At 38.3% G+C, this 72,089-nt stretch overlaps 1 protein-coding gene, 1 non-coding gene and 1 pseudogene across 6 annotated transcripts; all 3 read left to right on the top strand.

The window, feature by feature from the left end:
- The first annotated feature begins 8,966 nt into the window (after positions 1–8,966).
- On the top strand, positions 8,967–18,134 carry LOC110752318 (bZIP transcription factor 16). Of its 4 annotated transcripts, none has more exons than XM_021953121.2 (14): positions 8,967–9,185; positions 9,790–9,902; positions 10,321–10,492; positions 10,599–10,655; positions 10,744–10,818; positions 11,909–11,998; positions 12,102–12,161; positions 12,252–12,421; positions 12,925–12,979; positions 15,375–15,417; positions 15,495–15,781; positions 16,602–16,679; positions 16,772–16,897; positions 17,650–18,134. In XM_021953121.2, the coding sequence occupies exons 3-14, from the start codon at positions 10,418–10,420 to the stop codon at positions 17,761–17,763; spliced, it is 1,230 nt and encodes a 409-aa protein (XP_021808813.1). In that variant the 5' UTR covers positions 8,967–9,185; positions 9,790–9,902; positions 10,321–10,417; the 3' UTR covers positions 17,764–18,134. The 4 variants fall into 4 exon arrangements, with proteins under 4 accessions (XP_021808813.1, XP_021808666.1, XP_088109412.1 ...); XM_021952974.2 differs by having other exon boundaries at positions 9,809–9,902; XM_088253286.1 differs by lacking the exon at positions 10,321–10,492 and having other exon boundaries at positions 8,968–9,185.
- A 13,924-nt stretch (positions 18,135–32,058) lies between these two features.
- Positions 32,059–41,895, top strand: LOC148294251 (uncharacterized; annotated as a pseudogene). Its single transcript, XR_015835863.1, has 6 exons — positions 32,059–32,597; positions 34,608–34,673; positions 35,092–36,429; positions 39,208–39,422; positions 40,318–40,381; positions 41,431–41,895. The product of XR_015835863.1 is annotated as an uncharacterized LOC148294251 (transcript).
- A 537-nt stretch (positions 41,896–42,432) lies between these two features.
- On the top strand, positions 42,433–42,537 carry LOC148294252 (small nucleolar RNA R71). Its single transcript, XR_015836141.1, has one exon. It is a non-coding gene; the product is annotated as a small nucleolar RNA R71 (small nucleolar RNA).
- Positions 42,538–72,089: the final 29,552 nt, after the last annotated feature.

Below are 72,089 nucleotides of genomic sequence, written 5' to 3' on the forward strand. Positions count from 1 at the left end.
GCTTGAATTGCATGAATTATGCTCTCTAAAGCCATCATTATTACCTAAAGCTTAATGAACTGAAAGATAAACACAAAAAGGATTAAAAGCACAAGTTTAACTCAAAAACATAACCAAATCATAAGTTAAAAGGGTACAAAATGATATGTAATTTATGCACCGATCAGCTAGGTGTGGATGATCAGGGAGCACTGTTAGCTACTCTCCATGTGAGACCAGTGCTAGTTGAGTGAATAATTGAAGCCTAGTCTCAAGATCCATTAGTTTGTACATTGAGATTCGAGGTTGAGAATGGCAACATAACAGATTATACAATGAGGAATGATGGAGCCTTGATGGTAGGTACAAGGTTGTATGTCCCCAATGATGTGGCACTAGAAAGGGAAATTCTTGAAGAGGCTCACTGTTCAGCTTTTGCTATGCACCCTGGCAGCACTAAGATGTATCGTACTCTGAGGGAACATTATGGGTGGCCTTTCATGAAGAAAGAGATAGCGGAGTACGTCAGTAAATGTCTGGTTGTCAGCAAGTTAAGGCAGAGCGATAGAAACCATCGGGATTGCTGCAACCACTTCCGATTCCTAAGTGGAAGTGGGAGCATATTACTATGGATTTCGTGTTTAAACTTCCTCGAACAAAGGATAAGCATGATGGAGTATGGGTAGTTGTGGATTGACTCACTAAGTCAGCTCACTTTTTGCCGGTGAGAGCGAACTATACTCTGAATAAACTGGCTAAGATCTTAATAGATGAGATAGTCAGACTCCATGGGGTGCCAGTGTCCATTGTTTCAGATAGAGATCCTTAGTTTACATCCCGTTTTTGGACGAAGTTGCATGAGGCATTTGGGACCCAACTGCGATTCAGTACTGCATTTCACCCCCAGATAGATGGTCAGTCTGAGAGGATGATTCAGACTTTGGAAGATATGTTGAGAGCATGTGCATTGCAGTTTTGGGGCGACTGGAATGAGAAATTGCCACTCATGGAGTTTTCTTATAATAACAGCTTTCAAGCGAGAATAGGGATGCCACCATTTGATGCCTTGTATGGGAAACAATGTAAAATGCCCTTGTATTGGGATGAGGTAGGAGAGCATAGGTTAGAGGTATCTGAAGATGTGGAAAGAACAAAGAAACATGTGGAATTAATCAGAGAAAGGCTCAAGGCGGCCCAGGATCAACAAAAGAGTTATGCAGATAACAGCAGAAAAGATATTTAGTTTGAGGTTGGTGACTGGGTATTTCTGAAGTATGACTTAAGTTATGTGGAGCAACCTGTGCAGATTCTGGATTGGAAGATGCAAGTGCTTCGATCTAGAGAGATTCCATTAGTAAAGGTGTTGTGGAGGAGTCACAACGTGGAGGAGGTCACTTGGGAACTCAAAGAGCATATGCGGGCCCAGTATCCTCACCTCTTTAAGTGAAAGGTATGTAAATTTCGAGGATGAAATTTTTATAAGGGGGTAGATTGTAATAACCCAAACCTTAATTAATATTTAATTAATAATTTAATAGAGGAAAAGACAATTATACCCTTAGAATATTTTATTAGGTTTAAAGTTGACTTTTTTGGCCGGGAAGGAATTTTGGAAATCCACTTGCACTGTTCGTAGAGCGTGACGAAACGAGTCCGTAGACACATAGTGGACTCGAATTGGACTTGTAACGAAGGAATTACGAGCTAAATAAGTTGAGGGGCAGTTTTGTAATTTTGCAAGATCAGATTTTTAAAAATCTGATTCTTCTTCTCCCATTCTTCTCCATGCGACCAAACCCCCACCCCCCCCCCCCCCCCCCCCCTCCCCCAACCCCTTTTATTCTTTTCTCTTCTAGCCACCTCCAAACCACCATAACCACCACCACATCCCACCCCAACCCACCAAACCGACCAAGGAAGTAGCGCCACCGCCGCAGCAACTCTGCCCAGCCAACCCCCGCCACTAACCGTCGTGATAGCCACCGGAATCTGCCGCGAAACCGTCAGATTTTTTTTACAAATTTTCCATCGTTGGTTTCTCTCTCCTCCGGCCACCAAATTAGTCGAGTAAGGTATGGATTTTCGACTATTTTTCACGATCTAGCTATTGGATGGGTAGGTTTTGAGAGATTTCGAGGTTTGAAGGGTTAAATTTCAAATTGAAATTCTGCCGGTTTTGAGAGCTCGATTTCAGCCACTTCCAGCCACTTTTTTGCGGTAGTCCAAGAACAAAAGTGGTTCCAAATTAGGTGTTTTACCTAGGCTAAGAGTTTGGGCCAGTGATTTGGAGATTTCCAGCCGCCGTAGGAATGTATGGATCTCAATTTGTGGGCGGCGCGTGAGCCAGGTGTCAGGGACCACTCTTGGTCCTAGAATGATCCTCGTGTCCTCACGAGCGCGTAGGAATGTATGGATCTCAATTTGGATAACATTTGAATCCCGTACGGATCTCGCATATTGTGCAATTTAGGTAATTTCAGGATCGTATAAGATTCGATGGATCGTGAATTGGAGTCCCGGATACTCCGAAAATGCCAATCCTAGGGCTAGGGTTACGGTAATCATTCGTCCGTCCGATCGTGCGATCGTGAGCAATCCGACCATCCGATCGAGATCAAACTCTCGGGACATGTGTCCTAGACATATTGGAACGTCTAGGAACTGTCGGATCGGAATTTAGAGGTCGTGGACCCCACGGGGTCCCGGGTTATCTTTTTGGGACTTTATCACTTTTGAGTCCCGAGTTACTTTTAAGTCATGCCCATTGAGAGAAAAGCTAATGTGGACATAGGAATGATCTTTAAAGTGACGTGCGCACTTTTAAGAGCCAGGGGTCAGGGTTTTTAATTTAATATTATATTATTGAACAGAGTTATTAATAAAATATTGTGATGGTTATTTAGGCACCCGGGCACCAAGTGACCCACAGGAGGGACCTTCAAAAGGTCCAGCTAGCTTAGAGCATTTGTGAGTGGACTGTTTGTTTTATAAATGATTTTATGTAATTAAATTCCATTATTTGATCTTGAATAAGTATTTAATAATTGATATTTTCCTAACATGACTTTGCTGGTTTTAAGTATATTTATTAATTTGCTACCGAGTTGAGAATCCTAGGTGGTAGATTAAAGTGGGTACACCTAGGGGGTAGATTAAAGTGGTTTTAATGCTTTCAAGGAATTAATGTTTGATAAAGTGTATGATTGAATCTATAAATATAAATATGTATGCATTGATTTCAGTACGAGTATAAATAAGAAAATGATTTAGTCTTATAACTGTTTTTACAGAGGGGTTAGTATGTTCATATGCTATTTTCTAAAGCTTTGTTTTTGGTCCACTCACCCTTTTTAATGTTTTGCGCCCCCAGGCAGTAGTCGTGCGTTAGTGCGCCACCACCGGGCCGAGTTCACCTTCCGCCACGTCTTTTTCCATCGTAGGGATTTGTATAATTAAATTATACTTATAATCTATTCTATATAGATGATCTGATATTGCCCTAGAACGCATGTCTAACTGTTGGAATGTAATTATTTGCATGCTGGCAGTTGGTGTATATTTGTATGCTTATTGACAGGTGAAATTTTGGGATTGGTCAAATTATAGGAGAGACTCTGCCAAATTTTTGGCAGAAGTCAAACCATAGTATAATTAGAAATTTGACTAGAAGGGCAATTAGGTCTTTTGTGCTCGGCACCTACCAGGTGTCGGACACGTGCAGGGTCTGGCTCGGATTCCAAAGTGGAATTTGGGTCGGGTCTTGTCAATTTACCCAAAGAATGGATGACCAAAATGAGTTGGTGAGACGGTTCCTCAACCAAATAGACTTGGTCCGAAATCTTGACCTTGGACAATAGGGCAAAGAGATAAGGATAGACGAAAGCGCCGACAGGCAGTTCGAGAGGTCTCAAGCAGGTCGAGTAGAAGCGCACAGACAAGGAGAAGGACAAGAATGTGATCAGCATGATGGCATGTCACAAGGGTCCGCAAGCCACTCTCCCAGCAGATGAAGTATCGAATCTAGATTGAGTTCAAGGACCAACGCATGCGAGAGGCTGGGCCCGCGACTTGACATTCGCACCCACCCGGGCCCACAAGGAAATGTTCACGAGAGGCTGGGCCATCAAGAAGGTCAACCTGATGACTCTCAACTAACCAAGTTAGCAGTAGAAGAGCTAAGTTCATAATGCTTCTCAGCAAGGGAACTCTTCAGCTCAAATGTCATCGACCTCAATTCAGATGTCTTCTTTCCAACTCGCTGAGTTGAGCAAAAGAGGAGGCAATAACAGATGAGTTCTGAATGGCCTGAATAGCAAAAACTACTTCTTTTTTAAGCAAATGAACAGTCGCTTTCCTTTGTTTCTACAAGGAAAAGGTATCAAGATTGCCAACCTGATGGATATGATCAACTAGCTTGACACAAGCGGACCGGCTTGATAGGAAGTTCGTCTTCAGTAGATCAGACATGCCTTCATCCCCTGCATGACTGGACTTGTCCACCTTCAGATCAGTTGCTGGCGTTGCAAAGGAACCCTTCACCAGGGCAGATGACTCTCTTGCCTTCTTAGCCGTTGTCATCCTAACCTCCAAAGGAGTCAACAACACTGAATAAACTCCTCACTTGACTGCTCGTGACTCAATAGTTGGATGAGCAAACCTCGTAGTTCGAACTGCATCCCTTGATTGATGTAGATGACTCGAACCTCAGAGAGGAATATCAACATCTCTTTGCCTCTTAGCAGGTGAACTAGTTCTCTAGCGGATCACTTCACAGAGCAGATCACGATTTCCAAACTCATCAACTGGAGGCTTGAGTGGAACGTCTCGAATGTTTCCAATACTGCCAACCTTCTTGCTGTCTATGCCAATGAGGTGTTTAACCCTAACAGATGAAGGGGGAGCAACTCTTACTTGTGTCTTCTCAGTAGAAGGGAGCTTTGGCTTCTTCCTCAACGGAGACACATCCTTTGCCAGCGAAGAAGCAGCTTTATTTCTTGAAGAGTTCACGTTAGCCTTCCTTTTTTAAGGGGGTTCGGCAGAACACTCCTCCTGCCTAGCCGGCAGATCATCAGAGTCTGGACCATTATGCTTCCATCTCTCAACATCTTGGGCATGGGGTAGACCACCAACTTCCTCCCGATACTCACTCAAGAGCCAGCGCTACTCGTGAAATCTCGGAGGGATGTTTAGAGCTCGGCTGACCTTAGCCATGTCTAGCCCAAGTTCGTTCCAACCTCTTGCAGATGTCATTCAATGCAAGCAAAAGGTAGAATTTAGTCAGTCACAATTCAATAAATTCAAATAAAAAGGAAGCAGATCAAAACAATAATATGACATACCGTTGCAGTAGGTAATGGGAATAAGTAGACCATTGCCAACATCGCTTTCCCATCATTCGCTGACTTCTAGCACATTGTCATGCCACACGTGATCTCCTTGGCTGAAGTTGTCAAACAACTTGGCATGGCAAATACGAACTTGAGCATACTTCTCGTAGCGCCTCACTTCGAAGAAGTAGAAGAACTCTCACACCGTCTACTCTAGCGTGAAGAAACGGCTCAAATTCTCAAAGCACATGATCGCCTAATAAACGTTCAGATTACACAAACTCAGAGCACACTCCATGGCGTAGAACACCTCCTTAAAAAGCTTTGACAGCCGGAATGTGAAGCTCAAGGAAAAATAGAAGGGACAGAAGGTGATGATCCTAGCATTTGGATCATTCGCATCCACACAAGGCACATCGTCAGTCAAAGGCTTCATCAGCTTAACATCCACGTCATTGGGAATGGTAGAGGCATAAGTGGCCTGCCACTTCTGAAACTGAGCTTCAGACGTCACACGGTGCAGATTAGCCAGAAACTTCCTCTTGTGCACTTTGGAACCTCCCCACAGATACAAAGGCACTTGAGAGCTTGGTGATTTGCTACAATTTTCAGACGACATGATGACTAGACAACTACAAGATGAAAAGAAAATTCTGCAAGTTAGAATACAAAAAAAAAAAAAAAAAAAAAAAAAAAGAAAAAAAAAGGGAAAGCTGGCAGCAAAAAAAAAAAAAAAAGGCCCAAGCCACAGGCCAAGTCACATGAACTAGCCCAGGTAGCCAGCTCGCTAGACTCATGCAGCGCGCCAAGCCTAGCTCCATTCTAGCGCACCTTCGGCTCATGCAGTGCACAAGGCCCACCTTGCTAGCCTGGCTCGCTTGCTCCAGCTCCAATGTGCGGCCCATGTTGCACCACTCCAGCACGCAGCTCCAGCGACACGCAGGCCCTCCAAGATGCGGCCTTGGTCCCCATCATAGTAGCCAGCAAGGTTGCGACACAACCAGCTGGTCCTTCCGGCAACCACCAGCGGCCATTACCGCTCCCGCCATCTCCGGCTACCAGTCATGACAACAATTAGCTGGGTCCCACCCAACTGGTACTCGCCGCGAAAAAGAAAAGATGAAGAATAAAAAAAATATACGCGCTCGACTTTCCTTGAGATGCACAACAACTCCTTTCTTTGACAAGCAGTACAAATTTTCCAAGATCTCTCTCAAGCTAAGAAAGTAGATGTCTGCCGTGCAAATCTCACGCCCTGGAGTTCCGGGCCGAGGGGATGTGCGTTGACACACGGTTTCCTGCTTTTGGGTGCGGTGCGGTTGTGCGCGGGCGTGCCAGCACGGTTTACCGTGCGTCGAGATGTTTGATGAGTGTTGGATGGATAAATAGTGCGCCTGTTTGAACTCGTCTTCTTAATCAAACGATTGTAGCCGAGAGAGGAAATGGTCTCGGCTGCAAGGTTCACGGCCTAAACTACAAGGCCGTTGAGTGATGGTGTTGGTGGTGGGTTTTGGGCAGTGCTCCGGCGCGCTGCTCAGGGAGCGGCGGTCGTGTGATATATGGGGTGAGTGAACGAACAACAAGGATGGTGCTCCGGCACCTTGAAAATCAAGGGTCGTATGATATATTGATGAATGGATTTTCCTTACAACCTAACATTACTCCTAGGAAAGCAAGTAAAGATATTGAAAGTGTATTACAGGAAAAAATAAGTTGCTCCGTGGGAGGCTTTGTTTTGGTGTTGAACCCTTTGAATGTAGCTCGAGCCTTGTATTTATAGGGAGAGTCCCTGGAGGGGTAATCGAGGCTGAAAAACTGCGTGGTGGAGCTTGATTAGAGCAAGTGGGTAGTCCAATCGACATTTGGGATCGTGAAGTATGGTGGTGTGACCCCCGAAATCCTGGTGAATCTCGGCCGCCGCTCTCGATCGTGGGTTCTGAACTTCTGGCCGTGGAGACGCATTTATGGCCTGGATAGCTGGTGAACCAATATCTCAAGCTGTCAGAATTCTTTGTGAGAATGTCCACGTCTAATCACTCTGATCCTCATCACCAAATCCTGACTTCAGTCACTTCCCACCTTCCCTCGTGCATTAAATGCTTCTTTGTGGCCAGTGGGTTTGCTGCATTTAAGCAGGCACTACTTCATTAAATGAAGCCTGGGACCCCGTTGTCACGTGATGATTTGCTTTTAATGCCTCTGGCCGTGAAATTGCCCAGCCTCGGCCTCGGCCTACACTTAAGGCCGAGATGATCATGCCTTAGCATTTCTTCTTTTGTCTTTAAAAAGGCGAAGTACCCTGGCGAAACGCCGCGTTTTAGTTTTACAAACAAATGCCAGGGCCGAGAGAAGGGGTTCCTTCGGCCAGCTTATGGCCGTGATTTATCAAGCACGAACAGTAGAGAAGTTAAGTTTGCGATGTAAAGAAGATTGAAGAGAAGCTCTGTATTTATACAAGTTGGGCATCCTAGGTCAAGAAGGAATCGCTAGCCCATTCCTACTAGGAACCCAACTCCAAGAAAAGTCAAAAACCCATTCCAATTGGGAACCTAATATGCAAAAGAAGTCCAACTCACTGAAGAAAGCCCAGACACAATTGGAGAGCCTGAAAAATAATTTCATCTCTTACATGCCACACAAGTGCCATGCTGGGCATTTGTGGGAGCAAATATTTTCGTCTCCAATTACAGGATGCCACATGGAAAAGAAGAATATCCCTTAGATTAATTAATTGAGCCCATTTATTTGGTCAATTAATTAATACTAAAAATTGAGATAATATCTTAATTATGTGATATTAGCTTTATTTAATAAGATAATACCGCTAATTTAGATATTATCATAATAAGGAGATATTATCATCATCAAATTAGGAGATTTGATCCCAATCAAATCCCTAATGGACTCAATCTCTACAATTTGGGGAAAGAATAAACTTCTTCCTAATAAGAGTTTTATTCTCTATGAAACCTTAGCCTTCAAGGCTCCTCTAAATAGATGACTTCATTCAACACTCAATGTAACTCTAAACCTAGCTTTGAAACCCTGTAAAAATACCCAAGATCTCTCTCCCCTCTCTCTCATAGCCCACAGCAACTCAATTGTCGCTGGCCATATTGCTCTACTCACTCCATATTTTCTCCACATGGCTCCAGCCACCCAGTTTTCACCTTAGAGAAATCTCCGTACTTTTTTTAACTATTGTTTCACATAGATTCAATCGAACTAATTTAGGCATCGGAGGGCCTTTGGCCAACACCCATTGAGTGTGATCTATTTACTCCAGTCTTTTTTTATAGGAATTGAGGAAGAGAGATAAGGAAGTTCAAAGGGTGAAGGATCTATAAGCGAATAATCTCCCGATAGATTATTTGCACAAATAAATGGCAAGGATTAAATTGGCAATTTTAATTAGTGCGAGACTAAATTCGCTAAGTTTTTAATTCAGGGGTTTAATTTCTACAAAGTTATCATTTAGAGAGTAAAACAGATGAAAATCCAAAAAACTATGAAGTGTGTTTTCGCACAGAGTGTCAAATTACCATGATGATTCGAATGTGAGACCAATGGTGGGCTCAAGGCCCTTTTTTGACACGAGACGAAAGTGTAACTTAAGCGGTTGAGGAATTGTCACAGCAGGTGGGTAAGGAGTATAGTTTGGGAATTTTCCCCCAACTAAAAAACCGAAAAGAAAAACCCGAAAAAAACTATTTCACTATCTAATCGCAGAAGACGCCCAAGAAGTAATAACACAGGACACAAAGAAGCTCCATCATCGCCCATCCACTCTTCTTCTTTTTCTCTTTCTACGTTTAATTCTTCAGCTCCTCCATTGGCACCCGTTGAAGCACCTATCGTCACCTCTGGTCACGCTGATGAGTAAGTATGGAGCTGATTTGCTCTCTCGCGTTTTCCATTTTTGTATAGTTCCTCAATTTGCTCGAGCACAGGCTTAACCTCGTTATGGTATTTCTGTTTTAGGGTTAAGATTAATGGGTTATTTACCGATCAATTTCACTGGCTCCTAAATTCACGTTAGGGTTTTTCTTGTGTATTTCTTCCTTACAATTTTCGGATTCAGGGTTTCCGTAAATTAATGTTAGAATTTGCTTGACAATTTTTTTTCTTCATTTCATGTTTATGTTTTATGTTTTATGTTTTGTTATTTGTTTTTGCCCCGAACGTAAGCCATCAATGGTGAAGATTCAACCGAATTTTTTTTTTTTGACAATAAAAGAGTTTAAGAGCTATGTCAGTGATATGAAAGTAGATAGGGTCTTCTTACTAAGTGTATAATACATCTATAATCTTGTTACACAGCACACATTTGTGGGTTCTTAAAACATGTAAGTTCTTATTTATGTAATTTTTGTATAATGCTCATGTTTTGGTTTCATGCTTGGATTTAAAACTGCCTGAATACGAAAAAATTGGTAGTAGATCTACCTGCTATATGCATTTGACTTTGGTATGCCCACTATAGATATTTGGTTTCTCTGCAGTACGAGCCCACGCCCCTTTAATATGGTGACGAGAAGTGCAGCCGCCCTAAGCTTGTAATTTCTGTAGCTCCCAAAAAGCTCATCTGGCCCCAAGGTAGTACCTCTCCTGTAAAAGTTGTCAGAATCATTAATGGGAAGACTACAACTATGAGACACCAAACACACTTTTAGACACTCACGCTTGATGCTAGAAATTGACTTAGTAAATAAAGATTGATAACTTAACTACAGAGTTATATCTATCAAAATTGTCTGGATGAATACGGTGGTGTACGGTAATACAATTTTGTGCTAGTTATTGGAGAAAAAGACAGTGTTTATACTTTTAGGTTTTCACTTTTTCTGTTTCAATGATAAGTGAACATATTTTGGGATTTTTTGACGTAATGTAACAAAAACTATTTAAGTTTAGTGTTCAGCATGAGATTGATAAATAAATTTAGCATCTGTTGTTTTATTCCATGATGATGTACTTCATCTCACATTTGGGCATTGAACATTTGTGGCCTCAGACATTATAGGCCACTGTTGCGAACAGGGTCCACTCGATGATTTTCTTGTAGTGATTGTGGGATGGTTCGATGAAATTAACATTGTTGATATAGAGTAATGGGTAGCAGCGAGATGGATAAACCTGCTAAAGAGAAAGAGAAGGAGTTGAAGACAACACCTGCTAGTACGCAGGTCCATTTGTGTGTCTTTTCGTAGTATCTGTTATGATAAAATTGAGGTCCTCCCATACTGGAAGTTAGTAATGAGCTTTAATCTTACTTTTTTGGGGAATTTTCAGGAGCAGTCTGCGACTACTAGTGCTGGCACTGTTAATCCTGACTGGTCGGGATTTCAGGTTTTATATTGAAAATCATCAATTTTTAGAATTTTTGTTGTTTTAGATATGTTTGAAATTTATTGTGGGGTAATTATTTTCTTAACAGGCATATTCTCCTATACCTCCACATGGTTTTTTGGCATCAAGTCCTCAAGCTCACCCATATATGTGGGGTGTTCAGGTATATGCGTGTGCATTAGAATTATTTGTTTAATCTTAATAAATCATCGAAAGAAAATAAAAATTCTTGATTATTCAATTTTTTGATTGTATTTTGTGAAACTTTGACTTTAATGCTATTTTTGACATGGTGGCTTTTGGCCATCTAAGAGTTGGGAGTTGATGTAGGATATGGGTGAATTAAGTATTTAGGTAGTTTAGCGGAAGCGAAAACAATGGAAAACAGAAAATAGAATGAACAAGGTTAGGTCTGGAATCACTCCAGGGGTTTGGCTTCACACCATGGAGTCTCCAATGTTTGGAGAATAAACTTTTCTTAATATCTCAACAACTCAACTCCCTAATGAATTACATGAGAGGGGTATTTATAGAAAACTAAAACCTAGAGACAATAGGATAAAAGATCCCTTGCTAAAACATAAATTCTAACCTAAATAGGAAACTTAGAAATTCAACGGAAATCTGGAAAACTTAAAAATCTTACTAAAATCTGGAAAACTTAGAGAACAAGTTAGAAACTAATCGCGGGAATACAAAATTACCAGATTTAAAGACCAAATTAAATGACTTCCTCTTCCATCTCTTTCATTTGTAAGCCCTAATGGGTTTGACAAAGATGTCCTCATCAGGAGTGGTAAGCAGTACAATGGGAACTTAAAGATATATGTTTGTACTCTTACAAATCATTTGAAATGTGTTAACAAACTGAGAAAAAGTGTTCGTTCATGAGAAAGATCTTGGCTTTAAGCTCCTGTGTAAGTTTCTGAGGCGCTGAGCATGTTCACAAGAAAGAGATCTAGACGTAGTACCATTTTGACTTTGTAACAGTTTGGCTTTTTAACTGTGGACTCTTGTACAATTGGACTTAAATCGAGTATTCTTTTTCTGGTTGATGGAGACTGATACACTTGTCTTTTTGTCTCCTGTTTCCTGTCAGCCTATATTTTGATTTTGTCTCCGAGGTTACCTAAGGAAGTGGGTATTTTTTCAAAAATATTATACTGTTGATATGTACCATAATTTTCTTGAAATCCACAAATCCACAAACTGGTTAATAACTGGTTCATTTCTAATAAGCTTTTAAATTTCAGCATATTATGCCTCCATATGGTACCCCTCCACATCCGTATGTTGCCATGTATCCCCATAGTGGCTTATATGCTCATCCATCCATGCCTCCGGTAATTTCTTGTCTATCTTGCTTCAGCTGAATTACCAAGCTGCTTTCTAGCTTCATTCTCTGGATGGCACTAATAATTTATGCCATGCACTATATTTAAACAGGGATCTTATCCTTTTAGCCCTTTTGCTATGCCTTCTCCAAATGGTATTGTAGAAGCTTCTGTAAGTGTCTATAATCAAATTCTTTGTTGCTTGAAATAATTTCTTTATTCATTTGAGTACATGAGACATAATTTGTAAAATTGCACTTAGGGTAACACACCTGGAAGCATGGAAGCAGATGGTAAGCCCTCTGAGGTGAAGGAAAAATTACCCATAAAAAGATCAAAAGGAAGCTTGGGCAGTTTAAATATGATTACAGGGAAGAATAATGAGCCTGGGAAGACATCAGGAGCCTCTGCTAATGGAGTTCACTCTAAAAGGTATACTGATCATGTTTAATACCTATTGGCCTTTGCATCACGGATTCCAGTATCCTCTTGCTGAAATCTTTGGATTTAAAGACACTCCAGATTGGAAGAAAAGAAAAACGGGGGGAGGGGTCAGGTAGGATGTGGGATAGTGTAGGTAGAGCTTTGTCGCAGAAATACAGCAAGCCATTTATTTGAGAAGCTGCGTGTGTAATTTTGTCTGTCCCGATTTAACTGTTTGTTGATCTCTTAGCTAATTAAAACATCTATGAAAGTGATCGCGAAGCTCAGCAACTTGGTAATCATGAATTGTGGGATAGATAATTTCTTGTTGCATAGATGTTTATGTAGCTAGCTCACAATTCTAATTCTGATTGGATCCTTATTATTAACTCATATATAGGCCCAACAGTTTCGGATCCTTATGGAGTCTTTTCTTACATGGACCTCTCATTATTAAATCATGTTGTTACATATTAATTTTGGTAATGGTTGAAATGTATTTTGATATGCAGTGCTGAGAGTGCCAGTGAAGGTACAAGTGAAGGAAGTGATGCAAATTCTCAGAGTGTAAGTTCCATACTATTGAAGTTTCTTATTTGTAGATCCGTTTGTATTACTTTGGTTTCTTTGATTCGGGGCAGATAAAGTGGCCCCTAGGCTGTTATATCAAGCCTACTGTAGGAAGCAAGTTACTTGTTGATGTTGCGTTGACTGTAATAGAAGTTTGGTGTAATAGAGAAACTCTCCATAATTCTTAATATCAAAGAAAAAACTAAATGAAAAGGAAAAGGAAGAGTGAACTTATTTAAATAAATTTGTCATAATGAACTTAGATCTTTGTTCCCTGAGTGCTTGTGGTGCATTCACACTGTTACAAATATGATAATTCTTCTGGGTCGTTAAGTTTGATAAAAAACTAGTAAAAGTGCAGAATTCCTTTTTCTGAGTGAAATTTCCTCTTAGCATTAGACATCTTTTCTTCATTGGGTGCAATTAGGACGTGGGTTGCTTGACAGCAAGGCAAGATTGCTAATTTTAGATTTTGTTTGGTGTCCTGAGGCTTATAGGAATAGTAACTTATATATGTAAACTTATTAAGAGGGATCCCTTTTGGTAAAAATTGAAAGGGATCGCATGTGGGCCCAACCCTCATTGGGATATGAAGATCACAACCGTCCATTTATTATGCCTCCATGCAAGCATTATCCTTACAAAAAATCAACCAAATCAGAAATGATTTAGCCATCTTTTGCTGACCAAATAAATAAACACACACAATGGTCCATATAAAATTGAAATGTTCATAATGGCAATCAAATTATCAAACGATTTCAGATTTTGCTGACCTTTTGCATTGTTCAATAAGTATCTAATACTTTTAGATAGTTCAGATCATTGAACATATTGCGACATGGCTTGACACAGTGATCCCTTTGGCATATCCCCAAAAGGGATCCCTCTTATAAAGGGAAACCGTGTGTGTGTGTATACACAAATATATTTTTATTTCTCTCTCTTGGCCTCTTTATGTTTACCAAGATGCGGATCATACTTGCACAAGTAAAAGAGTGGTGCTTAAAGCTATGAAAGTTTTCTAGGTCATCTAATGGTTGATTGTAAGAATGCATAGTGGGTTGCTAGATGCATGTGGTAATCACTTTTCAACAATAAGAAGCAACAAATTGAAGAATTTCTTTTTAAGTTGAAGCATCAGTTGATCTAGAGTTTTAGAGAGTACCTCAAGGCCTGATAAAAACCTTGTGAATGGAAGTCCATTTCATGTTTCACTATCCAACGTAAGAAATAAATCTCGCGAATATTTCCACCTGACAAATGGTTATGTCCATACCTCCAGAGCTAGTTGACTATTGACTGCTCTGAGGGTCTCACATAGCGGTTTGGGACTTGACACTTGTGGTTCAATGGCTCAGAGCTGTAGGAGGAGAATCTTGTGGTTTGTAAATAAGTTAGTGATGTAGGATATGGGTGAATTGAGTGTTTAGGTAATTTAGCGGAAGCGAAAACAATGAAAAAAACAGAAAATAGATGATAAGGATATAAGGATGTCTTGGCTCTGCACCAAGGGGTTTGGCTTCACACCAAGATTTGTCCAATCTCTGGAAAGTAAATTTTTCTCAATATCTCAACAACTCAACTCCGTAATGAATTACATAGAAGGGGTATTTATAGCAAACTAAAACCTAGAGACGATAGGATAAAAATACCTTGCTAAAACAGAAATCCTAACCTAAATAAAATAGGAAACTTAGAAATCTGGAAAACTTAAAAATCTTACTGAAGTCTGGAGAACTTAGAGAACAAGTTAGAAACTAATTGCAGGGATAAAAAATTTCCAGATTTAAAGACCAAATTAAATGACTTCCTCTTCCATCCCTTTCTCTTGTAAACCCTAATGGGTTTGACAAAGATGTCCTCATCAGTTAGTGCCCGGAAACGATAAGTGGCAAATGGTGGCCAGTTTTCATGAGGGCAGGTTTTGGAGGGATAACTGTGGGGATCAAGGATGTGAAACATTTAAGTATGGTTCAAGTTAAAGAAGAAATGGATGAAGGATTTAATGGTGCAAAGAAGCTAGAAGAGTTTATAGGGACTGTTTAGTGGGTGTGAAAAGTACCTGCGTGAACAGTGCATAGTTGCACAGCACGCACACAAACAGGTTTTAAATCTGTATGGCATACTGCAGGTTTTAAAAAGTTGTAAGAGACTTGAAGTTGCGTTTATTTTTTTTTAATTTTTTAATTTTTTGGTTACATTGGGAGGAAAGAAACCCCTTGGGTTTCGAACCTGGGTGTCAGCCTTTGATTTGCACTAGATTAATGCACATCTTCTGTTACCTATGGGAAATATCTTTTTCGAATGGCTCTTGATTTTCTTTTCCTTTTAATTATATTCCTTTTTTATGTGTTTTGCTTCAACATTCTCATTTCCATTACTTTTGTAGGACTCACAACTCAAGTCAGGGGGCAGGCAAGATTCTTTGGAAGGTTTGATTATATTATTTTTTGTGGCTGTCAATCTGTGTTAAGAGATTTTTACTAAGGATTTTTATGTCTTATTGCAGGTGATGCATCTCAGAATGGCAGCTCCGCACATGGTTCTCAGAATGGAGCGCCAAATACTCATACTATGTTGAATCAAACAATGGCCATCATGCCAATAACGGCTGCTGGTGCTTCTAGTGCTGTTCCTGGTCCTGCAACCAACTTAAATATTGGGATGGACTATTGGGGTGCTCCACCTTCTTCTGGTGTGCCTGCAATGCGTGGGAAGGTTCCCACTACTCCAGTAACAGGAGGATTAGTTACTGCTGGGTCTCGGGATAGTGTTCAGTCACAGCTTTGGTTACAAGTTAATCTCTGTCCCTGTATTTCAAGTGCATTTTTTTTTTCTTCTTATCATGGTTTTTTCAGGCTCTGAGTTGAGACTATTTTAATTTAGGTTACTTTATAGATCTGATTAAAAAGGGGGAGAAGAATCTTCACTTTGAGTATCTTGTTGGAGTTGTGAGGGTACAGTTATGTTAATTGGTTTTAAAATTGGTTTAGAGCACCAAGTGTAGGTTACATTTTAAGTTGCATTCCTTGTGAAAATTGATATTTGCACATGGATTCTTATGGGTTTAGGCTATGAATAGGATTTTGGACACGTTATACCCTGTGTTTGGAGTATAGTGTGACTTGTGTAGATGGAGGTTGTTATGTGCAAATATGGTCTAGTTGAGTCAATGGAGCTCATGATTTGTGGGTTTTAACAATTATTTTGTTGCATATGAAGAAAGCAGTAACTGCCCGGGTATCCACTTGAATAATTTTTCCTCAGTTATTCTGATTTTCATGCATGTTTGGAATCACATTCTAGCTTTTTTTCTGAGCTTTTAGCCTTGTACTGCTTTTAACATGAAACATATTAAGATTGGCAGTCAACTAGTTCTGATTGCCAGTCCCCATGGTAACTTGGCAAGTACCTGCTTTATGATTGCTATTACCTCTAATTTATTTTAATTATGCCTTTTTATTTACTTTTCTTGCTTTGTGGCTATAGAATACAGATAAACAGGAGTTTTTTGCTTCTCAATGCACAGAGATGTGCTCTATCACCTTTTTAAGCACCTCTTTGTTTGTCTTTATCAGATTTTTAAGCACCCTCACCTCTTCTTCTTCTGACTCAGGATGAGAGAGAGCTTAAAAGACAGCGAAGAAAGCAGTCAAATAGGGAATCGGCTCGTCGATCTAGGTTGCGCAAGCAGGTAATGATGTAACTTTTTGCATCTGTTAATTATTTCAGGCTACTTGGCAATGTATGTGCAATATGGCCTCAACGGATGTACTTTTGAGTTAGGCGGAATGTGATGAGCTGGCCCAGCGTGCTGAAGCATTGAAAGAAGAGAATGCCACTCTTAGATCAGAAGTTAGCCGGATCAGGAGCGAGTATGAGCAGCTGCTCTCCGAGAATGCATCTCTGAAGGTAACATCCACTCTTGGTTTGTTTTCGAACTTGTTTAGAGGATGTTGGTCGACTTTTCAGTCACTTAGTACCACATTTTTTGTTTTTGTTTTTGTTCTTTTAAGGGAGTTAATTATGCTGATCCAACTCTATCCTGCTTTAAGCACAAAGGATTTGTTGAATCGTCACTATAATTTTTTGTTAATTCACTCTGTAAACAGAACTGATCTGAATCGGTCTACATCTCTGTTCCAAACCGTGATTTGGCAAACTCCAAAAGTTCTTCAGACATTACTAGAAATTGTTCTAGCAAACCTTGATTTAGGATTGTTTTGATCCAAAACATAATGCACTTACGTTGGTGTTCTTTAGATTTCCTTTTTTGTTCCTTTTTACATTTATTTCAAAGGAGGGGGCGTGCATCAAGTGACAATTCAATTCTACACAAATTTTACAAATGTGAAGATAGAACACTTTGATAATGAAAGAGTTTTGCTAAAATGCAACATTCTAACTCCTTATAGTGTAATCTGCATAATCTATTGCATAAGCCTAACTGCACAGTTCCTTGGTTTGGGGTAAGTGATGTACTATCAGTCCGATCCAGATCCCATGCTTTTATTTCCCATAAAAATTTTGTGCATCCAGAGTCCAGATAAATTAGTTTAGCTAATAATCAAACAGAAGGTATACCACAGGGCTTAATTAAGGGAAATGCAATTTTAATTTGCAATGTCCGAAGTTAAACTGGAGATGCTATTTTGTTTCTACAGGAGAAGCTTGGAGAAATTCCTGGGCACGAAGATCCAAGGTCTGCCAGAAGCGACCAAAAATTGAGCAATGACACTAAACAGATTGCACAAACAGAAGTGCATGGGGGCCAGTAGGATGAGTAACCCAGCTTTATGGTGCTTTCCAGGGGCACCATCTAACCAATTAGCAGCAACAGGGAGTTTCTTTTGCATAGCAGCATGTAGTTTGGCTTTTGTCCAACTTTTAACTTTTTATATTTTAGGTTATGTTTATTTGCATATCATCCTTTATTTCTCACTGGGCCTACCTTTAAGAGTGGAAGCCCTAAGATATGTGGTGTGAAAGTCATGTCCTACCCTTGTCTGTTTCATAAGGGTGGTAGTATTCACACTAAAATTCATATGTATTAAATATGGTTGGTGAATGTGTAGCTTGGGAGATTGATTAACTAAAGTATGCTACTCTAACAGAAATCTTGATTTATAAACTCGTTCTATGTTGGTTAGCATTACAGGCGTGTCAAAGCCATTTGGGAGGGAGCCGAGAACAAATGTTCTTAGGTATTTCACCAATTGTGTTTTGTCATCCCTGGCTGCGTTTTGTGCTTTTTGGTGTTTTGTTTTAATTGTTTATGTATTTTCTAGTTTGGTCACTTTTATACATATGGTTTCAATTTAAAGCAATTCAATGACAATTCTCAATTTAGACACAATTCTCAAAATTTCAGAAAAAAATGACAATTCTCAATTTCTATCAAATATTTTAAGCTTCCTTTACGTGAGAATAGGCAATTTGGTCCGTAAATTATAAAAAAGTCATTCCTTTTAAAAATAAACAATACAAATATAATTTTTTTAAAATTTAATTTGAAATAAAAATAAACCTCTGTCCCTTTCTCCTTCCTTTTTCTCTAGTAAGATTGTGCATTAAAAATTCCTTTTTACTTCTTATTATGGGGATTTAGTTATGGAATATTCTCAGGGCTTCTACAAATGGTGAGTGTTGTTTAGCAACATGTTATGGGTACCTACACAAATGTAAATTAAGGTGGAAAACTCAATGGTATTGGTCATATCTCTTCAGCCTTCTTCGGCACGAAGATATCAGGTTTGCAAGAAGTGAGCAAAAATTGAGCAATGACACCAAATAGATTGCAGAGACAGAAGTGCATGGGGTCTAGCAGAATGTGTAACCCAACTTTATGGTGCTTTCCAGGGGCACAATCTAACTAATTAGCAGCAACAAGGAGTTTCTTTTGCATAGTAGCATGTAGTTTGACTTTTGTCCAACTTTAACTTTTTATATCTTAGGATGTTTATTTGCATATCATCTTTTATTTCTCACTGGGCCTACTTTTAAGAGTGAAAACCCTGAGATATTTGGAGTGTGAAACTCATGTCCTACCCTTGTCTGTTTCCTAAGGGTAGTAGTATTCACACTTAAATTCCTATGTATTATATGGTTGGTGAATCTGCAGCTTGGAAGATTGACTGACTAAAGTATGCTACTCTAACAAAAATCTTGATTTATGACGTCTTTCTATGTTGGTTAGCGTTACAGGCATGTTGAAGCCAATTGGGAGGGAGCCGAGAACAAAACAGTTCTTAGGTATTTCTCCAATTGTGTTTTTTCAACCCTAGCTGCTTTATTCTTTTTTTGTGTTTTATTTTTTAATTTTTTATATATATTTTCTAGTTTGGTCACTTTTGTCCATGTGGTTTTATTTAAAGCAATTCAAGGACAATTCTCAATTTAGAATCAATTCCCAAAATTTCATAAAAAAGGAAAATTCTCAGTTTCTGTCAATTTTTTAAAGCTTTCCTTATGTGAGAATGGGCAACTTGGTCCGTAAATTAAAAATAATAATAATTCCTTTTAAAAATAAACAATACAAATATAAACTTTTAAAAATTTAGTTTAAAATAAAAATAAACCTATATCCCTTTTTCCTTCCTTTCTCTCTCTTAATTGATTATGAATTAAAAATCCCTTTTTAATTCTCTTTATTATGGGGACTCAATTATGTTATATCCTTAGGGCTTCCACAAACGATGAGTGACGTATAGTAACATGTCACAGTTACCTACGCAAATGTAAATTAAGGTAAAGAACCTACTCAGTTGGAATTGCAATGAAATACGGTCCTTCTCTAACTCAGTTGGAACCTATTCACTTCCGAATCTCTTCGCCCCTCTTGGGCACGAATACATCAGGTGTGCTAGAAGTGACCAAAAATCAAGCAATGACATAAATAGATTGTAGAGACAAAAGTGCAAAGGGTTCCAATAATATGAGTAACCCAGCTTTATGGTGCTTTCCAAGTTGCTTCATGTTGAACGAAGACATCAGGTATGCTGAACTATTACAAAATCCTGTTGTTCCATCTTTGAATCTATTTTCTGCATAAAAGCTAACATAGTCTCTTGTGGGAGCAAATATTTTCGTCTCCAATTATAGCACGCCATGTGGAAAAGAAGAATATCCCTTAAATTAATTAATTGAACTAATTTATTTGGCCAATTAATTAATAGGGATAATATCTTAATTATAGGATATTATCTTTATTTAATAAGATAATGCCATTAATTTAGATATTATCATAATAAGGAGATATAATCATCATCAAATTAGGAGATTTGGATCTCAATCAAATCCCTAATGGACTCAATATCTTCAATTTGGGGAAAGAATAAACTTCTTCCTAATAAGAGTTTTATTCTCTATGAAACCCTAGCCTCCGAGGCTCCTTCAAGGTACTTCTAAAACCCTAGAAAAATACCCGAAGCTCTCTCCCTCTCTCTCCCTAGCCGACGACAACACCCTTGTCGCCGACCTCTCCACTCTCCACTCTCCATATTTTCTCTACATGGCTCCAGCCACCCAGTTCTCACCCTAGAGAAATTTCTATACCCTTTTTAGCTATTGTCTCACCTAGATTCAATCGAATTAACTTAGGCATCAGAGGTCCTTTGGCCAACACCCCTCGAGTGTGGCTTATTTACTCCGGTCTTTTTTACAAGAATCAAGGAAGAGAGATAAGGAAGATCAAAGGTTGAAGAATCACAAAGAGAATATTCTCCCGCGAGGATTTTTGCACAAACATCTCTTCCAAAGAAGACTTCACAGGTGGGTTAGATTGACTAGGCATATTAGCATTAGCATTATTTTTCCATGAAAAATTAGGATGATCTCTCCAACCTAGGTTATAAGTATTTGAAAAAGGATCGTTTCTAGGCCTCAGGTTGTAGGAATTCATCATATTCACTTGTTCTTGCACATATTTAGGAAATTCACTACTAGAAGGACATGAATCAAAATTATGACCAAAACCATTACAAATTGAACAAGCCTCAACCGGTTTAGGAGTGGTGTGCTTGGACATCATAGCATCCAGCTTCTTGTTGAAGGCGGCAATTTGCCTTGCCATGTCATCATTATGGCTCAATTTTGTTGGGGTCTTTTCCGTTGGAAGGCTCGTCCGGGCTTGTTGATTCTTGGACCGCCATAGAGTGGTGAATCAAGTCTTCGTTGCCCCTTTTTCTGAGTTAGCAAGGACTAGGCCCAAAGCATCCCGAGGGAGAAGCAAGTCCCAAGGGAGTACTCTGTTCTTCTTCCAGCGGTTGCGTGTTTGGTGCTGATATTTCCGGCATCTTGACGAAGAGTTGAAGATGACTTGCTGATGTTTCCAGCAGCTTGAAGAAGAGTTGAAGATGACTTGTTGATGTTTCCAGCAGCTTGACGAAGAGTTAAAGATGACTTGCTGATGTTGATATGAGATTATACGAGCTTGGCTTGAGAGCTTGGAGTGTGGGAGCTAAAGATCCACAAGTTTAGCAAATGAGAATGCATGTGCTTGGCTTGGTGTTGAATATGCTTGAGTTTGGTTGTTGATAATTTGTTGTTTGTGGCTATGGTGTTTATAGCTTGGAAGGAAGGGAAAGCTTGGAGTTATGCTTGGTGAGGCTTTAGGGATTTAAGAGTTTCAAGAGAAGGATAATGGGAGGAAAAGCTTGAGGTTTGAAGGCTGTGGTGTTTATAGCTTGGAAGGAAGGAAAAACTTGGAGTTATGCTTGGTGAGGCTTTATAGAGAAGATGATGGATTTCAAGGGTGAGAAAGTAGGAAACATGGTTATGATGTTTGAGGAATGGCTAGGATGGCCGCTGGAATGCTTACAGCAGCCGAAGGGAGGAAGAAAAGTGGTTTAATGGTCGCTGGGGTGCTTGAGCAACCAAGAGAGGGTTGGTTGATGGCTACTGGGAGGCTTGCAGCAGCCAAATGATGAAGGTTGATGGCTGGGATGGCCGTTGGAATGCTTGTAGCAGCTAAAAGGAGGAAGGAAGATGAGTTCTCATGGTTGCTGAGAAGCTTGCAGCAACCAAGAGAGGTTTTTTGCTTAGCAAATGCCTCCCAATTTATAGAGGGTGAGGGTTTTCCTTTATTTCCAATAGGTAAAGGGAGGTGCTGGAACCAGCCTATTTCCAATGATTAAAAGGGAGCACCGGGGCATGCTATTTTCCAGCAGGTGAAGCTAGGTACCATAAACTGATTATTTCCTATGGGTAAAAGGAAGCGCTGGAAATGGCTTATTTCCAGCGGGTAATAGGGAGTGCTGGAAAAAGCTTGTTTCCGATGGGGTAAACCTAGGCATTTCAAAAATGACTATTTCCTATGGGTAAAAGGAAGTGCTTGAAAAATATCTCATTTGCTCACCCACATTGGAGAACTCTAAGTAATGGGCTTGGACTTTGGTCCTCCCAAGTAGCTAGCCCAAAGTCTCCATTATCCAAGAGCTTCCGTGGGCCTTGTGGACCTCTGTCACCTTCCATACCACAATCCCTCATGCAAGCCCCGTAAACCACATGACTTGGGTTCATGTGAGCTTGATAGGTGATTGAAATATGAAAAATGTATTATTGGCTTAGCATGGCATGAACACTATTATTTATGTAATGAATAAATTTCCAAAATACAGCTTGGATTAATGTATGACCAACATTATATGTTATATTGGGCTTTAAATGTCTTTGGGCTTCTCGTGACTTTTTTGGGCCTCAACAAATTCATAGATGCCTTTCGCCCTCCTCCTAGTATCTCTCTACTGCGAATTTGATCCCAAAATCTCATAAATGTCATAGGCCTCTTGCAGTGTCTTTCTAAACATAGCTCCACCTGTAGCATTATTTGCCATAGTTTGACAAGAAAGATTTAGTCCATCATAAAAATATTGCATTTGATTTTCTAAAGAATAATTATGATGAGGGCACTGTATTAACAACATCTTAAATCTATCACATGCTTCATGGAATGGCTCTCTATTGGCTTGCTCAAGTTGGTTGTCATGGCATGAGAGTAAAATTTTCCAACAAATTTGTTGTAAATTGATGTCCAGTCAGTGAGTTATCCAGGAGGCAAAGACATTAGCCACCTTTTCGCCTTATTCTTAAGGGTATAAGGAAAAAATCTCATCCTCAATTTGGTCTTCAGAAAGTAAACCATGAAATTCAGGAAGCATAGAAAAATGTAAATTTTTAAGCTTATAATTCCTGGCCTCTGTTGGTAAAGCAATGGATGAAGGTGAGGTAGAGATGGTGGGCCGCGCATACTCCTCTAGGGGGTGTGCGTTATTGATGGGTTCTAGCGCCATCTCCTCTTGTTGCTCCTCTTGACTTTCTTGATCGAATGCAAAGAATTTGCTTTCGTTAGAATCATATTCGTAACCCGAATCTATTCGTAACTCTTCTTTCCGATTTGATCTACTTTATCGTCTAAGGGCAACACGTCTCCTTTGGTGGATCTCTGACCTCACATTCAACCAAAAAATAAATAAATAAATAAAATTAAAATAAGCTAATTATGTAACCTAAGAAAACCAACACAAATTTAAGGCAAGCATAAGAAGAAATAACTAATAAACTTTCAATCAAATCCCAAGCAGTGGTGCCAAAAACTTGATGAACAAAAGTTATACCTCACAAGTGCACGAATCGATATGATAGTATAACAAGCAAATATGAGAGTCGTTCCCACAGAGATTTGTAAAATTTATCAATTAATTCCAAATATGAATACCTTATGAAAACTAGAAAATAAAAATGAAATATTAAAAGTACTAAAATAGCCGAAAATAAGATTACTCAATTTTAATCTAAGTGTTGAAAATCAAGAAAATAAAATTAACAAAAGTTGGAAATTGGTTTTGAAAATCAATGGATGAAAACTAGGATCCCGACTTCACCATAACAATCCTATTCTATGTATTGAGAATAAAGTTCCAATTCAATTCCAAGGGTTTGTTCTTTCTTTATTATGATGATTCGTTCAGCCGCGGTGTCACCAAGTCCCAACTAATGAACCCTATAGCCAAATTTAATCGAGAATCCATTAAGTTTACGAAGAACAATCAAGAACTAAGAAGTGTCTTAGCTTGAACCTGGGCTTTAACAACAACTCATTTATTCATAGTGCATATATGATTAGGGATGAACCCCTCGCCCAACCTTATCGTAGACAATCCAAAATACCTATAATGAACAATTATAAGTATCAAGATCACAATTATAATAATGAATAAAAGAAGGAATATATATTGATTTAAAATAAAGTATTAACTCAACAACATAGAATCATCATGTTAGGTTACATCGGCTCCCTAGCAAAGAATTTAGTTACCCATAGCCATCTTAGAAATAAAAAATATACTTATGAACACAAAATACAAAGTTTGAATTAAGATATAACATCCGTAGATGAATCCACTGTAGTTGAACTCCTCCTCCGAAAAACCTTGAAGGCTATGAACGGCTAAGAATGTGAGTATGTGAATTGGGTGATTTGAGATATTGAACAATATGCTAGGGTTCTCCCCAAAAATCTAGTCTAAAAGATGTATTTATAGGCCCTAGGACTTTTCTCTAATAATACAAGGATTAGGAAACTTAAAACTACCAAAAACCCTAGGAAAAACTAGCCAAAAATGCCAAAAATACAAAAAATTCTCTGTTGCATTCGCGCTGTCTGCTCAAGCGCCAAAAACTGGGCGAAAAATCAACTCTTTGCCACTCGAGTGCCAGAACATAGTCACTCAGTTCGCAGCCTGAACCACTCGTACGAAAACTGATGTAACTTCCTCTAGAAACTCGAAATCAAGAACCGTAAAATTCTATAGAAACTAGACTTCTAGAGCTTTTTAATGATATATGGCACGTTATCTTATTCTTCCTGAGCACATATAGGTAAATCTGTAAAGTCGACCTATGTGCATTGGTAGTTTCTTGACTTTCAAGTTGCTTCTTTACTCATTTTCACCATAGTTTGCTCCTTTTAGTGCCAACTCACGCCTAGGGACGATTTCCTACAAAACTCACACTAAACACATCAAAATGTTCGCACCACTTTGCAAAACCCAAGGGAGGTGTCTTATAGCAGTGTAGCTCGGAAGTCCGAGTGTCGTATCCACAGAGAGCAGTGTAAAGATAACAGAGCTTAAAAAGAACAATTATGATTGAAAAGTAGATTTATGCAAGATTTTGATTTCAAGAAAATTCAATTGATTAAAACACTAAGGCATTAAGTTTCCACTTCTAACATAAGCATGCAACTCTTATTAATTTGATCCACAAAATATTTTCCAATTTAGTTGTTCAAAATAATTAAAGCTCTTTTTAATTTCCTTTAGAAGTATTCTAAGTATAACTTGTACCAATGACAACAAACTATCAAAAAATAATCTTCGTCGAAATTCTATTAATCTTTAGTAATTCTCTTCTCTTTAAAAAGCATGAAAGTTTTTACTACACAATGGGAAAAACATGATTGAACCCATGAAATAGATTATCAAACATTCATCAATTAATTAAAAAGAAAAATACAAATTTCATTTGAACAAAAACTACAAATTCACATTAAAGCTTAAGTTTGGATCAAACTAATAAAAATTACACTCATATTAAAAGCTTTCTCCCTAGCCTTAGCTAGGGAGTTAGTTCCCCATAATAAAATAAAACTAAAAATAGAAATTAAAACTTAGAAAGATGGAGGGAAGAGAGAAAGCTCAAGAGTTGTGGAGCTTGGGTGTGTTTTGAAGGCTTGTAGAGCTTCCTATTTATAGCCTTAAATCTCAACAACAACAATCACTAGGGAAATATTAAAATCTAAATTTCTTATCCCTTTCAATTCAAAACCGTAGCCCATCTCTTCATTGTTTCTTCTTTTGGCATGGGTGTGGCACTTCATGCATTCTTTTCAATTCTTTTCTTCTTGGTTGCTCCATCCATTGCTACTTTTCCTTTCTTTTATGCCTTGGTGTGGCACTTCAACACTTTATTATGCACTTCCATACTTTCCTTCTTCTCTTTGTCGGGTGGTACATCATTGCGCATGCATTTTATATTTCTTCTTTTAGCATGGGGGTCTGACTCTTTATTTGCTACCAACCCATGTGCTGCTAATCTTTGTTGCTGGCTAATAAAGTTCTTTTAATGCTGCACATGTGTTGCTGGAAAAACGAATTCTTCTGAACCAAGCTTGGTGTAGGAAGGCATGAGGTTTCAATATGTATCCAATGGGGCTCAAATTTGGATATGTTATAATAGACACCCATTGGAACAACTTTCATGAAGAATGAAGTCTCATCTGAGCAGTAAAAACGTGTGTTTTGGGGCTTGCAAACTGACTGCCGAAAATGGACTGGAGTTTGGGCTTCATTTCTTTTCTCTCCTTGGGCTGCTGCACAAGAAATAGCTACCTAATAGAAAATTCAACTGAATTAGCCTTTATTTCAATGAAGTGCAAATGGATTTGTAAAATGCAATGTAACATTCTAACTGGTTCAAAATTCATTGAAACAAAGTACTAACAAATATAGATTAGGGATAGAAATTGTAATAATTATGTGTTTATCAAATACCCCCATACCTATAATTTGCTAGTCCTCAAGCAAACTAAAATTAAAAACTTAGAATAAATGAAAACTAATTAAGCCACTTCCGCAGGGATCTCGATTGCATTTAGCGTATGCAATAAACCTTTAAACCCCTAGGTTGCCCTAGTGGACGAGTTATAGTCTCGTGAGGGTTTTCAGGGATGATACCCACAAACATCTGAAATTTTAAGTAACTCTCCTGCCAAATCATCATCAAGAATGTCAAAGCTCAAAAATCAAGATTCTCAATTCATGAACAAATTTAAAAGAGCGAACACAAATCCAAAACTTTAAGTTCTTCCAGTCTAAAGTCAAAGTCATTTATCACCATTAATAAACTTTTCATTTGCTTTCTTTGGTGTAAAGTGAACTAACACAGTTGAGAAGACAAAATTTCAATCATAATCACACCATCCTTGCTATCTGTAGAATTTTTTTATATATTTATTTTAAAGCTTATAATAAATATATACATGCTATTATGTGGACTGTGCAATGTTTAGCTCCCTTAAGCTTTATAATTAACCCATGTAGCAAGTGTTAGGCCAATGACTCTCAAACACAAAGGCTTTAAGGCATTAGGTGTTGAAACACTCCGATGAGCTTAATAACTCGAGTCAAAAAGGCTACAAAGCTAAACAAGTCACACATGCATTTTTTATTTTTTATTTTTTTAAGAACTTCACGGTTTGACGCGAACACTCACTACTGATTAGGCAAGAGGCCCGGTTACTAAGTGAAAGTTCTCTTTTTATTCCTTTTTATTTTTTATTTTTTTCAAGACAACAAAGATAAATACAATTAATCTCAAACTCTATCTTCTCAAGCGCATTAGTGTGAGTGTGAATTTTTCAAAGCCTAGCTCATAAATCATTCATTAAGTAGAAATAAATGAAAAAGACTAAAGATTGGATTAGTTATTGTATCGCTCAAGTGTTCTCAATTTTAAATTCATGCATGAATATCAAATCTCAATTTAATGCAAGCCTGTTTTGATGACAACAAGTGTGGAGTTTTTTTTTTTTTGTTTTTTTTTTGTGAAATAAAATTTACGAACTAACAAATTGCCAAAAATAATTCCACTTCCCCCCAACTTGAATGAAACATTGTCCTCAATGTGAGCATGCGTAATACATTAAAGAGAGACAAATGATTATAATTGAGCAAAAAAGAATAGAAGGGTCAGGAAAGAAATTACCTGAAAAGAAAAACAGAAAATCTTCAAAATATATCCTATAGCTTGTTAGAATCCATAAAACATAAATAAATAAATAACACAAATAAATACCAAATACTAAACTAAATACAGTCTGAAAATTCAATCCTGATAAACAGGATTCTCCAAGTGAATCGTGTCATCTTGCAAAACAAAATTCTCCAAAAACGGTTTAAGACGTTGACCATTAACTTTAAAAACATTACCATTTTTTGGATCCTCAATCTCCACTGCTCCAAAAGGAAAAACTCTTGTGACCACATATGGACCTGTCCATCTGGAACGAAGTTTACCAGAAAAAATATGCAATCTCGAATTATATAAGAGAACTTTCTGTGATGGTTCAAAGTTTTTCCTCAAAATATTTTTATCATGAAAAACCTTCATTTTCTCTTTGTAAATTCGAGAGTTTTCATAAGCATCATTCCTTAATTCTGCCAACTCATTCAACTGAAGCTTCCTATTTGAACTTGCATCATTTAAACCAAAATTAAACATTTTAATTGCCCAATATGCCTTATGTTCAAGTTCAACTGGTAAATGACAAGCCTTACCGTAGACAAGTCTGTACAGTGACATCCCTATGGGGGATTTGTACGCTGTACGGTATGCCCATAAAGCATCAGTTAATCTCAAAGACCAATCTTTACTGTTAGGACTCACAGTTTTTTCCAAAATTTGTTTTATCTCCCAATTAGCAAGTTCAACTTGACCGCTTGTTTGTGGGTGATATAGGGTAGCGACTTTATGAGTGACACCATATTTTTTCATTAAAGCCTCAAAAGGTTTATTACAAAAGTGTTTTCCCCCATCACTTATAATAGCTCGAGGTGTTCCAAATCTTGCGAAAATGTTTTCTTTTAAAAACCACAAAACAGTTTTATGATCATTATGTCGACAAGGAACAGCCTCTACCCATTTGGAAACATAATCAATACCCACCAAGATATGAAAATATCCAAAAGAAATAGGGAAAGGACCCATAAAATCAATGCCCCAACAATCAAATATTTCAATTACCAAAATTGGGTTCAAAGGCATCATGTTTCTACGGGTAATTGCCCCCAACTTTTGACAACGGTCACAAGTTCGACAAAAAGAATTAGTGTCTTTAAAAAGCGTAGGCCAATAAAATCCACACCGCAAAATTTTTGCAGCGGTTTTCTTTACAGAAAAATGATCACCACATGCTTCATTATGACAAAAAGAAATTACTGCATGGATTTCATTATCAGGTACACACCTCCTAATGATCTGAGCAGGGCAATATTTAAACAGATAGGGGTCATCCCAAAAGAAATTTTGAACCTCTGTAAGAAATTTCCTCTTGTCTTGAGCAGTCCAATCAGATGGAATTTTACATGTAGCAAGAAAATTAACAATGTTAGCAAACCAAGGTAATTCTGAAATAGCAAATAATTGCTCATCTGGAAAAGAATCATTAATTGGCAATGTTTCAATGGAATCCTCAAAACTCAATCTAGACAAATGATCAGCCACTACATTTTCTACTCCCTTTTTATCATTGATTGTGATGTCAAATTCTTGAAGTAGTAGGATCCACCTAATCAGTCGAGCTTTAGCATCTTTCTTTTCAAAAAGGTATTTTAAAGTTGCATGGTCAGTGAAAATAACAATAGGTGATCCAACTATATAAGCACGAAACTTATCCAAAGCAAATACCACAGCAAGGTGTTCTTTTTCAGTTGTAGAATAATCCATCTGAGCACTGTTCAAGGTTCTGCTTGCATAATGGATGACATGTGGCTTCTTATCCTTTCTTTGCCCCAAAACAGCTCCAACCGCAAAATCACTGGCATCACACATAATTTCAAAAGGTAAAGTCCAGTCAGGTGGTTGCATAATTGGAGCAGATGTGAGCATTTCAATTAATTTCTCAAAAGCCTTTTGACATGAATCAAACCACTCAAATTTACTGTCTTTTAATAGGAGATTACACAAGGGTCTAGATATTGCACTAAAATTCTGAATAAATCTCCTGTAAAAACCAGCATGACCTAAAAATGATCTGACATCTTTAATAGTTTTTGGAACTGGCAATTTTGAAATTAATTCAATTTTAGCTTTATCCACTTCAATTCCTTTAGATGAAACAATATGACCAAGAACAATTCCAGAAGAAACCATAAAATGACATTTCTCCCAATTTAAAACAAAGTTTTTCTCCTGGCATCGAACCAATACTTTTTCCAAATTACTCAAGCAATTATCAAAAGAATCACCGAAAACAGATATATCATCCATGAAAACTTCAAGAAATTTCTCAATCATATCACTGAAAATACTGATCATGCATCTTTGAAAAGTAGCAGGAGCATTACATAGTCCAAAAGGCATTCTACGAAAAGCAAAAGTACCAAAAGGACATGTAAAAGTAGTTTTTTCTTGATCTTCAATGGCAATTTGAATTTGATAATAACCTGAGTATCCATCTAAGAAGCAATAAAATTCATGACCGGCTACCCTTTCTAAGATTTAACCAATAAAAGGTAAAGGGAAATGGTCTTTTCTAGTTGCAGAATTTAGCTTTCTATAATCAATGCACATGCGCCAACTTGAAACAACTCTAGTAGGTATCAATTCATTCTTATCATTTTTAACCACAGTTATGCCAGATTTCTTAGGTACAACTTGAGTAGGACTTACCCATTTACTATCAGAGATGGAATAAATAATACCTACATCTATTAATCTCAACACCTCAGTTTTAACAACATCTTTCATGATTGGGTTTAACCTACGTTGTGCCTCCCTAGAAGACTTGGCTTCATCCTCTAAAAATATTTTATGAGTACAAACAAGAGGACTAATTCCCTTAATGTCAGCAAGAGTCCAACCAATGGCAGATCTGTGAGAATTCAACACATTAAGTAACTTACCTTCTTGCAAAGAGTCAAGTTCAGAAGATATTACCACTGGAAAAGTGTTGTTGGACCCCAAGAAGGCATGTTTAAGTCCCATGGGTAGAGGCTTCAATTATGGATTAGGAACTTCCACATTTGATGGCAATGTCTTTTCCTTCCGAGGTGGAAGCTTCTCAAACTTTGGCGTCCATTTATTCACCTGAAAGGATTTAAACAATGAATTAAGATAAGCAATTTCCGGATCGTCAAGTAATTCAGATTCTTTAGAATTCAATAAAAGAGCCTCTAGAGGGTTAGAAATACCGGTCTTCTCAAATTGATCCTGCACAAGAGCTTCAATCAAGTTCACCACTGCACATTCATCATCTTCATAAGGCCGCCTGAAAACATTAAAAATGTTAATTTCCAATGTCATGTTACCAAAACTGAGTTTCATTACCCCACTTCTGCAACTAATGTGTGCATCACAAGTAGCAAGGAAGGGGCGTCCTAAAATGACAGGAATTTCATTTTCAGAATGCAAAACAGGTTGTGTATCCAAAACAACAAAGTCAACAGGGTAGTAAAATTTGTCCACTTGGACCAATACATCCTCAATTACCCCTCTCGGCACTCATACAGACTGATCAGCAAGTTGCAACTTCATTGTTGTGGGCTTTAACTCACCAAGACTTAACTGCAAATATACTGAATATGGCAATAAATTTACACTAGCCCCCAAATCAAGCATAGCACAATTGATGTAATTTTTTCCAATTACACATGAAAGAGTGGGACTTCCTGGATCTTTGTATTTAGGAGGGATCTTATGTTGCAACAATGCACTCACATGTTCAGTCAAAAATGCAGTTTTCTTCACCCGATGCTTTCTTTTAAAAGTGCACAGATCTTTTAAAAATTTAGCATAAGAAGGGATCTGTTTAATAGCGTCTAACAGAGGAATATTAACTTTGACTTCTTTAAAAACATCCAAAATTTTAGAATTTTGATTCAATTTCTTTGGAGGATTTAAAGCTTGGGGAAAAGGAGCAGGAAAATGATATTAATTTGATTCACTCAATTTGGACTTGTTTAGTTCATCATTATTCTTAGATTTTTCAACTTCCTTTGGTGAAGGTGTGTTATCAATTATTTTACCACTTCTAAGAGCAATGACAGACTTAGCATATTCAATTGAGGTTTCACACGAATTAACATTCTTTGGATTTGGTTGAGTTTGGGAAGGAAATTTTCCTTTTTCATTTATTGCAAAAGAATTTGTCAATTTAGAAATTTGGCTTTTAATTTCTTTATTTTCTTTAACCATTTGACCAAACAAGGTATCATACCTTTGATTTTGCTTCTGCTGTTCCTGCATAAATGCTTGAAGAGTATCGCTCAAAGTGGGTGTAACAACCCAAACCTTAATTATTATTTAACTATTAATTTAAGGAAGGAAAAGACTAAACTACCCTCGGAATAATTTATTAGGTTTTAAGTTGACTTTTTGACCGAGAAAGAATTTGGAAAATCCACTTGTACCATTGCATAGAGCGCGACGAAACGAGTCCGTAGACACGTAGTAGACTTGAATCGGACTTGTAACGAAGAAATTACGAGCTATTTACGAAATTGGGCTAAAATTGTAATTTCGGAAAAATCAGATTTTAAAAAAAAAAATCTGCTTCTCTCTCTCTCCTCACTCTCCCTTCTTCCTCGCGTAAACCCCTCCCCTCTTTCTTATTTTTCCAGCAGCTCCTTCAAGCCTCCATAGCCACCACCTCACCTCATTGCCTGACACGAAACTGGCCAAGATCGGACCAGCCCAACCTCGCCGCCACACCCCAGACCTGCACCGCCGTTCAGCCGCCACGAAGCTGCCCAGAAAACCAGAAAATCGCGTCAGTTTTTGCAGAATTTCGTCGGCTCCGTTCGTCGTCATCCGGCCACCAAATCGGACAAATGAGGTATGGTTTTTCAACTGATTTTCATGCTCTAGCTGATGGTTTGGTAGGATTGGAGAGATTTTGAGGTTTGACAGGTTAAATTTCGAGTTGAAATTCTGCCGAGTTTGAGAGCTCCGTTTCAGTCACTTCCGTTCATTTTTTGGCCATAGTCCAAGAACAAAAGTTGTTCCAAATAGGGTGTATTACCTAGGATAGGAGTTTGGGCTGGCGGTTTGGAAATTTTCCGGCCGCCGGAATTTACTATTCACACCCATTTTCCGGCCGGCACGTGGGCGGCCAGGTAGCAGGGACCGCTCTTGGTCCCAGAACGATCCTCGTGTCCTCACGAGCGTGTAGGAATTCGCGGATCTCAATTCGGATAACGTTTGAACCCCGAACGGATTTCGCATAGTGTGCGTTTTCCGGGTTCAATACGTTCGGGCCGTTGGATCGTAGTCAAACTGGAGTATGTTGATCTAGGTAATTTTATAATCGTATAGGATTCGACGGATCGTCAATCGGAGTCCCGAATACTCCGAAAAGGCCAACCCTAGGGTTAATGTTACGGAAAAATCATTCGTTTGCCCGATCGTGCGATCGTGAGCAATCCGACCGTCCGATCAAGACCAAACTTTCGGGACATGTGTCCTAGGCCTATTGGAACCTCTAGGAATGATCGGATTAGAATTCTGAAACCGTGGACCCCACGGGGTCCCGAGTTGACTTTTGGGGACTTTATCGCTTTTGAGTCCCGAGATACTTCTAAAGTGTGTCCACTGAGAGGAAAAGCTAATGTGGGCATAGGAATGACTTTTAAAGTGATGCACGCACTTTTAGGAGCCGGGGGTCAGGGTTTTTAATTTAATATTATATTACTGAGCAGAGTTTTTAATAAAGTATTATGATGGTTATACAGGCACCCGGGCACCAGGTGACCCGCAGGAGGGACCTTCAAAGGGTCCAGCTAGCTCAGAGTATCTGTGAGTGGACTGTTTGTTTTATAAACGTTTTATGCAATATAATTTCATTATTTGATCTTGAATAAGTTTTACTGAATACAGTTTTGCTAGCATGACTAGATAGATTTAAACATTTCTATTTGTTGTATGCTGCCTAGTTGAGCATGATTAAAGGGATTTGGAGAGTCAGAATTGAGGTATTACCAGATTAAATGGCAGCAAGATTTAAGGAATGGTTTTATAAACTTTAATCTTTTTCAGAATCATTTATATATATTTATTTTAAACCACCATAGGTACCCAAGATTTATTAAGGTTGCCTTCAGTATAATAAATGTTGCCTCGGAAATAAAGTTGCCTTCGGAATAATATTATGTTGCCTTCGGTTATAATGATGTCGACGGACATCCAGTTGCCTTCGGGTAGGTCAGCATGCTTGACACAGCCCCACGAGTCTCGGGGACGCTCGAACCGTGTGGTGCTAGGATTTGCGGATCAGGCCGACCAAGTGTCCCCTGAATTCTGCTAGGATTTGCGGATCAGGCCGACCAAGTGTCCCCTGAATTCTGCTAGGGTTGCGGATCAGGCTGACCAAGTGTCCCCTGAATCTGCTAGGATTGCGGCTTGGGTGACCTTGTGTTTCCCGAGGTCTGCTAGGATGTGTCACTCCGGTGGCACAAGGATGGAATTGACGGATTATATGGAATTGACGGAAACTAAAGGAATTGACGGAATTATAAATGGGTACACCTGGTGGTAGATTAAAAGTTGGTTTCAATGCTTTCAAGGATTTAATGTTTTAATCAAGTGTGTGATTGTTTATATATATATATATATATATATACATGCTTGCATTGATTTCTGTACGTATTTTTATATAAGACTTAATGTTTGATTAAGTGTATGATTGGCTCTTAAATATAAATAGAAATGCATTGATTTTAGTACTAGTATAAATAAGAAAATGATATAGTTTTATAACTGTTTTTACAGAGGGGTTAGTATGTTCTAATACTATTTTCTAACGCTTTGTTTTGGTCCACTCACCCTTTTTAATGTTTTGCGCCCCCAGGCAGTAGTCGTGCATCAGTGCGCCACCACCGGGCCGAGTCCATCTTCCGCCACATTTCCTGACAACGTAGGGTCTTGTGTAATTATTTTACACCTGTAATCTTCTATGTAGAGCTCTGATATTGCCCTAGATTGCATGTCTGACTGTTGGAATGTAATTATTTGCATGCTGACAGTTGGTGTATATTTTATATGCATGTTTGACAGGTGTAATCTTGGGATTGGTTTAACTACGGGGGAGATCTTGCTGAATTTTTCAGCAAAAGTCAAACCCCAGTTTTAGTTGAAAGTTGACTACAAGGGCAATTAGGTCTTTGGTGCTCGGCACTTGCCAGGTGTCGGACACAAACAGGGTCCGGCTCGGATTCCAAAGTGGAATTTGGGTCGGGTCCTGTCAACTTGGTATCAGAGCATTAGGTTAACTTCCTGTAGACTCCGCACTTTATGTGCATCTTGATTTTAACGAGTTCTGTTCCTTTTGACAGCAATAATGGGCCCAAAACGTGGTGGCACTAGGAGAGGGACTAGACAGCCGTCCCGATTCGGGGAACAGGATCCCCAGGCAGAGCCAGAAGAATTCCCTATTCCGCCACCGGTACTTGAACCGGTAGAGCAGTTAATTGTTGGAGGCCCAGCAGGGACCATACCTGTGGTGCCCACATCGTCAGGAGATACCAGTTTCTCGCAGACTTTGGAGTTATTGACTCAAGCTCTATCCAGAACTGGGCAATCTAGAGATCTTTCTTTGAGCTACGTAGATCAGGCTACAAGGGTAGGGGCCACCGACTTTGATGGGGAGGGTGACCCAACTGTTGCCGAGGAGTGGATAGAGAGGATGGAGTGGATTTTGGAGGTGATGGCCGTCCCACAAGATTACAGAGTGTCCCTAGCCACTTCCTTTTTGGCTAGGAAGGCTAGACATTGGTGGGAGACGGTTAGGAGGCGATACCAAGATCCGTCAGATATTACATGAACAATTTTTAGATCAGAGTTTAATACGCAGTTCTATCCACTCGCATATCAGAATATGAAGTTGGAAGAGTTTTTGCAGCTGAAACAGAGAGGGATGACAGTAATGGAGTATGAAAAGAAGTTCCATGAGTTATCCAAGTATTGTGTTCCCCTAGTAGCAGATGAAAGAAAGAAGTGTCAATTGTTCACCAGAGGCTTGAGGGCTTCCGTCAGAGATATTTTGATTAATCAGCGGCTGAATAAGTTTGCAGATTTGGTTATGACAGCCTCACTAATCGAGAGCAGCCAGATGATGGTTCAAGGGCGGGGTAATTCCCACAGGCGACAGTTTGAGGAGGGTGGTCCCAGTCAGGGGTCATCAAAAAGGGGCAGTTTCAGTTCGGGATCATCTAGTGGCCGCAGTCATGGAGGTTTTCGACCGAGAGTAGGTTCCAGCGGAGGGTCTAACCCGAGTGATAGTTTTGGGAACCGCTCTGGAGGTGGTACAGCTAGAAGTGCTGGGAGACAGTTGCCATCAGGTTCTAGCAGAAGGAGTCGTTATCTGTGCACAGAGTGTGGCAGGTACCATTCCGGGCCTTGCCAACAAGGCGCTACAGGATGCTACCATTGTGGGCAAGCCGGACATTTCCGGAGGGAGTGCCCGATGCGCTCTCAAGGCGGAGAGATGACAGTTACATCGACACAGGGGACACCACAGTTGTTAGGGGCCTCGTCTAGCGGAGGGGCCCAGACCAGTGTAGCCAACAGAGGCAGTCGACAGCAGAGGGAACGAGGTGGACGTTCTAGGGCTATGGGTAGACTATACAATTTGTCGCAGCGGGAGGCACAGACATCACCCGACGCGAGAACATGTATTTTACCAATTTTCAAGATTTTTGCTAGAGTTTTAAATGACTGTGGGGCTACGCATTCACTTGTCACACCTAGTTTTGCCCACAACGCCGACGCGAGACTCTCAGCTCTACGGAACGAGCTAGTAATGTCTGTATCTACAGGAGAGACCTTTATGGTTGGTACGCTGTATAAAGATGGTATGGGGCCAGGAGGAGACATGTTTCTAGAGGCGAATTTGATTCCCCTAGACACGGTTGACTTGGATGTCATTTTGGGGATAGTTTGGTTAGCCAAGCACCATGTCTCCATAGATTGTTTTCGGAAAGAGGTTAGATTATGTAGTCCCAGACAACCTGAGGTGACATCTTATGATGAGCACATTGTCCTTCCATCTTGCCTCATTTCAGTTATGACGGCAGGACGGTTGCTCAGGAAAAGATGTTCAGGGAATTTGGCGCATATTAGCGACACCCAGGATAATTGATTGAGGTTGAAGGATATTCCAGTGGTACTTGAATTGCCAGATATGATTTCGGAGGATCTCAAGGTTTACCACCTCACCGAGAGATTGAGTCCACTATTGAGCTCATTCCGAGTACGAACCCCACTTCTCAGGCGCCGTACAGAAAGGCCCCAGCAGAGTTAAGGGAGTTAAGGACTTAGTTATAGGAAATGGTGAATAAGGGTCTCATCCAACCCAGTTTCTCTCCATGGGGTGCTCCAGTATTATTGTTGGGAAGAAGGATGGCACCATGAGATTGTCTAGTGACTACAGGCAATTGAATAAGGTCACAGTAAGGAACCGGTATTCATTGCCATAGATAGATGATCTGTTTGATCAGCTTAAGGGTGCCAAGGTATTTTCTAAGATTCGTTTGAGGTCAGGTTATCATCAACTACGTATTAGAGAGGAGAATATGCCTAAGAAAGCAGTTCGGTTGAGGTATGGGCACTATGAATTTCTGGTGATGCCTTTTGGATTGACTATTGCTCCAGCTGCGTTTATGGATCTCATGAACAAGTGTCCGATGTTACTTGGATCACTTGGTGATTAGGTTCATAGATGATACCCTGGTATACTCCAAAGTAAAAAAATGGGGCACATCCAGTTTTTGGAAAGTGTGCTGAGGACTTTGAAACGGAAACAGCTGTATGCCAAGTTCAGCTAGTGTCAGTTTCGGTTGGACAGAGTGAGTTTCTTGGGGCAAGTGATTTTTCGCCAAGGGTATTTATGTGGATCCCCAGAAAGTTGAGGCAGTAGTGAATTGGCCACGACCAACCAATGTTACTAAGATACGGAGTTTCCTTGGGTTAGCTGGTTATTATCGTCGCTTGGTGGAAGGTTTTACTGCCATAGTGGCACCCAGAAGGAATTTAATTTGAGGTCAAGAAGATGGCTAGAGTTAATCAAAGATTATGTTTGTAGTATTGAGCATCAACTAGGAAGAGCAAATGTGGTAGTGGATGGCCTCAGCAGGAAGTCCTCGGGATCAGTAGTTCATATTCGAGGGAGGTATGTGCCATTGTTGGTGGAGTTGTGGAAATTAAGAGTTGGGCTAGGTATGGATAATCAGGGAGCACTGTTAGCTACTCTCCTTGTGAGACCAGTGCTAGTAGAGCGAATAATTGAAGCCCAGTCTCAAGATCCGTTAGGTTATGCATTGATATTAGAGGTTGAGAATAGCGACAGGACAGATTACTCAGTAAGGAATGATGAGACAGTAAAAAGGAGGACTCTCGAGGAGGCCCATTGTTCAGTTTTTGCCATGCACCCAAGTAGCACTAAGATGTATGATACTCTGAGGGAATATCAGGGGTGGCCTTTTAAGAAGGAAGAGATAGCAGAGTACGTCAGTAAGTGCCTAGTTCTCGGCAAGTTAAGACAGAGTGACGGTACTCATTGGGATTGCTGCAACCACTTCCGACTAAGTTAAGGCTTATTACTAGGGATTTCATGTTCCTGCTTTTTCAGACCCTGAGGAAGCATGATGGAGTTGGGTATTCCTGAGATTATCGCCTTGGAAAGGCATAGTGAGATTTGGGAAACGAGGAAAACTAAGCCATCACTATGTTGGGCTATATGAGAATGTTTAGCGTGTGGGCCCAGTAGCTTACAGACTGGACTTCCAGCAGATCTTTCCCGTCTACATGACGTATTTCACGTATCCATGCTCCGAAAGTATATTTCAGACCCATCCCATGTCTTGGAAGAACAACCCATAAAATTGAAGAATGATTTAAGTTATGTGGAGCAACCTGTTCAGATTATGGATCGGAAGATGCAACTGCTTCGATCTAGAGAGATTCCACTAGTAAAGGTCTTGTGGAGGAGTCACGATGTGGAAGAGGCCACTTGGGGACCTGAAGAACAAGTGCTGGCTCAGTATACTTACCTCTTCGAGTGACAGGTACGTAAATTTCGAGGACGAAATTTTCATAAGGGGGGTAGATTGTAACAACCCAAACCTTAATTATTATTTAACTATTAATTTAAGGAAGGAAAAGACTAAACTACCCTCGGAATAATTTATTAGGTTTTAAGTTGACTTTTTGACCGAGAAAGAATTTGGAAAATCCACTTGTACCATTGCATAGAGCGCGACGAAACGAGTCCGTAGACACGTAGTAGACTTGAATCGGACTTGTAACGAAGAAATTACGAGCTATTTACGAAATTGGGCTAAAATTGTAATTTCGGAAAAATCAGATTTTTAAAAAAAAAATCTGCTTCTCTCTCTCTCCTCACTCTCCCTTCTTCCTCGCGTAAACCCCTCCCCTCTTTCTTATTTTTCCAGCAGCTCCTTCAAGCCTCCATAGCCACCACCTCACCTCATTGCCTGACACGAAACTGGCCAAGATCGGACCAGCCCAACCTCGCCGCCACACCCCAGACCTGCACCGCCGTTCAGCCGCCACGAAGCTGCCCAGAAAACCAGAAAATCGCGTCAGTTTTTGCAGAATTTCGTCGGCTCCGTTCGTCGTCATCCGGCCACCAAATCGGACAAATGAGGTATGGTTTTTCAACTGATTTTCATGCTCTAGCTGATGGTTTGGTAGGATTGGAGAGATTTTGAGGTTTGACAGGTTAAATTTCGAGTTGAAATTCTGCCGAGTTTGAGAGCTCCGTTTCAGTCACTTCCGTTCATTTTTTGGCCATAGTCCAAGAACAAAAGTTGTTCCAAATAGGGTGTATTACCTAGGATAGGAGTTTGGGCTGGCGGTTTGGAAATTTTCCGGCCGCCGGAATTTACTATTCACACCCATTTTCCGGCCGGCACGTGGGCGGCCAGGTAGCAGGGACCGCTCTTGGTCCCAGAACGATCCTCGTGTCCTCACGAGCGTGTAGGAATTCGCGGATCTCAATTCGGATAACGTTTGAACCCCGAACGGATTTCGCATAGTGTGCGTTTTCCGGGTTCAATACGTTCGGGCCGTTGGATCGTAGTCAAACTGGAGTATGTTGATCTAGGTAATTTTATAATCGTATAGGATTCGACGGATCGTCAATCGGAGTCCCGAATACTCCGAAAAGGCCAACCCTAGGGTTAATGTTACGGAAAAATCATTCGTTTGCCCGATCGTGCGATCGTGAGCAATCCGACCGTCCGATCAAGACCAAACTTTCGGGACATGTGTCCTAGGCCTATTGGAACCTCTAGGAATGATCGGATTAGAATTCTGAAACCGTGGACCCCACGGGGTCCCGAGTTGACTTTTGGGGACTTTATCGCTTTTGAGTCCCGAGATACTTCTAAAGTGTGTCCACTGAGAGGAAAAGCTAATGTGGGCATAGGAATGACTTTTAAAGTGATGCACGCACTTTTAGGAGCCGGGGGTCAGGGTTTTTAATTTAATATTATATTACTGAGCAGAGTTTTTAATAAAGTATTATGATGGTTATACAGGCACCCGGGCACCAGGTGACCCGCAGGAGGGACCTTCAAAGGGTCCAGCTAGCTCAGAGTATCTGTGAGTGGACTGTTTGTTTTATAAACGTTTTATGCAATATAATTTCATTATTTGATCTTGAATAAGTTTTACTGAATACAGTTTTGCTAGCATGACTAGATAGATTTAAACATTTCTATTTGTTGTATGCTGCCTAGTTGAGCATGATTAAAGGGATTTGGAGAGTCAGAATTGAGGTATTACCAGATTAAATGGCAGCAAGATTTAAGGAATGGTTTTATAAACTTTAATCTTTTTCAGAATCATTTATATATATTTATTTTAAACCACCATAGGTACCCAAGATTTATTAAGGTTGCCTTCAGTATAATAAATGTTGCCTCGGAAATAAAGTTGCCTTCGGAATAATATTATGTTGCCTTCGGTTATAATGATGTCGACGGACATCCAGTTGCCTTCGGGTAGGTCAGCATGCTTGACACAGCCCCACGAGTCTCGGGGACGCTCGAACCGTGTGGTGCTAGGATTTGCGGATCAGGCCGACCAAGTGTCCCCTGAATTCTGCTAGGATTTGCGGATCAGGCCGACCAAGTGTCCCCTGAATTCTGCTAGGGTTGCGGATCAGGCTGACCAAGTGTCCCCTGAATCTGCTAGGATTGCGGCTTGGGTGACCTTGTGTTTCCCGAGGTCTGCTAGGATGTGTCACTCCGGTGGCACAAGGATGGAATTGACGGATTATATGGAATTGACGGAAACTAAAGGAATTGACGGAATTATAAATGGGTACACCTGGTGGTAGATTAAAAGTTGGTTTCAATGCTTTCAAGGATTTAATGTTTTAATCAAGTGTGTGATTGTTTATATATATATATATATATATACATGCTTGCATTGATTTCTGTACGTATTTTTATATAAGACTTAATGTTTGATTAAGTGTATGATTGGCTCTTAAATATAAATAGAAATGCATTGATTTTAGTACTAGTATAAATAAGAAAATGATATAGTTTTATAACTGTTTTTACAGAGGGGTTAGTATGTTCTAATACTATTTTCTAACGCTTTGTTTTGGTCCACTCACCCTTTTTAATGTTTTGCGCCCCCAGGCAGTAGTCGTGCATCAGTGCGCCACCACCGGGCCGAGTCCATCTTCCGCCACATTTCCTGACAACGTAGGGTCTTGTGTAATTATTTTACACCTTTAATCTTCTATGTAGAGCTCTGATATTGCCCTAGATTGCATGTCTGACTGTTGGAATGTAATTATTTGCATGCTGACAGTTGGTGTATATTTTATATGCATGTTTGACAGGTGTAATCTTGGGATTGGTTTAACTACGGGGGAGATCTTGCTGAATTTTTCAGCAAAAGTCAAACCCCAGTTTTAGTTGAAAGTTGACTACAAGGGCAATTAGGTCTTTGGTGCTCGGCACTTGCCAGGTGTCGGACACAAACAGGGTCCGGCTCGGATTCCAAAGTGGAATTTGGGTCGGGTCCTGTCAGTGGGTCTAGCATTAAATGTATTAGTTGCAGGAAACTGATGATTGAAAGAATTTCTATCACTTACTTGAGGTTGTGACTCATTGCTCCAATGAAAGTTTGGATGGTTTCTTGTTGCTGGATTGTAAGTGTTGGAAAAAGGAGAATACCGTTGTTTGAAGTTTCCAACAGCAGGACAACGCTCCTCATAAGCTCCTTTCATTTCCTGAAAAATTGGGCAATTTTTAACAGTATGACCAATCTCATAACAAGAATCACATACTTGATTAACATCAGCTTGAAAAACAGGTTGAGGCAAATTTGATTTTTCCGTTTTCAAAGCAGCAATCTCTTTAGTCAAAACCTCAAATTTTAATTTCCAATCATCTTCTTCTTTTAATTGATAAATTTCTTTATTAATAGAAGATGTGGCAATTCTTGACCGATCAGTGGTCTCAACTGGACTGGGGACAGTCCATTGATGAGCTTTTTCAGCAATTTCATACAAAAATTCTAGGGCATCATCAGGGTCTTTTTGCATAAATTTTCCATTACACATAGACTCAACAAATTGGCGATCATGGGGGAGAAGTCCCTCATAGATATAACTAGCAAGACGCCAGTTTTCAAAACCATGGTGTGGGCACAAATTCAAAAGCTCTTTAAATTTCCCAAGTTTGATATAAAGTTTCATTTTCCTTTTGAGAGAAATTTGAGATTCTTTTCTTAAGAGCAATCGTCTCGTGAATAGGAAAATATTTGTTAAAAAATGCTTGAGTCATTTCCCCCCAAGAACCTATGGACCTAGCCCTTAATGAATACAACCAACTTTTGCTTTTTCTTTTAAGGAAAACGGAAAAAATTTAAACCTTATGAAATTAATCATATCAAGTTGAACATTGTAAAAAGTGCCAATAGCCTCTTCAAATTCCCTAACATGCACATAAGGATTTTCACTTTCCATACCATGAAAAATGGGAAGCAGTTGAATCTTTCCAGGTTTGAAATCATAATTTGGCATGTTAGGTGGAAACATTATGCATGAAGGATTTGGTGCACGAGTAGGATGCAAAAATGTCTCTAAAGTTCTAGGTGCAACTACTTCTTCTCTTATGGGAATTTCATTATTCTCAATCTGAGCATTAATTTCTTGTTCATTATTCGCAATTTCTGCCATGCTTTCAGATTTGTTGGATATTTCAGTTGAAGAAGTTGAAGCAGAATGTTCTAAATTAACAGTTTCAAGCTTTTTAACAAATCTTCCTAGATGATCTCTAGGTCGCACAAATAAAATAAATAAATAAACAAAAACGAAACAAAACAAAACAAAAAAAATTATTAACAATAAGATGAAAGTTGGAAAGAGTGTACCATATGTGAAGAATTTCACATAACCAGCAAACCTCTGACCAAGGGGATCTCAGTACTCTTTGACAAACCGCTCCCCGGCAACGGCTCCAATTTGTTCGCACCACTTTGCAAAACCCAAGGGAGGTGTCGTATAGCAGTGTAGCTCGGAAGTCCAAGTGTCGTATCCACAGAGAGCGGTGTAAAGATAACAGAGCTGAAAAAGAACAATTATGATTGAAAAGTAGATTTATGCAAGATTTTGATTTCAAGAAAATTCAATTGATTAAAACACTAAGGCATTGGGTTTCCACTTCTAACATAAGCATGCAACTCTTATTAATTTGATCCACAAAATATTTTCCAATGTAGTTGTTCAAAATAATTAAAGCTCTTTTTAATTTCCTTTAGAAGTATTCTAAGTATAACTTGTACCAATGGCAACAAACTATTAAAAAATAATCTTCGTTGAAATTCTATTAATCTTTAGTAATTCTCTTCTCTTTTAAAAGCATGAAAGTTTTTACTACACAATGGGAAAAACATGATTGAACCCATGAAATAGATTATCAAACATTCATCAATTAATTAAAAAGAAAAATACAAATTCCATTTGAACAAAAACTACAAATTCACATTAAAGCTTAAGTTTGGATCAAACTAATAAAAATTACACACTCATATTAAAAGCTTTCTCCCTAGCCTTAGCTAGGGAGTTAGTTCCCCATAATAAAATAAAACTAAAAACAGAAATTAAAACTTAGAAAGATGGAGGGAAGAGAGAAAGCTCAAGAGTTGTGGAGCTTGGGTGTGTTTTGAAGGCTTGTAGAGCTTCCAATTTATAGTCTTAAATCTCAACAACAACAATCACTAGGGAAATATTAAAATCTGAAATTCTTATCCCTTTCAATGCAAAACCGTAGCCCATCTCTTCATTGTTTCTTCTTTTGGCATGGGTGTGGCACTTCATGCATTCTTTTCAATTCGTTTCTTCTTGGTTGCTCCATCCATTGCTACTTTTCCTTTCTTTTATGCCTTGGTGTGGCACTTCAACACTTTATTATGCACTTCCATACTTTCCTTCTTCTCTTTGTCGGGTGGTACATCATTGCGCATGCATTTTATATTTCTTCTTTTAGCATGGGGGTCTGGCTCTTTATTTGCTGCCAACCCATGTGCTGCTAGTCTTTGTTGCTGGCTAATAAAGTTCTTTTGATGCTGCACATGTGTTGCTGGAAAAACGAATTCTTCTGAACCAAGCTTGGTGTAGGAAGGCCTGAGGTTTCAATATGTATCCAATGGGGCTCAAATTTGGATATGTTATAATAGACACCCATTGGAACAACTTTCATGAAGCATGAATTCTCATCGGAGCAGTAAAAACGTGTGTTTTGGGGCTTGCAAGCTGACTGCCGAAAATGGACTGGAGTTTGGGCTTCATTTCTTTTCTCTCCTTGGGCTGCTGCACAAGAAATAGCTACCTAATAGAAAATTCAACTGAATTGGCCTTTATTTCAATGAAGTGCAAATGGATTTGTAAAATGTAATGTAACATTCTAATTGGTTCAAAATTCATTGAAACAAAGTACTAACAAATATAGATTATGGATAGAAATTGTAATAATTATGTGTTTATCACAAAACAACCAACTTTAACTTTTTATATTTTAGGATATGTTTATTTGCATATCATCCTTTATTTCTCACCGGGCCTACCTTTAAGAGCGGAAGCCCTAAGATATGTGGAGTGTGAAACTCATGTCCTACCCTTGTCTGTTTGATAAGGATAGTAGTATTCACATTTAAATTCATATGTATTAAATATGGTTGGTGAATGGGTAGCTTGGGAGATTGATGAACTAAAGTATGCTATTCTAATAGAAATCTTGATTTGTAAACTCATTCTATATTGGTTAGTGTTATAGGCATGTTGAAGCCAATTGGGAAGGAGCAGAGAACAAAACTGTTCTTGGGTGTTTTCGAAAATTCACTACTACAAAAAGGGCAATAGACGACGAGAATTTACCGTCATGTAGCTTGGTTTTCAAACCGTCATGAAATCGACATACATCTTTTGAAAAACACAACCACGACGGTAAATCCCCGACGTTGTTAAGACATACAACATCATGCCCAACTAAAAACTGATGTCTAAATATTGAAAATGAGCCAAAAAAATCCACTAGGATAAGAATAGACGACCCTTTTCAAAAATCAACGTCGTTTAAATATCGAAATATGACGTAGTTTAACAAAATACCGACGTAAAAAATAGATACCACGACATAAACTACTAACTTACCGCCGTCCCATGTCATTTTAATGGCAATAATTTAAAATAAATCGACGTTTTTAATACATATTCCGTGAAAATAAAATTATGACGGACCAAACATGACGTCGTTAGGATGTTACAATGTCGGAAAACATGTAAAGGGAGCCGTGTTTTAGAATATGCACGTCACTTACAACACGAAGACTGTTGTTTCAATGACCATAGACGGCTCAGTTTATTGGTCAATTTTCGTGTAGAAAGACTGTAACGACATGGGTTAAAAAGAAACGACGTGGTTATCATCTATATAACGTCATCTATGTAAAAGGACGACGTTCAAACTTCTTTTCACTTCGTCTACTTAACAACGGATGACATTATTAATATCTACTACGTCACCTTTATTTACACAATCGTCGTTAATAGAACTCTTTCCACTCCTGTGTTATATAAAACTTGACGTGGTAAAGAATTATTAACGGCAGTAAATATTTGAAGAACGAGGTTATAGTTCTCTTTTACGATGCATTTATTTCAAACAATGACGTGGTTATTTAGGTACAACGTCAAGACCAATATAAAGGCAGACGTGTTTAAGAATATACACATCACCTACAAGACCAGGACCGTCGTTTCAATGACTCTAGACAGCTCAGTTTATTAGTCAATCGCCATGTAGAAATACTGTAACGACATTGGTTAAAAAGAAACGACGTGGTTGTCAACTATGTAATGTCGTCTCGATAAATTGACGACGTTCAAACATGTTTTCATGTCGTCTATGTCACATCCCGGATCGGCTCCGCCGTAGCACGATATTGTCCGCTTTGGGCCCCCCCTCTCTGGCCCTCAGAGTTTTGTTTCTGGGAGCTCACGACCAACTTCCCAGTGGGTCACCCATCCTGGGATTGCTCTAGCCCCCAACTCGCTTAACTTCGGAGTTCCCATGACTCCGAAGCCAGTGAGCTCCCAAAAGGCCTCGTGCTAGATGGATGCGAGCATGTACATATAAGGCACATTAGCACCCTCTCCGTTGGTCGATATGGGATCTTACAATCCACCCCCCTTAGGGGCCCGACGTCCTCGTGGGCACACTCGCATCACACGGCAGAGTGGCTCTGATACCAAATTATCACATCCCGAATCGGCTCCGCCGTAGCACGATATTGTCCGCTTTGGGGCCCCCCCTCTCTGGCCCTCACAGTTTTGTTTTTGGGAGCTCACGACCAACTCCCAGTGGGTCACCCATCCTGGGATTGCTCTAGCCCCCAACTCGCTTAACTTCGGAGTTCCCATGACTCCGAAGCCAGTGAGCTCCCAAAAGGCCTCGTGCTAGATGGATGCGGGCATGTACATATAAGGCACATCACCCCCCTCTCCGTTGGTCGATGTGGGATCTTACAGTCTACTTAACCAAGGATGACGTTATTAATATCTACTACAGTGTCATTATTTCCACAAAGGTCGTTATATAATAAATTTCTACTTCATTTATGATATAAAAAGGAACGTGGTAAATAGTTAACACGATCCTTATTGAGGCTCGTCGAGTTAGTCATCTAATACGTCGTTTTTTGTAATCTTGCTGACATTGACAAGAACTTTCAAGTTAGATATTTAAATGCAAAAGCCTTTTGTGGTTCTAAAAGAAGACGTAGAATATATGTTGTTGGTCGTAGTTATTTTTTATACGTCGATATGCTGTGATTAGGGTCCTTGTTATGTTCCTTTAAATGTCGGCTATTTTTGCATCTCCGTCGTGATATTATTAATAACTGTTGCACAATACTGTCACTGTTCTTCTTTTTTTACGTTGTTTTGAATTAAATGAGTAGTCTTGTGAGTTACGCTTTAGACGTCGGTAAGTACATTGCGGTCGTTGAATGCTTCCAAAATGTCGTTTTTTAATTTCTATTTTATTAAAACAGACATGTTTTGTATTCAAAGTTTTTGGTTTTTACACGACGTATGTTAAAAAACGACGTTTGATCTCTTTTAGACGTCTGTTTTTGACAATTTTTAACAGGACCGTCATTTTTTGAATCTTGAACCCAGTTTTTTTAGTACTGAAAGTTTTGTGCCCAAAACCTGCATAATGAAAGTGAAAAAAACACATTACAATTTATTACAAAATTAATGTCATACATGGCCATTTAGGGCATAAGTAATTTCATAAATTACAAGCATCATTCAATCCATATATCTTCACACCCATCTCAAATATTTTGACTCCCAAACTCACCTGCCAGTCCGTCAAATGTGTCAACATTTGGCATCCCTCTAGTAAATGGCTCACACTCAATTCTCACATCACCTAAGACATCATCACCAATAACATCATTATATTCTACATTAGGCATTGATAACACTACTGACCAGCCACTCTGCATTGGGTCGTCAACTTAAAAGACTTGTTTGACTTGAGAAGCCATAACAAATTGGTCATTCCTATGTCCAATTTTACTCATATCTACAAGGACAAATCCAAGTTCGTCGACTACAAGGCCAGAGGTGCTATCTATCCAATCACACCTAAAGACTGGGATTGTAAACTTTTGGTACTTAAGGTCCCAAATATCTTGAATGACACCATAAAAACCCATATTTGAGACAATTGGGTTTTTATCCTTGACACTAGCAACTTGCATGGTATGTGCATGTAAATAAACTCCACTATTTTGAACTGCCCGCACATCATCTTGTGCCTTGATGTTAAATTTAATACCTTTAATAAGATGGCTCCTATATTATGGCACTGCCATGCTTGGACCAGCTGTTAGCCACCTCAAATTTTATGATATGCCGTTATTGTCTTCCCCATTAAGTTCACTTTGAACCTGCAAATTAATCATATCTTAATTCAATCTAACATAGAAAGAAGAAAATTAAAAATCCAATATGTTATTCAATAACATATACCTTAAAGCGTAGCCATTGAATGAAAGTGCTATTGTGCTTATCTTGCAACCACTTTGTTCTCTTTCTAAATTTTGGATAAGCAGTCTTGATGGGGATCATATGTTCCCTACATGACACGAAAAATTCAAGCATTACGGTCCCAAAAATATAAGATAAACATAAGGAATAATTTAAAATGGCTACTTAAAGAATAAAACTCATACTCAATATAAGGTAGGACTTCCTCCGTATTCTCCAAGACATATAGATGTGCCTGGTTCAACAGGTCCCGATCAACTAAGCTCACTGTGCAACCTGATAATGGCTTTGAAACTCCTATTTTCTGGCTTGATGGCACTCCAATTGTACTAACATCAAATAAATGCTCGGTGCAAAATTCTACAGCTTCTTCAGCTATATACCGCTCAGCAATGCAACATCCGGGATGAGTACGGTTCTGAACATACCCCTTTAGCACTTTCATATATCTTTCGAATGGATACATCCATCTAAAATAAATTGGCCCACATAGATGAACTTCTTTGACAAGATGTACTACTAGATGAGTCATGATATCGAAGAATGAAGGTGGAAAGTATTTTCCAAGCAAACACAAAGTAACTACTACATCTTTTTCCAACTTATCTAGCTTGGGAACATCTACCGTCTTTGCACATATAGCATTGAAGAAAAAGCACAAATAAGTTATTGCATACCTTGCAGGTTTCTCCAAAACAGAACGAATTGCCACATGGATCAATTGTTGCATCAAGGTATGACAATCATGTGATTTATGGCCAAGAAGTCTTGACTGTTGTAAAGATACAAGATTCTTTTTTCTCTGCTCTTGACAAATTCCAAGGCCCTGGAGGCAAGCGAGTACGTCTTTCTCCATACTCAGGTTGCAAATCAGTCTTGACCCCCATGTTCAATAAATCTAAACGAGCAGCAATCTCATCTTTATTTTTTCTAGGGATCTCCAACAACGTACCAATGATACTATCGCAAACATTCTTCTCAATGTGCATAACATCGAGGGCATGCCTCACAGGAAGGTATTTCTAATACTCTAGGTCAAAGAATTTTGACTTCTTCTTCCAACAAACTCTGTCACCATTTCGAGCCCCAAGTATAATTAATACCTTCAACCATTTGTAGCACTTCTTCTCTGGTTAATGGCTTTGGAGCCGTGTCATATTCAAGTTTCCCATTAAAAGCTGCACGCTGCCTCCGATATGGATGATATGTTGGTAACCATTTTCTATGGCCGATGTAACAGATTTTGTGGCCATTTTTCAACCTGTGACTAGGTGTATCATCACCGCATATTGGACAAGCTTTATATCCTTTAACGACACAACCAGATAAGTTTCCATAGGTGGGAAAATCATTAATTGTCCACAGTAATGCAGCTCTGAGTGTAAAGTATTCTCCTATATGTGCATCATACACTCCTCTAATCCCATCCCACAAAGATTTTAAATCATCAATCAAAGGCTCCAAGTAGACGTCTATATCATTTTCAGGTTGTTTAGGACTGAAAATCAATAAGGTCAACATCATGAACTTTTGTTTCATGCATAACCATGGTGGGAGATTATATGTAACTAAGATAACTGGCCAACAACTATATCTGCTACTTAAAGAACTGTGGGGATTGAATCCATCAGATGAAAGAGCCAATCTCAACTTTCTGAGCTCATTACCAAACTCGGGCCATTTATCATCAACGAGTTTCCAAGACGGGGAATCCGCCGGATGAGACATCTGACCGTTAATTGATTTTCTATCAGCATGCCAAGTCAAACTCTTAGCTGTCTTACTTGATTGAAACATCCTTTTAAACCTTGGAATTGGTGGAAAATACCACACCACCTTCGCTGGGACACCCTCTTTCAAGATTGAATCTTTTCCTTCCTTCCACCTTGAGATTCCACAAGTAGGACAATGAGTTGAATGTTCATACTCCTTCCTATACAAGATGCAATTATTGGGGCATGCGTGGATTTTCTCATAACTCAGCCCCAATGCACACAAAGTCTTTTTTGCCTCATACATAGAGGAATGTATTGTATTTCCTTCTGGAAGCAAATCTCCTTGAAGTATCAACAATTCTGTAAAACAGACATCACTCATCCCATGTTTTGCCTTCAAATTATATAACTTCACTAATGCCGATAACTTTGTGTACTGTCTACAACCAGGGTACAATGGTTGATCTCCATCCCTAATCACGTTGGCAAACTCATAAGGATTGGATCCAAAATCACCTAAATCATTATCATCCATCTCTATTTCTTTAGACACAAAACTGTACCAACTATGGTCATCATCTTCTTCAACATTTCTACTAGCAGTAGTAGTTGCTTCCCAAGGTTCTCCGTGAAATGTCTAATTCTTATAGCTTTGGTCAACTCCATTAAAGTATAAGTGATCCCTTATAATTCCAACCCCAAACAATCGCAAATTCACACATTTAACACATGGACAACGGATATGTGTTGTAGTTAGAAGATTTTCTACAGAAAATTTCAAAAATGCTTCCACCCCTAACTCATATGCCTTCGATCTTCTATTCGAGTGCATCCATGACTTATCCATCTCCGACACTATACCCTATTATATATAATAAAGTGAAAAGACAAGCAATGACCATCACTATAGCAGATTATATTTATTTTAATAGCAAGTAATATATTATACAGACGACGTGTTCGACAGATATAGACGACGGGTTTTCAAAAAACCGTTGTCTAATGCTACCAAAAGACTGACTCTGAAAAAGCAAAACAAATTTCATGTGATGGTAGTTAAACAAAACTACCTTATAGCGGAAATACCGACGACGGTAACAAACCGTCGTCGTATGAGTAAAAAAGCCTTCTAAATTTCCAAATCCCAGTCCATTTCCAAGAACCCAAAATATATTAAGAGCACAACATATACATTAATTTTTATGTTGCGTATTAAGAACACGTATACATGAAACCAACATATACTAAGCATGAAAACATTAAATCCATTCCCGATTCATAATAACAGAGCGTGATTAAGAACACATATATTAAGAACCCATACCTCCGAAAACATTAAAAGGTCACAAAACATATATCTAAAACCCATAAGGATTGGATCCAAGGAAATTATTCTAATGATTTCAGAAGCACGTTAGATTATGAACCCTAAAATTCAGAACACAGAATTGAATATCATTCAATGAATTAACAAGCATGAGATTAGGGTTTGTACTTACAGGTAGGCAAAGCTCACAGATTATGGCCTACTTGGATTCAACGGAGCTTGAAGAGCCCAACTTTGAATTAAAGTTGAAGTGAGAGAGCGAAATGTTTAGGGTTCAGGGTTACAAGTATAAGACTTAGAGCGAAATCTAAAAATTTAAGGTAGCTGAAATTTTTTAGAAAGCGCGCTTCTTAAAACATCGACGGAAAACATGAAAACCGTCGTTAAAATTGTCATATAAAAATGACACTTATTACATGAAATGTGTCGTGGTAACTCGTCTCACGGCGCAAAAACAAAATACTGACGTCATACATAATAAATAATATATGTGGGGTTTGGTTTTGCTGGGATTTGAACTTGTGTGAACACGAGTGGAATGGATAGAAAATAAAATAGAAAACCGTCATTATATACCCTAAACCCTAAATTATATATATTTTTTAAACATATTGTAAAAAAGGGTTTAGGGTTTAGGGTTTAAAATATCTAAACCCTAAACCCTAAATTATATATTTTTAAAAAAAATTTGTAAAAAAATGCAAAAGTATGAGAAAAATAAACCGAAAATTGCTACAGACTCCTTACGACAATGCCTTCTTTATTAGAATGCTAAAAGCAGTATTTAATAAATTTGAATTTATCACCACCAATGGATGACACAAGCCATATGATTATTTTATGAAACTCTAAGTGATGTTGTGACTTATCAAAACATTTTTTTGTTTTGGTGGTCATTTTTAATTTTTATAACTCAAACTGCATTTTTGAAAGCTTAAGGGCAAGAAAATAACTCAATGACTTCATAGGAGTTGTCGATGCATTTTTTGGATTTATTTTAAATTTATTATGAATATTATGAATTAAATTCAATAAAATATTCTTATAAACACCAACAAAACCACGTCGGTACTAAGAAACAGCCGTCGTTGTATAGGTGTACAACATCGTTATTTATGTACATAATGACGTTGTAAAGACTTAAGATGTCCGCAGGTACAAGTAACGTCGTTGTTTCCACTGTATAACTTCGTTTTCTTTGCACATACCGCCGTTATAGTCGGTTAAGACATCACCTATTCTGTAGAAGTTACAATGTCGTTTCTTATACAAAATTTGTCGTTTTGGGCATTTAACACGTCAGTAAGTAGGTGAGTGCTGCCATTGTAGAACAAGAATAGACGACCCTGTTCAACAATCAACGACGTTTAAAATGCAAAACATGACGTTGTTTAACAATGTACCGTCGTAAAAATAATATACCACGACATAAACTATTAACTTACCGCCATCCCGCATCTTTTTCACGACAACAATTGAAAATAAATCGATGTTTTTAACAGTATTCCATGACATATGAGAAAATAAGAGATGTGAAAATAAAATTATAACGAAGTAAATATGAGAAGAACGAGGTTAAAAATTTGACATCGTTAGGTAGTTACAATGTCGGAAAAAATATAAAGGGAGCCGTGTTTTAGCATATACACGTCACCTACAACACCTAGACCGTCGTTTCAATTACAATTTACATTGCTTTTATTTCAAAGGATGATGTTGTTATTTTTGTACAACATCGGGAAGATATGAAGGGAGCCGTGTTTTATAAATACACGTCACCTATAAAGCCATAAGACGTCTTCTTTACATGTACCGTCGTGTTTTATATGAATACATGACAGGGCGCCTAAAAAACCGAAGTAGTATATCGATTCAACGACGGTATTTTCCATTTACCGTCGTTGTGCATACAAAAACCACATAAATTAAATTTGAACACTTTCTATTTACCATCTTCTCAAACTCCAAGGCAAGATCCGTGATGACGTCTCTCATAAAGCGCATGACATTGCTAGGTTGCTTTGGTGTGCCTGGTAGAGCTTTTCAAATCGGTGTTTTACGGCCTTGTCTGCACTGTTTCAAGAAAACAAAGTGTTATTGAAAAATATTTTAGGCTACAAACACACATTACAAGCTAGTAAATCAACTTACTTGTTCACTATGTTTTTGCACTCGTTATCAACCGCTCGATTTCCAAGTAGTGGATCCAGAAAATACATAGTCTCCTTCTTTGCTCTCACAATGACCAAGACCCAATGACAACTACACAAAATAGAAACAAAATCTTGTTAAGGGGACTAACCCTGGATTGTAAGGCATCAAGAAAATTTGTTCACCATTTGTCTTTTGAAGTCGATTGGCTAACAAATGTGATCTTTGAGTTAATGACCCATAGTTAGCACTAACTTGAGCGGGGTCGACAAGGCCAACCATGTTCACCATATTTCCCGTTTTCAAAACATCAAATATGCACCTAAATATATGAAATGAGCCCATGAGTGTTTTTTTTTTTCTTCAAAAGAAAGGAGAGTGTGAAATGAAAATTTGATAAGGACAAACCTCATGTATACTGCAACCGCAATTGCCCCAATTTCGTACATGGTTGCAAACTGTGTAATATCTTCAATCGAGATGAAGGTTTGACGATCAAAACCAAACACCTCCTTCTCAATTGTAAAGGTCATAGCCTTCTCATGAACCTTTAGTGTCATGTCCACATAACGACTAAGGGCTTGTAAAGAAGATGGCAATTCTAGCTTTGAGTAATTTTGTACTTCAATATTCTGTTTTAAGAAATAAAGAAACATATAAGAGGGAGCTTGTACAACAAAGTTAAAAAAGTTCACTAAACAAAATAAACTGTCGTGGTAATTCAATACACACGACGGTTTACAGAAAATACCGTCCTTTGAAAGGCATTTAAACGACGGTAAATACAAATCGTCGTGGTGAAGAATTTATTACGTCGGATAAAAACAAAGCTGACGTCTAATTCATTGGAAAAATTCATACAAATTCAAATTTCAGAGTTAAAAAAAAACGTGCTTTACCAGAAATACAGTTGACATAAATTGCATTGAAGAGAGAGAGAGAGAGAGAGAGAGAGAGGGATTGAGTGAGTGAAGAAAGATAGAAAAACTATTAAATAAATACGTCACAAACTCAATCTTATATACCGTCGTGGTATATCAAACTTCATGACAGTTTATTAATAAAATAGACGCTCTGTGTTTCTTCAAACGGCGGTAAATAAAAACCGTCATTGTGTGGCAATTATAACGACTAAAATGAACTATAACGACGTCAAATGTTATTTCAAAAATAGAAAAATGCAAAGTTATGAAAATTTACCATTTCATCTTGCTTTTCTCCATCCCTGGATTTCTGTTTTAAGAAATAAAAAAAGATATATAAAAAAGCTTGTACTACAAGTTAAAAAATTCACTAAACAAAATAAATTGCCGTGGTAATTCAATACACACGACGGTTGATGGAAAATACTGTCGTTTGAAGAGAATATAAACGACGGTAAATAACAATAGTCGTGGTACATAATGTATTACGTCGGTTAACAACAAAGCGGACGTTTAATTCAATTAAAAACTCATTGAAATTCAAATTTCAGAGTAAAAAAAAAGCTTGCTTTACCAGAAATACAATTAACAGCAATTGCATTTGAAGAGAGAGAGAGAGGGATTGAGTGAGTGAAGAAAGATTGAAAAACTATTAAATAAATAGGTCACTAACTCAATCATATATACCGTCGTGGTATTTAAACTTAACGACGGTTTATTAATAAAGCAGACGCTCTGTATAAATACAAACAGTGGTAAATAAAAACTGTCGTTGTGAGACCCTTCTAACGTCTTAAATGAAAACAACGACGTCAAATGTTTTGTCAAAAATAGAAAAATGAAAAGTTATGAGAATTTATCATTTCAGCTTGCTTTTCTCCATCTCCATCCCTAGAATTCCGTTTTAAGAAATAAAGAAAGATATGTAAGACAACTTTACAACAAGTTAAAGAATTAAACTAAACTGTCTTGGTAAGGCGTAACAGAAGACAATTCCTAAGAAAAAGAGACATTTAAAACAATTTACATGATGGTAAATAAAAAACATCGTGGTGTTTAATCTATTACTTCGGAAAACAAAAAAACGTCGTCTAAATCAAAATAAAACTTTACAGAAATGCAGATTCCAGAGTGAACCAGCCTTCTTTATCAGAAATACAGATAATAGCAATTGCAGAGAGAGAGAGAGAGATATATACAGAGAGTGGGATTGAGTTTGTGAAGATAGCTTGTAAAACAAGTAAACTAAATACGATAGTAATTCAATCCTTTCCACTGTCGTGGAATTGCAATCCCAATGACGGTTTATTAATAAAAAAGACATGGTATGTTTTTTCAAACTGCGGTAAATATAAACCGTTGTTGTGTTGTGCTTATAACGACTATAATTAACAATAATGACGTCTAATGGATTTTAAAAAATAGAATATGACGACCCATAGCAGTTTGAGGATGCTTGGATCAAAATCGGGCAAGAGTTGGTGCAGCTGATTCAGCAAATTTTCCCTCTTAGCTTCTACCAATTGCTTGGTTCTAGCCTCCATCTTCAAAGTCTCTTCTTTAAGGACAAGTCTATTCTCTTGCCCTCTGTTGTCTAGGTAAATTGAAGTATTGCCTAGTGGAAATCCCAGCCCTACCCCTCTAACTCTCCCTGGATGGTCGGGACCCAAAGCCATAGTGAACATCATTACTTCCAGAGACAGTAAGAGTGCCTTCAGAGACTTGTTTTTGCAATTCATTCTAACACAAAGATTCCAATACAGAAAGTTAGTTCCACATGCAAGTCTAATTAAAATTCCAATACAGTTTAATAAAAATTTAAAACTGAGTGAGTGAATTTAAACTTACAATTAATAAAAACCTTTGGATCGAGGATGTTACCGTGTTTGTCTTCTCTAGCTTTCTTCCATAAGGTAGATCGATCAATTTCTGCCACGAGCATGGTTTCCTCCAAATCATCCTCCAAACCAGCATATCCTTTTCGAGACAATAGATGATTGTACTCGCATTTCTCCCTCCTCTATGCTTGTTCAGTATGCACAGACACAAATTGTTCGGATAATCTTGAAACTACGAAGGCATCCCAGTCAGCTTTCTCTATGAATTTATATAGTTCAGGGGGTTGTCTTAACTTCTCCTTCTCATTGATGAATGGAAGGATATGATGCCTCGTTAGTGTAGACTTGAAATCCTTCCATTTCTTGCCAGCAGATGATAACACCATTTTCTTGCCCCCTTGACCTACCACATAAGCCATGTCAATGGCTTCCCAAATCTGCTCTTTCATATTCTTGGGGATTTCAGTCCATTTCTTGTCCTTAATTGGGACTCTGGAGCGTGCCAACACACCAATGTAGGACTGCATCTTAGTATGTGTAGCGCCATATGGTTCCCCCCTTTTATTGTACTCAATAACTGGCTTGATTTTCTGATATTTTCTCTTCACAACACGAGGCATTGTGTTTATACCCCGACTTGACTTTGGCTCCTCACAAAATGTTGTTGTGCTGCCTGGTTCTGTCTTAGCAGATGAAACAAACTTCATCTTCTTCGAGGACTTGGTTTGAGGTTTTGAAACTTTAAGCTCCTTACATTGATTTTTTTTTTCAAGCTAATCCTTACTTTGCGCTTGAGAAATCGTGGTTACAGAAAAATCAAACCTGCAAGTGAAAATATTTTAGATGCAACTAAGAAAAATCATGACAGTTATTTATAAAAAAAACGACGTGTTATAAAATTTTACACGATGCAAGATAAAAACAGTCGACGTAATAAGATATTTATCACGGCGGTACTCAACTATCAGCGTGGTTAACTGATTCAAACGACGTGGATAATAAGCCACCGTTGTCTTATGAAGATAAATACTAAAAACAGAGTAGTGGTTCCAAAATCAGACCTTCATGTGAAAATATTTTAGATTTTCATTTATTAAAAACGACGTTTTAAAAAAAAAAATTTCAACGTAGTATTATTATTCACACGACGCAAAATCAGAACAGCAGACGTAATAGGCATTTATCACGGCGGTATTTATATACCGTTGTGGGATGACAATTCAAACGACATTAGTAATAAGATACCGTCGTCTTGATAAGATGAAATACAAAAACAGAGAAGTGGTTCCAGACCCTTTCTTTCTTGTCTTTGTATTTTATCAAATTTGGAAAAACATAAAATGATTTTCACTAGAAAAAAAAATTATATGATTTTCAAAACAAAAACCATGGTTCAGAGAAATCAAAACTGCAATGAAAATATCCTAAACCATCAAATACAAAAAATGACGGTCATTTTAAAAAAAACAACGTAGTACATACTTTCACACGACGCTAGGATTAGAACAACTGACGTAATAAATATTTTTCATGGCGGTAGTTAATTACCGTCGTGGTTTATGATTTCTAACCACGTAAATAAGGAGCCACCGTTATTTTATTTAGTTGAAATACAAGAAACAGAGTAGTGGTCCCAGACACTTTCATTCTTTGTTTGTATATTTTATCAAACTTGGAAAGAAGTAAAATGATTTTCACCAGAAAAAACGTTAAAAGATATTCAAAACAAAAACCTATAATGATATGAGCATGCAAAACAGGAACAAAGATAGTGAGAAATGCTTACCTTTTGCGTGCAATGAAAGTTTTTTCTTGGAGTTGGTAGTTTCAATTCAAAGACAAAGACGAAGAGGAGAGGAAGACGATGAGATATAGACATGGCGCTTTGGGAAGGAAAAATGAGAGAAGCGTGAAATTTTATCTCGGGTTTGGAAACAGTAAAAGAGTAGGTTAGGTAAGGCAAAAAGTTTAAAATATTGACAAACCATTTCATAACACAATGCTATTAATAGGAACCGCCCTAGTATTTAGTTTTATATGGTACTATATATTAAGTTACCGCCCTAGTACATTGGTTTACACGACCCCTAGTTTTCTGAAAACGCGTGTTTATATCATATCACACGATGACTAGTTCTTCCAAAACGACGTAGTCCATTTCAAACACAACGACCGCATATTCAATAATATGGACGTTTAAAATATATTTAGAACGACCTTTGAGTTATGGAAACCGATGTCTAAATACGTCGTTTAATAAAAAATAAGCGCCTTGGAGTTTTATTTTTTGACAATGCTTTTGGTAATATGATCGACGTGGTTAGGAAAACTATTGTTTTAATTTGGGATTTTTTTTCGTTCTTTCACCTTTGGTTACGACGGCGCTTATTTATGTATATTCGCCGTGGTTTCTTAAAATTCAACGACGTTTGGTTTTTCGACTACATCACCATGGTTTCTGATATTAGATGACGGTATTTTTGAAACCACTGACGTGGTTATTATAGATTATTTGTATAAATTCACGCGTTCTTTCACTTTCTGTTTTCACTTAGGGTTCCAACTTCTTCTGGCCCTTGGCTCTCTCTCACCTCTCTGGAGGCAATAGTTTGGATGTTGATGTGTATGTGTGTTTGTGTATCTGAAAGGCACAAACACGCACAAATCATCAACTTCTAAAAATTGTCTTTCTAAAAAGCTTTCCGTTGTCAAATTTTAGAGGTAAATGTTTTGGATTTTGACGTGTATGTGCCTTTGTGTATGTCAAAGACACAAAGACACGTACATCATCAATTTTTAAAATATTGTCTTCCTCTCACATTGGTGGTTCGGTTATGATGAGGAACACAGATTCCACTAGTAAGATTTCATATCTCTTGGGATCTCAAAGAGTTCCCTCAGGTAAGATTTCATTGCTGTGACGATGGTTTTCTATATAAACCGTCGTGTTTTTTTTGCAGTTCTTGTCGTTTTGTTGATCTATCGACGTAGGCTACCTAAACCCAAGAAATAAATCTTAAAAGAAATAAAAATTAAGACGACGGTTCACTGATAAGGTCGGACGTATAAAATGAATTAATACGACAGTGCTTTTGTTTTTCTTGATCTACCGTCGTAGGCTACTAAAATCCAGAAATGAAATCTAAAAAAAACACAAATTTAAGATGACGGTTTTTTGAAATAACGACATGGGAATTCAAGTTTTACGACGCTATAACTAAAGAAACCGACGTAGTTAGTATAATAACCCCGGCTGTATTCTAAATAACCGACGTAGAATGTCTTTAAAACGACACTAGGATATTGAAACCGACATTGATTTGTCATAATAGACGGCGTAAATTAGAAAAGGACCGCCGTGGTTAGTAAAGATAGTATGTATAAATTTGTTCTTTTCACGCGTTGTTTCACTTGCAGTTTTCACTTAGGGTTCCAACTTGAGAAAAAGTCGCATTCTTCTGCAGTCTTCACTTCAGGCCTTGGCTCTCTGGGGGCAATAATTTGGATGTTAACGATGTATGTGTTTTGGTGTATCTCAAAGATACAGAAACGCACACATTGTTAACTTTCAAAAAATTGTCTTTCTCAAAGCTTGCCTCGTCAATTTGGATTTAGAGGCAAATAGTTTGTATCTCAAAGACACAAAGCTTGCCTCAATGTCTAAAATATTGGCTTTCTCACATTGGTGGTTCAATTATGATGAGGAGCACAGATCCCACTGGTAAGATTTCATATCTCTTGGCATCTCATTTTAATTTGCTTGTGACAACAGTTTTCTATATATACCATCATGGTTTTTCTCAATTCTTGTCATTCTATTGAGCTACCGTCGTAGACTAAAAGGATTGAAGAAATAAATCTTATAAAGCAATAAAAATTAAGACGACGTTTTATAGATAAGGTCAGACGTATAAAGTTAGTAAATACCATGGTACTTTTAACTTCACGACGTGGTAAATAAAAATAATACGTCGCTAACTGAGAAAACTGACGTGGTTAGTACAATCTTATGTGGACAGTAGTGTTACAGATACTGTTGTAGTACTCTTTCAAATAATAAGTCGATAAATTTATCTTTACCGTCGTGGTACATTAATTTAATAAGGCGTCATTCTGTGATATACCGACGTGGATTGGGTTAGAATTATACGACGCTAACTAAGAAAAGTTGGTCGTGTTTATGAAGGAGTTAACATAGCGGCTGTTTTGGTCAACCGTCGTCTCTACTTTCCTCGTTGGTGGCTTCATAACTGCTGTCGTTGTATTTAGGCTCAGAGTTTAACCCTGAAGAACACATTTTTAATTAGACGATGCTTTTTTAATTGGGTGCGTTGTTTTTTAAAAATATCCAAAAGGATCTCCATTTTTTAGGTGTTTAAGTTACTTATCCACGACGGGTTTCTGTTACCGTCGTCTTTCTAAACGCAACGACGGTTTTTTGTTCTACCGTCGTTGTTTTCTAGTCGTCTTTTTCACTTTTTGAAGTAGTGATTGTTTTTCATAATCCCTGGCTGCGTTTTGTGCTTTTTTTGTTTTGTTTTGTTTTAATTTTTTATTTATTTTCAAGTTTGGTCACCTTTTCCCCTCTAGTTTCGTTTTTTTTTTTGGACAAAATCCCCTCTAGTTTCAATTTAGAGCAATTCAAAGACAATTCTAAATTTAGAAACAATTCTCAAAATTTTAGAATAAAAAGGACAATTCTTAATTTATTTCAAATTTTTTAAGCTTCCCTTACATGAGAATGGGCAATTTGTTCCATAAACTATAAAAAAAATTCAATCATTTTAAAAATAAACAATACAAATATAAATTTTTATAAATTTAGTTTTACATGAAAATAAACCTCTCTCCCTTTCTCCTTACTTTCTCTCTCTTAATTGATTGTGAATTATAAATTGCTTTTTAACTATCCTTATTATGAGGACTCAGTTATAAAATATCCTCAGGGCTTCCACAAATGGTGAGTGATGTCTAGCAACATGTCACGGTTACCTATGCAAATGTAGATTTAGGTGGACAACCTATTCAATGGACTTGCAATGTAATATGGTCCTTCTCTAACTCAATGCTCTTGGTCACATCTCTTCGGCCCTCCTAGGGATGAAGATCTCAGGTCTACCAGAAGTGACTAAAAATTGAGCAATGATACTAAACAGATTGCACAAACAAAAGTGCATGGGGGCAATAGGATGAGTAACCCAGCTTCCAAGGGCACAATCTAACCAATTAGCAGCAATTGGACAATGGTGAATCGCAAAGACGGGTACACACTATGTCTGCTCAAATGGGAGGATGACTAGTCTCAAGTCATTCGTATAGAGACACTGAGACAAGTGTGTAGGTGCTCTATAGAGATGGAATTCACTGAACTCGATCAACTCAAGAATTCTTGTATGGAAGTCTTACTCTAAGTGTCAAACAAAGAATTCTAAGTTATGATAATGCAAATTAGTCCTTAGACCTGAGACATCATGGTTGTCTTGTGTATGGGTTGTTTGTCTTTGAGAACACCATACAGTTGTATCAAAATGTCGTGACTTAAAGGTGTTCCTCAAGATACTCAGCATGTGCACAGAGGCATGTGAATGTACAACAAGGAATCTCTACTCTTTGTAAGAAGAGAGAATATTCTAAAGATATGATTCATTGAATATTTGGCCAAGGTATAGGATGAGAATTGAAACAAGAAAAGTTTGCAATTGCATCCAAGTGAATCATATAACCTAGAGATGTCATGTTAGGGATTTGACACAAGTTAACCATATCCCAACAACACGACATAGAGTATTGTAATAAAGAAGGACCGAATTGCATTGTAATCACAAACTGACTAGGTTCTCTAAAATGATTTCTATTTAGTTTTGATAGCCATGATACTTCTAGGTGTCACTCATGGTTTGTGGAAGTCCTCTAAGAACTAATTACAATTAGCTTTCGCCAATAGAGATAATTGTATAGAGGGATACAATTCACAATCGATTTAGAAGAAACCATTGTTACCCACAGCCTTGCTAATTAGAACCTATAAGATTGCATACCGAAATGGTATGGATTGAGAATTCAAAAGAGAATAAATGATTTTGTGGCTTGGTTAACATCAAAGTCAAAGTCAAGGTCAAAGTTAAAAGTCAAAGTCAAAGGTCAAATGGTTGACCCGAGACTTGATGCGGTCATCATAAAGTTGACTAGGACCAATGCTTGTTAGACAAGTTAATGAATTAATTTGTTAAGTCATTAAATCAATTAAACTAATTAGATCAGCTTAATGAATTAATTAAAGTTATGGAACTTTAGTTTTGGTCATATATGACTTAAATATTTATAGGAAATATACCTTATAGACTTAGGCAAGGTGTTATACATTATGGGATTAATGTGGTAGACCAAAGTAGCCCAAAAAGGCCAAAGAAGAGGAGGGTGTGGCACATGGGATTGTCTAAGGCACATGTGTGACAATATGTGTATATATTCATAACCATAGCACCACACCTGCTTAGGGTTTCAAGTTAGACATTTAGGAAGAGAAGAAACATCAAACCTCCCTCCCTATCACTCTCTTAGCTAGCCACTTAGAGGAAGAAGAGGCTAGCACCCATATTTTCTTCTTGGTTCCTTATTATCCTATTCCATTCTATCCTTGGTGAAGATTCTTTGGCACTACTACAAAAAGTGAAAAAGAAGACCAGAAAAAAATGACAATAGAACACAATACTGTTGTTGTGTTTAGAAAGACGATGGTAATAGAAAACCGTCGTGGATAAGTAACTTAAACACCTAAAAAATGGAGGTCTGCTTGAATATTTTTTGAAAACGACGCACCCAAATAAAAAAGCGTCGTCTTATTAAAAAGGTTTTCTTCAGAGTTAAATTCTGACCCGAAAACAATGACAGCATGTATGAAGCCACCGACGTATAAAGTAAAGATGACGGTTCAACAAAAAAAGCCGCCGTGTTAAGTCCTACATAAACGTGACCAACTGTTCTTAGTCCGTGTCGTATAATATTATGGAATCCACGTCGGTATATTACAAAACAACGCCGTGTTAAATTAATGTACCACGACGCGAAAGATAAATTTATCGACTTATTATTTGGGAGTGTACTACGACGGTACCTACAACACTACTGTCGTATAGAGTAGTAGAGAACCACGATAGCAGAAGAGTAGATAACGAAGTCTAAATTAGAATCTCCACGTCATATTTATTATATATCAAGATGTAATAACCATGTCGGTTTGTTCAATTAGCGACGTATAATATTTATTTACCATGTCATGACGTTAAAATTACCGTCGTATTTATTCAATTTATACGTCTATCTTCTCTGTAAACCGCTGTCTTAATTTTTATTGCTTTTTAAGATTAATTTGTTATTTTATTTTGGTAGCCTACGCTCCAACACTTTGCTAATATCTTTCTTAATATCTTCTGAAGTAAAGAGAAAAGAAAAATCAAATAGATCAAAATTAAACCCCGCCTCCAAAACAACTAAACAAGGAAATAAGTAACCCAAAAAAAAAATACAAATAAAGGAAACTAAGATTAAGGGCCTTCTTGCATTTCTGCATAGACTGCATGAGCTTGGTTTTGCAGAAGGAAAATCATCAAACATACAGGACTGAGAACACTACCACTTATCTCTTATTTTTTTGACATTTTCTCAGCAGCCAAAAATAGACAATAAGAAAACGACACAAGATCATCAAATAGAAACATGTATGCGAACCATAATCTCTTTGCTACCTTCTCCCTTTTCTTTCTTGCCTTCTCCTTTCTTACACTCAGCTTTTCTTGTCTTGAACACTTCTCTTTTACTTCTTTTTCAAAGGGGGAACAAAAACCTTTTCTATTGTTTGCCCAGAAAAACAAACTCCAACTTTGCCACTTACAGAAGTAATTTGAATCACAAGCTCAAATACCCCTTTTGAGAAAGCAGCAACAAAACCCACTTCCCAGACAATTAATTTTTATTGCTTCCAAGAAAAATCATGACGGTTTATATAGAAAACTATCATCACATGAAAATTAAAATGAGATCCCAAGAGGTTTGAAATCTTACCGGTAAGATCTTTGGATCCTGATCATAATTGAACCACCAAAGTGACGTCAGAAGGAGTCGTTGAATTTGAAGGCCCTAAATTTCCCTTCACATGGTGTCTAGTGGACACTTTAGCATCTATCCATTTGAAATCTGAAATGTATAAGAAGCTAAAGTGACTGTTCAGATTTCAAATGGATAAGAAGCTAAAGTGTCCACATTTGCTTTCAGAAAGACAATTTTTTAGAAGTTGATGATGTGTCCGTGTTTGTGTCTTTTAGATACACAAACGTGAACACACATCAACATCCAAACTATTGCCTCCAAAGAGGTGAGACAGAGGCAAGGGCAAGAAGAAGTTGGAACCCTAATTGAAACTGAAAGTTAAAAAATGCATGAAAAAAATCATATTTATACAAATTATCTTCAATATCCACGTCGGTTCTATTACACGTAGCGACGTCAAATTGAAATAATAGACATCGGTGGGTAATAATTGGAGTCGTATAAATATAAATAACCACGTCATTTTCGTAAAACCAACAATGTTGGTTATGCATAAAATGACGATGTGGTAACATGTAATACCACTTCTTCCAAAGTAAACTTTTGTCGTGTACTGCCCAGAGAACCATGTCGTTTTCGGAATACCGAAGAAGTCGTTGACTTTTAATTAACCACGACGGTCTACTAAAACAAGGAATTGTTGAATTTAAATAACCGCGTCGATTTCCTAATATTAGCGCCGTCATAACATATAATATCAGGGCATCAAAAGTAAACATTTGTCGTGTAAAACTTAAATAACCACGTCGGTTTTGAAATTCCAAAAGTCATTTGGCTTTATTAATAACCACGTCAGTTCCTACTTATTGTCCGTCGTTATAAATACATACTAGGTCGGTTTTTAATAAAACCGTCGTGTTATTGAACTATGAGAAAATAAATAAACTTTTTCGTCACCTGACCTAAAGTTCTATGTTCTATCTCACCGATAAAATATCTCAGTTTCCCTCTTCATTCCCAAAAGCAGCTTCGTAATCATCATCATATGAATCTCATCATTGTCATTGTCTTTGTCCCCAAATCACCGAAGTTGATGTCGGAAGGAAACTTTCTTTGCACGCCAAAGGTTTTTTCTCAAGCTCTTTTCATTTTTTTCAATTTTATTTGAAGAGGGTTTTGAAAGAACGAGCCTGGAAACAAGACTCCATCAAAATGACGAAATCTTTCACTGGTTTGATCAAAATGACGAAATCTTTCACTGACGAAATCTTTCTTTGCACAACAGTTCTCTCTTGTTTTTTGTCGTTAGAATCGACACACCACGACGGTAGTTAAATTCGACCTAATGCAAACTGCACGACGATGGTTAGTAATCGTCATGGTGTGACAATTAATACGTCGGAAACAAGATAAAACCGTCGTCTCATGGGAGAAAGAACTCTGCCGTTTTTTCTGTATCACCTCTCAATAAGACGACGGTTGTCTTTTGTTTTGGACATTTTAATGTGTAATCCACGTTGATTTTTAGACTTAATAACCGACGTGGTGTATCAATTAATACGACATGAATGAGATAAAATCGTTGTCCTATTGTCATACCATGGTGGGAGAGAACTGTTTAATAAGACGACTGTGTTTTCTTGTTATCGTCGTGGTATTTTTTGTACGACGACGGTGTTGTTTTACAACCGTCGTCCGAAATTTAATATCACGGCCGTCTTTTTTTCGACGTCTTTTATTTATTATTACGTTGATCTGTTTAATTAACCGTCACTGTTTCCCTTGCAGGTTAATTAAAAATGGTTTCGAAATCTCAAAGCAAGGAGGCTCAAGTGTCAAAAGTTCCTAGCAAGGACCTTGTTGCAGTTTCAAAAGCTCAAATGGATGAAGCCAAATTAGTTCAAAGCAAACCCCCGAAGAGGATGAGATTTACTTCAACCTCTAAGAAAGACCCGAGCTCAGCCACATTTGATGAGGAGCCAAAATTGACTAGGGGTATCAACACAATGACCCGTGTTGTGAAGAGGAAAATTCAGAAGATTAAGCATGTGGTTGAGTCCAATAAAACAAACCACATGGCAAGGCTGCTGTTGAGATGCAGTCTTACATTGGTATTTTGGCACGCACCAGAGTCCCTCTTGTGGACAAGAAATGGACTCAATTGCCCAAGGACCTGAAGGAGCAGATTTGGGAAGCTGTTCAAATGGCTTATGTTGTTGGGCAAAGGGGCAAGAAGCTGGTGCTATCGTCTGCTGCCAAAAAATGGAAGGATTTCAAGTCTACCTTAACGAGGCAGTTTATCCTTCCATTCACAAATGACAAGGAGAAGTGAAGCGAACCCCCTCAGCTATATAAATTCATAGAGAAATCTCAGTGGGATGCCTTTGTAGCTTCAAGGTTATCCCCAGAATTTGTGGCTGTGCATTTTGAGCAGTCATAGAGGAGGGAAAAATGCGAATACAACCATAGGTTGTCTCGAAAAGGGTATGTTGGTTTGGAGGACCAATTATAAGAAACCATGCCTAGTGAAGAAATCAATCGTTCTCTGCCAAAGGTTGCAGAGAAGGCAAAATTAATCGTAAGTCTCACTAACTCTATTCTAAATTTGAAAAATAGAGTGTTTTATTTTCGTATAGACGTCGCATGTTTAAATAACCGTCGTTATAACTTAAACACCACGACGGTTTCTATTTATCGCTGTTTCAAAGATAATAGCACGTCAGTTTTTGCAGGAATTAGACATCTAGATTGAATTACTACGACAACTTATATTCCTGAGATAGCCGTCTTTTTTTAAAGTTTTAGAACTACCTTCATTTACTCACGCACACACTCTCCCTCACTCTATCTATTTCTCTGAAATTTGTGGTGCACAATTTCTGGAAAGGAAGGCACATTTTTGTTAAGTTTTTTCACTTCTGCATTAAAATTTACGACAGTTTTATCTCATATAGACGTTAGAGTTGATAAACAACGACGGTAATTAGGGTTCAATTCCGAGTTGTATTGAGGGAAATACGGCCAAAATACAGTGAGGGGCAAAATGGTAATTTTGCAAGTCAGTTTTTTTTTTTTTTTTTTTAATAAAAAAAACACACACACACACACACACTCTCTCTCTCTCTCTCTCTCTCTCTCTCTCTCTCTCTCTCTCTCTCAACCTTTCCCTCTCTTCTCCTGTGAGCAAACCCCCCTTATTTTCTTCCTTCCCTAGCCGTGACCTCCCAGACCTCCAAACCACCACCACAGACGCCGGCTAGCCCCAGACCGGACTGGCCAGACCCCGCCACTGAACCCCAACCCTTCCCACCGCCAGCAGCTGCTGGAATCTGGCCGGATCGAGGTCAGAATCGCCGGTTTTTTCAAAAAACTTCCTAGCTGTCGTACGCCGTCATCCGGCCACCAATCTTGACGAGTGAGGTTTGCTTTTCTACCTATTTTTCATGCTCTAGCTGATGGTTGGGTAGGATTTGAGAAATTTGTAGGCTAGGTGAGTTGATTATGGATTCAAACTTTTGGCGGTTTTGAGATCGCGATTCCGGCCACTTCAGGCCATTTTTCGTCCAAGAACAAAAGTGGTTCCAAATGGCGTGTTATACCTAGGGTAGGAGTTTGGGCCGGCAGTTTGGAGTATTTCCGATCGCCGGAATTTGATCTACACACCCACGCACGGTTGGTGCGTGGGCCTGGTGTCGGGGACCACTTTTGGTCCTAGAACGATCCTCGTGTCCTCACGAGCACGTAGGTACTCGCGGATTTCAATTCAGACAATGTGTGAACCCCGAACGGATCTCACCTATTGTGCGATTTGCGGGTTTGATACGTTTAAACCGTTGGATTGTAGTCAAACTGATATACGTTGATCTAGGTAATTGTAGGATCGTGTAGGATTCGACGAATCGTAAATCGGAGTCCTGGATACTCCAAAAATGCTAACCCTAGGGCTAGGGTTACGGAAACCATCCATCCGTCCGATCGTGCGATCGTGAGCAATCCGACCGTCCTATCGACACCAAACTTTCAGGACATGTGTCCTAGACATATTGAAACCTCTAGGAACTTCCGGATCGGAATTTTGAGGTCGTGAACCCCTAGGGGTCCCGGGTTGACTTTTTGGGACTTTATCGCTTTTTGAGTCTCGAGTCACATTCTAAACTTTGGAAAAGCTATTGTCGTCATAGGATTGATCTGTAAGTTAATGCACGCACTTTTAGGAGCCGGGGTTCAGGGTTTTAAATTAATATTATATTATTGAGCAAATTTATTAATAAAATATTGTGATGGTTCAGGCATCCGGGCATAGACTGACCCACATGAGGGACCTTCGAAAGGTCCAGCTAGCACGGACCAACAGTGAGTGGACTTTTGTTTTATAAATGATTTTATGCAATTGAATTTCATTATTTGATCTTGAATAAGTTTTATTCAAAGATTAGTGCTTTCATAGTTTAATAAGTGATTTTAAATATTTTAATTTATATGTTTCCGAGTGGGATATCCTTAAAGGATATAGAAAAGGAAAATCTAATTCAGTATTGGATAAATTGGCAGAAGAGTTTTAAGTAAAAAAAGGAAATTCGTATATTCATTAAATCTTTCTAGAATTCTATATTTTCTTAGAAACCACCATAGGTACCCAAGAATAATTAAGGTTGCCTTCGATAAATATGTTGCCTTCGGATTTTATTGGTTGCCTTCGGTTAGGTCAGCATGCTTGACTTTTGCCCCACGAGTCTTAGGGATATCCGGACCATGGGAGCGAGGATTACGGATCAGACCGACTAAACGTCTCTTGAATCCTACGAGGATTGTGGCTCAGGTTGACTTCGTGTCACCGAGACCTGCGAGGACATGTCACCAATGGTGATACGAGGAACTGACGGATTATAAGGAATTGACGAAAATAAAATGGGTACACCAAGGTGATAGACCAAAGTTAATTTTAATGCTTTCAAGGAATTAATGTTTGATTAAGAGTGTGATTGGCTTATAAATATAAATATGGATGCATTGATTTCAGTACGAGTATAAATGAGGAAATTGATTTAGTTCTCATAATTGTTTTTACAGTGGGGTTAGTACGTTCTTATGTACTTTCAAAAAACTTTGTTTTTGAATCCACTCACATTTTTAATGTTTTGCGCCCCCAGGTAGTAGACGTGCTTCAGTGCGCCACCACAGGGCAGTTTTCGCTTCCCGCACGTCCTCAGTTCGATGTAGGGTTTCTTTTGTATCCAAATTTAATTCCTTGTAAATTATTCGGTCAAGTTGCTCTGATATTGCCCTAGAGCTTATATTTAACTGTTAGAAAGTAAATATTTGCATACTGGCAATTGGTGTACATATTTGTATGCTTGTTTGATAGGTGTATCATTTTGGAAATGATCAAATTACAGGGGAAACTCTGCCGAATTTTTGACAGAAGTTGAACCAAGAGTTTAATGAAATTTTGACTAGAAGGGCAATTAGGTCATTTGTGCCCGGCACCTGCCAGGTATTGGACACGAATAGGGATCAGCTCGGATTCCAAAGTGGAATTTGGGTCGGGTCCTGTCTACGATGGTATTTTACATCGGTTTATTTATCTGTTTTACAATTTGTTCAATATCTAACATTCTCTCTCTCTCTCTCTCTCTCTCTCTCTCTCTCTCTCTCTCTCTCTCTCTCTCTCTCTCTTTTAGGATGATTTACAAAAACAAGTCTCCGAGGGCACTCTAACTGTCTCTGGGATCAATGATATTTTGACTTTGGCTTTGGGAACCCCCGAGAATGGTGGGAGAGTCAGAGGTGTTGGAGCTGGCGTTTCCCCAACTCAATTCTTCAATTTGCCGAGACAAAAAAGTGTAAAATTTGCTGACAAATTGAAGAAAAGTCTTATGGAGGCAGTTAGAGAAGAAACATTGTGGATGGAGGCTAGGGCAAGGGAAAGTGTTTTGGAAGTAGTCAGAGCAGAGTGGGAAATTATGTTGACACAGTTCCGTCAACTAGTTCCTAATTTTGATCCCAACATGCTCAAAACACCAATTACCCCAATTCCTTTACAGCCTCAAGAACAAAGCCCAAAAAATCCAATGTCTAACAAGGCAAGCTGCTCAGGAGCCATTAATGTCAGACTCCTAGTTTTAGAGGAAGAAAATCCAAAGCTTGATGCTGATACTGCTGAAAAACACCAAGATGAAACGGTAAAATCTCTGATATTTTCTTTTTCTGCTTTTTAAATTTTAAATAGACGTCGCTCTTTTAAATATCTGACGTTACAATTTCCAAACAATGACAGTATATCTTTACTGACGTCTAAAAATCATAATACGTCTGTTTCTTCCAAGAACCGTCGTTGTGAGTGAAATACCACGACGCTTTTACTTGTTTTGCATTTTATTTATGCCTTGAAAATAACGACGGTCTTTTTTTGCCGTCGTCTCATTCTTTTATAAACCGTCGTCTATTTCATTAAAGCATTCACTGCGTTTTAATTAGACTACCTTTCTATAGTGTAGCGACGTTAGAAAATTTACACAACGACGGTTATGTCTTTACCGTCGTCTATAACTATTACTCCGTCAGTATGTTCTAGAAACCGTCATTTATATTATATACCACGTTGGTTTGGTTGGTTTAGTTAGAGTCGTTTATTTTACTTGATATACAAACTAACTTATATTTCTTTATTTATTTCTTGTAATAGGATCTCTCAAAGCTAGACATGCCACCTCCTCTATTAGCCCTATGCCAATTTGTCCAGACCAAGTTGAACCCTGCTAACGAGACTGTGAGAGTTCACATTCTAGAGGACGTGTTTGGCACTGAGCATGATACCTTCATCTTGTGTGAAGATATTTTACAGTTTGCTTTCATGGTTGAGATTGGAGCCACTGTGATTGCAGTATACATGAGGTAATTCTAGAAATCCTATATTTTGTTTTACATTTTCCTTTCTTTTAAATTAAAATCTCATTTAATTGAATTTCATATATTTAGGTACCTATTTGACTATTTAAAAATGGTAAATATGGTAAACCTTGTTGGCCTCGTCGACCTTGGACAAGTTAGCGCTCAATTTGGATCTCTATCTTAGCGAACAAAACAACTGTCAGACCACCTGAAAAACGCAGATGGGGATCAATTTTTCTTGGTGCCTTATAGTCCAGGGTTAGTCCCCTTAACTATTTATTTAACATATTTTCCCTGTAATATTTTTCTTTGTACTATTTAACCTATATGGATCATTATGTGTAGGGGTCATTGGGTGTTGTTAATTGTGAGACCAGCTAAGGAGACTGTCTATTACATGGATTCACTGCCAAACCGGTCTGTTGACGACGACATGAGAAATATAGTGAATATGTAAGTTGATTTATTCCAATCTAAGATTTTTTTTGTCTGTGCATTTGAATTATACGACGGGTTTTTGTAATACCAACGTTATAATTAAAATACAACGATGGTAATTTATTACCGACGTTTGAAAGAATTTACTACGTCAGTATTTTCTTGAAACCATCGTCTTAATTGAACTACCACGTCGTTTAGGTTTTTATTTAAGGATGTTTTAATTTTTTTCTGTTTAATTTTTTTGTTATACGACGTTTTTCCTCGTTACAGTCATTAGAATGTTACACAACGACGATAGTTTCATACCGCCGTTTGAAATAAAATACCACATCATTTTTTTTAAAAATCCGTCGTCTTAACTGATTTACCATGACGGTTATTATTTTTTATTTAGA

This window comes from Prunus avium, chromosome 5 (assembly GCF_965620075.1).
Source record: "Prunus avium chromosome 5, drPruAviu1.hap1.1, whole genome shotgun sequence".
In the NCBI taxonomy this organism is placed as follows: Eukaryota; Viridiplantae; Streptophyta; class Magnoliopsida; order Rosales; family Rosaceae; genus Prunus; species Prunus avium.

Bases quoted from the DNA above. Each gene is read 5' to 3' on its own strand.
- LOC110752318 (XM_021953121.2), top strand. From the start codon at position 10,418: ATGGGTAGCAGCGAGATGGATAAACCTGCTAAAGAGAAAGAGAAGGAG. The intron at 12,162-12,251 runs GTAAGTGTCTAT...AATTGCACTTAG, and splicing joins ATGGTATTGTAGAAGCTTCT to GGTAACACACCTGGAAGCAT. The intron at 12,980-15,374 runs GTAAGTTCCATA...TTACTTTTGTAG, and splicing joins GTGATGCAAATTCTCAGAGT to GACTCACAACTCAAGTCAGG.